A 69503-nucleotide genomic window follows, 5' to 3' on the forward strand; every position below is an offset into this window, starting at 1 on the left:
TAAGGATAAGCATTTCCATGGGAGCCACACAGAGGCTCACTAACATATATGAATTTTTATTTTGAGGAAACAGCATTAAATTTATGAGTATCACCCCAGAGTGCAGTATCTAAATACCTTATTTGCAAGAAACTCTTTGGCTGAATAAAACCCTGGCTTCAGTGGGAGTTTTGCCACTGACTTCAATAGGGGAGGATTTTACTGGGTTTATCTCCTGGGAAGGAGGAAAAAAGGAAAATCCAAGAACGTAAGCCAGCTAAATAGTGATTACCTAAAAACACTGAGTTAAAAAAAAAATACTTGGCAAAAATCAAAGAAAATTTCTGCATTACCAAAGGGACTGAAAACTGTTAAAGCAAATTCTAGTGCTTGCTCATTTATACAAGGATCAGCTTACAGTTTTCTCAAGGCAGTGATTAAACAAACTGCAGTTTGCCTTAAGTTTACTTGGCTGCTGATAAACAATGATGGTGTAAGTGAGCACAGAAAAATGAAGAGCAGTGAAAACAATAACAAGGAATCCTTCTCACCAGCAAAGGAAAAGATTCAGGATCACACTCAAGCACATGAGCAGAAAAATTCTGACTTCCCTGGCTTCACTATGTGCTTAAAACATGCTGAAGTGATGTTTCTGGACAGAAAAGATTTCTTAAATCAGGATGGAAAGCATTCTGAAAATATCCCTTTCAAAAGTAACACCTGGTCGCTGGCTTCTCCCAGCTGCATGTCAAGGCAATCTCAGTTCTGGGGTTTTGAGGAAGTTCTTTCATTGCTTTGAGATTTGACTGGAAAGAAGAAAAGTAGATCTGAAATTGGGCTGAGTAACACTGAGAGTGCTAAAGTGCCACTGAAATCTCAGTTCTGCTACAAAGTATGAAGTCACAAGTCAAGCTGGCGCTTTCTGAATAGGGACAAATGGATTGAGAATTTGAAATGCAATTGACATGTTTTTTAAGTTCTGTACATAGAAAAACAACCAGCCTGTTACAGGAGTTCCCATTCCTGAGTCACAAAAAAACAGCATGGCAAGAACTTGGAAAAACTCCAAGGAAAACCATTTTTACAGATGCTTTTCAGGATTGTCCAGGAGAACCTGTAACAAGCAATAAGCAAAAAGATGTGGGATAACCTCTGACTTGTGATGTTATAGACTGAAGAAATCTATAGGGTCTGAGAGGGGCCTACAGCCTACCTTTGGAAATTAATTCAGGACTTTACCCTGTTGCACTCATAGCAACCTAATGGTTTCTATGCTGCCAGTTACCTGGTTTTTGTGGTTTGTCTTTCCCTTATCATCTTGTGTGAGCACCAAAATGTCTGTCGGAGCTGGCACCCCTTGAGGTCCTGGTGTATCCAATGTGTCAACGTCCAGACCATGCAGGACAGCACGTTAGTGAGGTGACCAGTGCCAGGGTCATCTCCATGCCCAGCTCCCTGTCCCTACACCCTCACTGCTCCCTGACATTCACATCTGTGAATTTTCTCCACACTCCTTGTAGCAAGAAATTTTCTTGGTATGGAAAGAAACCTAAGATTCTTCGGTGGCTTTCAGGAAAAAAAACATCAGTTTTCAAGGCTTTAGATAAAACCTTAAGAAATAGCAGCAACCTTGCAGAGAAATCATTTGGTTGTATAGATTATGCACTGGGTAATTCTCAGAAACGTTGGGACAGTAAATCAACAGTAAACTCTGAGAGATAAATTCTCAGCTCATTATGTAGTGCTTCAGTTCCTATGTTTGTATTAATTTGAAGCACAGCTACCCAGGTCTAGTCCCAAGCAGTGAGTTGAAGATAAGTTGACAAAATGTGCATTTATCTCCTATTTACAAAAAAAAGATTATCCAAAAGCCCATATAGATGTTCTAAATGAATACAGAAGAGCAAAGTCTTTTGTAATCTCTCCAGTTCTGTTCTCACATGATTGTCAGAGCTGAAACAGGAAAATAAGATGAACTGGTGTAAATTTATCAATATGGGACTGGCAATTAGAAACTCAACATGGCCTCACCGTGACATCCCCAGATTTGGGCTCAGCAGGGAAAAACCAAACTGCCTTGGCTCTGGGAATTGGACCAAAAAGGTCCCCGTAGAGAAACTGTACTGCAGGCTCAAGGCCATGACTCTCTGTGCCTCATTCCCAGAAGTTAAAGACACCAGCCCCAGCTCTGTCACTGTCCAGCCACTGTGTGATAGGAGTGTTGATGGAAAAGGCACATCCCTTCTTTTCTCATGCACAGGCCCATCTCTCTCCATGAAAAGTTTGAAAAATAAGAGGTTTGTATGATTCCCGTCAGAGAAAGGACTGTTTAAAAGAGAGAAAAATGCAGCAAGCAAGGAAAAACCTCCATCTCCTCCAAAACACCACCCACCACTCTTGTGGAGAGAAAAAAATTAATCCAAAAGGAAAGGCAAACCATGACACAAGGCAGCATTTCAGGAATATTCTGCTCACTGCCAGGGAAGATGTGTGAGCAGCTGAAATGGAAAGTTAAAAATAACAAGTTGCATGCTGAGGCCAGGGTTGCAGAGGCTCAGACTATCCTTGTGTTGTGTTATGAGCCAAGCTTGTCAAGGCTGAGGCAAAGGCTGACTTGGGGGCTCACCATCCCACAGCTGAGCACAAGGGAGGGTGGAAAGGTGTTCAAGCTGTTCTGTCGTGTGTCATCCAGAGGGTGAGTACACTCAGAATCACAGAATATTGGAAAATATCTCCAAGATCTTCAAGTCCCAGCTGTGCCCGATGCCCACCTTGTCCCCAGCCCAGTCTCTGCCACCTCCAGGGGACACCTGCAGGGATGGGCACTCCAAACCTCCCTGGGCAGCCCCTGCCAAGGACTGAGCACCCTTTCCATGGGGAAATTCCTGCTGCTGTCCAACCTGAGCTTCTCCCAGTGCAGGCTGAGGCCGTTCCCTCTCCTCCTCTCCCTGTTCCCTGGGAGCAGAGCCCGACCCCCCCGGCTGTCCCCTCCTGGCAGGAGCTGTGCAGAGCCACAAGGTCCGCCTGAGCCTCGTTTTCTCCAGGCTCAGCCCCTTCCCAGCTCCCTCAGCCACTTCTCACAGACCCTTCCCCAGCTCCGCTGCCCTCTCTGGACATGCTCCTGGCCCTCAGTGTCCTTCTCACCTCACCCATCCCAACCTCCTGCTCAGCCTCGGCAGGGAAGGCTCCTCACCCACCATCCCAAAGGACCAACAAACAGCCAAAATCCCGTGTGCCTCTAACTCACCCAGAGTTAAATGTGCTTCTAAAGTAGCCTTGCTTTGGCACAGCTCCTTTGCTCACAAGGGATCCACAAACCCCCGGAGCAGAGCACAGCCTCAGCGCCGGGCTGGAGTGGAGGATATTTGCTCACAAAATCACATTAACATCCATGGAACCGGAGAGCTTAATTCCCCACACATCACTTTGAAAATAAAGCCTCAGAGCAGCCTTTGGTGCAGGATGGGGGTGGGGAAGGGGAGGCTTAGCCCGAGGAACAGCTTAAATTAAACTTCTCCTATAGCTTCCCAGCTTTAACATGACTGCAGGCCTTCCCTATCTCCTGTAGCTCACAGCAACTCAAATGATCTCATGGGCAGAGCCCTTGTCCTCAAAGCAGGGAGAAATCCTCCCATTGCCACACCATGAGGATGCAGAGAAGGCTCCTGGAGGGATGAGCTGCTGTGTGTTTACCCAGAGGGGTTAGCAGCCTTGAGCCTGCAGAAAACTTTCCAGTTTTTCTTTATGCATTTTTAATCAATTCTAAGCTACTTACAAATATGTGCAATTACTTTCTGCACTTCGCTTTGTAATAAGATTTAATGACTGTTCTGTAATCCTCTTGGTGAGCACTGATAATCAAACACTATGATTTAAATTTTAGATTTAACAGAGCAGTTTTCTACAAAATGAGGAGAAGTATATTTTTAATCTTTTATCTTTTACTGGAAGTTGGGAATTTTTCAGCTTTCTTATACACGGTCATAAAGTAAAAGGCAGGATTGGGATTTTTAATATCTTTCTCAAATGGGTGCCAGAACGTGCTTTTTTTTTTTTTTTGAATTTTCTTTTTCTATGAAAACGTTTTATCTCTTACAAATTTATGGTCCTATTTTCAGCATTCTTGGGCACCTATTAAAGTGGATGAGTGGTAAAATTATGTATACCTACCATACAGAGAGATCCCAGATGTGAAATAACTGTTTCTGTATATTGGCACACCCATGAAAAGATGGGCTTTTCTCATAAAACTCCTTGGAACTTTCTAAAGTGAATTTAGTGCTTGTGGAAAAACAGGCCAATGGGATGGCAGCAGCTCAAGCTGTGAATCCACCCAGCCAACAGAGCTTTCTCTTCCCATTAGGAAATGCAGGACCCCTGAAAAAAGGACAAAAAGGCTCGAGAGTCACAGGCTGAGCAGTGTCCGGGGTGTGGGGTCAGCAGAGACCTCAGGGAAGGAGATGTGATACTGAAAGCAGCCATCAAAGCCCTGGGGAATGATGGCAGCCTCTGGGGGGAATTTTGGCCAGCAGCTCCTGGCTCTGCCCCCACGTTGTCACTCTACTGAGGCAATGATGCAGGACTGAATGCAGCAGAGAATTGCACCTCGTTTCTTGCCCCAGACAAGCAGGTAAAGCAGCTCCTCTGCAATGTGTGCCAAATGAGCTTTACTCCATCAGCCAGCAAGTTTTCCATATCCACCTTCAGTGACAAGAGCTGTGATGGGGCAGCAGGAGGAGCCACAGCTGGGCAGGTGTTGGTCATGTCTTGCAGAGCCCCAGGAGGATCACCTGGGCTTGGGAAGGTCAGCTTGGGGCTCTGCCCCATCCTTTCTGCAGGACTCAGCTTGACTCATTGTGCTGAGGTGAGGAACAGAGCTTTATCTTCAGAAATCTGCTTCAAAATGAGTTATTTGTGGTTATTTTTCTTTTTCTGTGGCAGAGAATGCGTATCCCAAACATGAGAAGGCACCACCACCAGCTCTCTAAACCACTGTTTTCCTTCTCTATGAAAGAAAATAATTATCTTGTGCAACAGGAATAATTCAATTTCATCACCACCTTGTGAACCACCACCAATGCACCAGAGCTGGCTCAAATTTTATCCTGCTGCAGCTGCAGACAGTTTTCCAGGTTTACATGCAGGAATACCAAATCCCTCAGCTCTAGCACTGATAATCCCTTGCCATTACCCCCTCATGGAAAGGCAAAAACTACTGACTGACTGGTGCCTGCAGTGACTCCTCATCCGAGCCAGGACAGGAGTGCAGGAGGATTATAAGCAATGGAAAATCTTCAGTGGAAACTTTATGAAGTTTTAGGAGAAAGCTTAGGGGGATTTAATTCTTGAGTGATGAGTGAGTGAAACTTCTTAAAAGGTGATAGATGTGCACTGTTCACAGGTATTTCTGTGAACCAGAGAGTTTTGTGGAAGGTCTTTAAGAGGAAAAGGATCTGAGCAATCTATTTTTCTGCAGAATATGGGTCTGCCAAAAGAAACGATGCAGTTTCCTTAAATCCAGCCTTGCAACCAAAAACATGCAGAGAAAGCAAAGGTCTCAAACCTCCCAGTGACACAGGTTACTGCCATTTCAGTTTTGCTACTCTGTGTCACAAACACGTCTCACCATGTTTTTGAAAAAGCTGACAGTCATCCCAGATTTTTTGCCAAATCAGGAACAAACACTGTCTTAACCCAAATCTGCTTTAAATCTTAATGAATAAATAAATAAATAAATACAACAAATCTGTGTTCACTTAATGGCTTCCTTTAAGCACTTGTGGAGCTAAAGTCACTCATAGTCCCAGCAGCAAAGTTCCCCAGCTCTGCAGCCACCCAGGATCTTCACCATATCCCAGTGGCACCCATTTCCTCTCACATTTCCATTTCCACACCCCAACCACCTCCTTAATCTAGAGAACTGGAAATATGAACCCTAAAAACAAAACAAACAAACAGAAACAAACACACACAAAACTTAAACCAAAAAAGCAATTAACCCCAGTATTATAGAGTGCCAGAAGGAAATCCAAAGTTCATTCCATCTGTTTTTTCATGCCAGTGCTGGATCAGCTCCATCTGTACAATTCTGATTTGCATCAGTTTGACCTTTTACATCTTGGTGTTCCCTCCCTGCAAAGGTGATGATTTCCCCTTTCCTCAGCCTTTCATTATTTCGCACAAAACACCTGAGGATCAGAGCTGGTCTCCCACTGCACGTTCACACAGCGAGCACTACCCTGGACCAACCCTGATCTAAACCTCTGGGGTTTGCAGGAATAATTATAACAGGGAATATTTTAACTAGAGCAGTTTGCACTGTTTCAATCACTCATGATGGTTATAAAATTAACATTTGCCAATATCAGCAAATGACAATGCTCCTTACTGTGAAAGGCTTTTACAGCACCTCCTTGCAGGGCTGAATTTTGATTTCCATACCCACAGAACTGGGTCCAAGTTGAGGCTATTTAGGGTTATTCAGGCATTTTAGCACCCTCAGGACCCTGATGTCTACCCCTGAAAGCAGCAGAATCTGGTCCCTATTGAACACTTATACCCAACCTCCTCAAATGTTTTATTGTAACAAAGGCTCTTAAATCAGTTATACCCACATTTTTCCTACATTATTTCTGGCATTAGGAAAAATTAGTTTAAAAATGGTATAAACTGGGAAAATGTGAATGTGAACATGTAACGTTCCTTCAGATGCGACACGCTCATTATCAAGTGAAACACATTGTAGGGATAGCTGATTTCAATTTTTTCAGTGAGTAGAGCTGTTTGGAAAGCTACTTTATCTGTAATTTGGGGGAAAGAAGAGACACAGCAGGCTTCCAATATTCGAGTTAGCTTTGAATGACTTTGTTCAGTGTACCTCCCTTTCATTAAAGGTAAATGCTAAGAAATGGGAACATAATATTACAAAATTCAGCAGACAGTTTGATAGCTTCTGCTGTTTTAATTTTGCTCACTAGGACTGTATTTGATTCGTTCTGAGGTGCATTTGATAAACATACAAGTTAAAGCTAAAAGAATAGGGTAACAAAGGAAATTCTGGGGTTTGAAGGAAAATCTGTGTACTCTGTAAGAATGTTACTCTAGACTATTAACCAGTGTGATTAATAGTGATTTAAAATAGGGAAATAGTTCCTTGGACATGGAGCAAACCAACTGATATTGTTAATTTCAATCAAGATCCCTTCCATCCCAAACTATTTTATGATTTTATCTGTGTACATGTACACAGTCACGTATATTAACCTTTTACAAAATGGAAACACAGAAGTGATTGATAAGGTGAGATAGACATTATAAGAATTTGATTTATTGCTTGCATTCATGAATTCCTATATTACTCTGAAAAAAATGTTCTTAGTATAGATTCTGGTAGATGCTCTAAAATCTTTTCACTCCGTGAATGAAAGCTATTTTTAAAAATTAAAAGAGTATTCATGAGAAAATTGAGACCCTTGATGTATCTGCTGAGAAAATTAAGACAAGAACTGAAGTAAAGCCTGAGATATGTGAATGAGGGAGAGGATGATGGAGACTTTTTGTGTTTGCAGAAAAGGCAAATGGGATCCATAGCCACTGGATACATATTAGGAAAATAGTGGAATTGTGAACTGTTAGGGGAAACAGAAATTTCCAGTGGATAGGCACAGCATCTCAAAATGAAGTCCTCTATAAAAACAATCACCAGCTTGAATTTTCTGTGTTCAATACACAGAGTGGCTGTTTTGCAGTCTACTGTGCAAAAAGTGAAAGCTGATGATCCGTACCATCCCTGAATTGCAAATAGGAACGTTGTTAGAAATACAGAAAACGCTGTCACTTAAAATAATACCTACAGTCTGAGTTGTTTCTTTTTTATTTTTTTCCCAACAGAATTGTAAAAAATTCAAAATTATCCCCCAGAGGTACTAGGTAATGGACAGAAATGTTCACAAAAAAAAAAAAAAAAAAAAAAAAAAAAAAAAAAAAAAAGTGGAAAATGCTCTGGGGTTTTTATTATTTCAAACTTTTGTATTTCATAGTAATCTTGAAAATACCAACTCTTTCAATTAACTGTAGTGATTATACCATTGACTGAATACATCCAGTCAAATATGCTTAAGCTTAAAAGTAGCAGGAGTAGTTCTAGGAATTAAGTATGGAAAATCCAAGTATTTCAGAAGAAGATATGTCAAAAATTAAGGAGAAACACAGATAAAATCCAGAATTGGCTGGAAAAGAACTTGTCCAACATATGAAAAAAAGACGGAAAATTAGTTCCTTTGGATTTTAAGTATCCCATGTGCCATTAATTTGAAAGAGCAGACTATGGCTGTTGTGAGTGTAAAGCAATGAAGACATCACCTTCTCTAACATCAAAATGCAATTGTGGTGTTAATTAGGGCTCTTGAATACTATTTCACAAAACCCGCTGTCCTCGAGTCACTGATTGTAGGAAGAAGAATCAACACACCAGTTTCTCCACAATACTTCCTTGGCAACCTCAGGAAAACTGTTGGTATCTGCATCTAGACAGGAAAATGATTTTGGAATTTGCAGTCAGCTTCTGAGACACCACAAAACGACTCCATTAATCTTTTCAAAGCACTTCAGATTGGTCTGGTTGAAATTTCAGTCAAGACAATCCATTGAAATAGCAAAGGTGCTCCACAATGAGAGTCCTTATGAGAGGCAGCAAGGGTTGAGGGTTGTGTTTCACTTGCAAATCACATCTGAAACAAAATAAACTATTTCATTTTATGTACAAATATCCTATAAATACTCAATTCTAAGTTTCACTTGAGAAATCTCCACAGGTGCCCTCATCTTCTCTTTTACAGCCTTTGCTTCCTTAGAACTGAGGAACTAATCATGCCAGGCATAAATTTCTCTAGTATGTTATCTGCATAGTCCTTGTGGTACCTCCTAAATCAGACAAATCAATTTTATTGTGGCCCAGATCACCTCATTTTGATGAAGAATCCCTTATTTTCGCCTGCAGTTTCTCCTCAACAGAATTTACAGCATCAAGGCCTGATGCAGCAGCATTTCTGAAAGGGAAAACTGTGACTTTCTTTTCTCATCTCACATTTCTTCCAATGGCAGTGTGAGGCCACTTCTCCAACGGGGCATCCAACATCCTGGGGTGCAGGGAAAGTGACTTGAAAGGCACTGCACAGGTGCAGTGTTTCCAAATAGACACCTATGTCTCTTCCTGCTGCAGAAAAGGCACCAGCAGGGTTTTGTCAGGCTGTTTGTCACCACATGGAATTGCAGCCCTCTTGGAACTCCTGACATTATCACAAATGGATCAAGAGGCAGCGCGGTTAAAAATAAAATCCCTGTTTTCTTCTGTGTCAAACCATGACATCGCTGCCCAGCATCTCTCATTCTTTGTGTAGAATTATTGTATACAAAGAAGAGAAACACATATATTACTTTAGCCTCACCTATCCTTTTAACAGTATCTTAAGTACTGGAGTTTCATACTCATCATCTTTGGCATTTATTCTTTCATTTCTATTTACTCAGAAGGCTGAGGCATAGTCAAAAACCCCCACATTTCTCTGTTCTGGTGTTGCTTTTTTCATAAAAGCTTTATAAAGGTTTTTATAGAGGCCACTGTGCAGGATTTATATCTCAGAGTACAGTTTTATGGACATATAGGATTTTTACCCCAGAAAACAGAAAGTCAGAATGGATTTTTTTCCATGAGAACTGTGTACCAGAAAAAGAACATATGGGGAAGCTGAGGATGGGAAGGGGTTTGGACAAACTTTTAAACTGAGAATTTTAAACTGAGAATCTAAATGGGTGGTTTGAGCACCACATTGACTGGAGGATGGGTGGAAAAGTATATTTCCAATAGCAGAGGAAAACAAACGTGTGGAGATCACTCACCCAGGCTGACCAAAGAAAGAAAAGGAGGAACCAAGAGCAGGGAATTGTAGAATACAATACCAGAAAAAAGTTACAGAGCCTGTGGCCAGTGAACCCCTTAAAACTTCAATGAAAGCAACCTGACTAATCTGTTTATTCATATAGTGTGGTTTCTGTAATTACAGTTTTCTCAGAGGAATCAGCAGGAATATGGAAACCAGCAGAAATGACAGACAGCTGACCCAGAAAAAAAAAAACCCACAACTATTTTCAGCTTTATTATACAACACACTGCCTCCAAAACAAAGGCTTCATTAAAAAGTTGTTTGTGATCTTTTCATAGAATCACAAGAAGAAGCACACCCCAAACCTTTTTGGAAGAGCTGCATAGACTGTGTTCAGCTGTCAAAAGTACTTTAGGTTCTCTGAGTGCAGAGGGCATTTCAGTCCAATGTGGGAGGGACCACAGGCACCAGGCACTCCTCTCTCAGACATGTCATCAGACATTTTACCAGTGCTTTAGTGAAGAATTCTGATCAATAGAGTGTATTACCCACAGCACGATGGAGAAGCCATATTTTGCTCGCTAACAGCTGAATTTCCCAGGAGCTATTGATAGCACAAACATCTCTACCCATGCAGACAGGACACAGCTGGGTAATCCCTCTGCTCCCTCAGCCTGGACAGTGTGCAGGACTAAAACATGGCAGAGCATGGCACCCAGGAGCCCTGTGCTCCCCAAAAACCAGAGGAGACACCAGCATGGAGTGCCAGACTGTCATGCACAGAAATACCTTCAGCAGTCTGGGCCACAGGAGAATGCTTTTCTGAGGGATGCACTGGATGTGGAACATATCCCCTTTCCTGCCAAACCCATCCATAGCAGGGCTGTGTGGCCAGAGGAGAAATCATAGAATCACAGAATGGTTTAGGTTGGAAAGAACCTGAAAGATCTTGTTCCTACCCCCTGCCATGGGCAGAGACACCTTCCACTATCCCAGGTTGCTCAGAGTCCTGTCCAACCTGGCCTTGGACACTTCCAGGGATGGAGCAGTCACAACCTTTCTGGGCAGTCTGTTCCAGGGCCCCACCACCCTCACAGTCAAGAATTTCTTCCCAGTATCTAATCTAAACCCAGCCTACTTCACCTTGTTCCCATTCCCCTTTCCTAAAAAAGTGTTCCTGTCTGGCTTCCTTGTGGTTCTCCCATAAGAAAGCTGGGAAAAATTTGTGGTCATGGTGAAAAGAAATCTTATGGGGTTAAAGAAGAAGCACAAAGCTCTGCAGTTTGGGATGAAGCAACCCTGTGCATCAGTACCAAATGGCTCTGCAGCAGCTGAAATTTATTTGTTGTGGTGGACACCGGTGTGGCCTCAGTCCAAATTAAACAAGCCTTTTGCCTGGCTGCGTTGGAGGAGCAAGGTCAGGGGATCAAAGGAACTTATGAATCTCCTTTAGTTCAGGTCAGACCACAACTGAATTTACTGTGTTGAGCGTGGGGCACCCCAGTTCAAAAGGTGAAAAAGTAGGGGGCCCTGTGGAGAGCAAGAGGATGGCCCAGGGCCTACATCAGCTGAGGGAACTATGGTTCTTTAAACTGATGAGGGGAGGATCTGGGATCATGCAGTAGATCACAGAACCACAGAATTGAGCTGAAGGGATCCACAAGGATCATGGGGTCTAGCTCCTGGCCCTGCACAGCACCGTCCCCAAGAGTCACACCCTGTGCCTGAGAGCATTGTCCTAACACTCCTTGAACTCTGTCAGCCAACAACTACTTGATGAGCATTTTGACAAAGATGACATAGCCAAAATCTTCTCTCCGGGAGAGCAGGGCAGCACTGGGACAGGTCACCCAGAAGGACCACAGATTCTTCATCAGGGCTTGGATGGGCAAAGCCACAGCTGCACTGACTCAGTGGTGGTGATCATTCTGTTCTGCAAGGCAGGAGCCTGGACCAGGTGACCTCCAGAGGTCCCTTCCAGGAAACACTTTTACAGTTCTGTGGTCCAGTTTCATCTTCTATGGGCCAAGCTAAAGGAAAAAATAATATCACATAGTGTGGCTATTCTCTGGACAAAGCAAGTCACATTTCAGAGTCATTGCTCTGTGTTTTGGCAACAATTGGAAGGAGTGAAAATCCATTGAGGAAAAAAGGCTTTTTGGAGGAGAAACAGCATGAACAAGAGACTAGGACAGGTTCCTGCCACCGAGGACAGGTCCCCCAAGGAAGGACAAGTTCTAGTAGACAGATCTGTGGGACACTTGTGAAAGATCTGCAGAGAGCAGAGGTCTCAAACTGAAAAAACAGGCAAAGACTCTGGAAGTTTCGAATCTGGTAAAGACAAAGGCCTTTACTCACTAGAAAAGCAATGAGGAAGAACCAGTTTAGCAGATTAACAGGGCCAATTCCACGAGCTGAAAGTCAATAAATGCAGGATTTGCTCTCAGGACTTCTGCAAGACTCCCAGTGATATGGTTTGTTGGAGAAGATTGTAAATTATTGTCAAGAGGTGGGTCTCAGGAAATATGAATGCAGTAAAATCTCATGCAAATGGCTTGGAAAACAAGGACCTGGAAAGGAACACAAACACACCTGACTGTCTTGTTCAGAGCTTTCTGTGAACTGCTTTGTTCTGGTGGTCTGCTAACAGTTGAATTAACTATAATAAATCCTGCTAGGAAATGAGTTTCGAATGGAATTTTGGGAAAAGAGAGTCTTTCCTTTATAGTCTGGGCATGAGTTTCGTGTGGTAAAGATGTGCCTTATTACTAGTTGGGCAGGCAGGAAGAAAAAAATGAGACAGAATTTGTCTATGGCCATCAATGAAACTTTCTGCATTCCTTTAGTTGCCCTATATTTCCCTAGAGCTTCACAGGGTGCACCTGGACTCCTCTTCTGAAAGAAGAAAATGTTCAAAATGAGAAAACATTTCCCTTTTAAATCTACTGCTTTCTCTGTTCCCACCTTACTAAGGAGATGACAAATGTCACTCAAAAGCTGTGGATGTTGTAAAATGCAAAAAACGTTGGAATATGCATCATGGTCTATATGCACAGGCAGAACTTTCTCTTCTGAGCCAGACTATCCAAAATCATCCCATGGATCTGCAAACACACTGCAGGAAAAAGCCTAAAGGGAAAGCAGTGGGTTCCACATTCACTGCCTAGGTTTTGACTCTAAAACTGCAGAGAAGGACATGTCCCACATCACAGAGTAACAGGGAAGGAACCGAATTATTTGGAGCCCATCATTCTGTCAAGATGCTCTGGTGATGAACAAGGACAGTGAAACATATGCTGTTTGAGTAGTCACTCAAATCTCAGGGAAAACATATGATACACACTGTGTCTCTCAGTGCTCACCAAACATAGCAGCTACTCACACATGTGCCATGGGGATTTGTTTGGCTTAAATGGGACACTTTTCTCCAATTCCAGGTACTACCTCTATTTTGTAGACAAACGTGCTCTTCTTTTTCTCTGACTCCAGCAGTCCCTCTTAAATTGCCTTTTCTGTTTTTCTTCCCAAAGACTCATAGAAATAAGACTAGTGGCTTCTACCAGGGTGTGTACAGACCCCAGAAGCAGAGAAACAGACACACTTTTCCTTCGTTCTGCAATCCAAAGTACACTCTGTCACAAAGTCTATCCTTCAAGGACCCTCTCAGAGAAAGCTGCTGTGTTTGTACTTTGCAGGGTTATCCAGCACAACCACCCTAAGCAACACGACAAACAAGGCAAACCTTCTGTCTTGGTTTGGAAAGACAGGTGTCTGTTAAGGAAGGCAGGAGTCTCCCTTAAAATGGAAAAAAAAATGTAGACCCTCCCTCTGAATTGTTATAAATTTGAAATTAAGGGGGCTCTCAGGCAAAAATATGGGAGCAGGAATAACAATTCTTTATTAGGGAAGAAAATAAGAAGATAAAATAAACAATGCAGTGAACCAAAACAACACTGACAGAGTCAGAATACAGCCTGACACCCTGTTGGACAGGGTGTTGGCAGCAGTCCAATTGGAATTGTGGCTGCAGTCCTCCTGGAGTGTCAGGTGTGGTTCTGTTGGAGCAGTGATCCTGTAGACAGGTGTAGTCTTCCTCTGAAGATGCAGTGGAAGAGGCAGCTGTTCATCTGGGAAATCCAGAGCAGAAAAAGCTGTGCTGGTGTTCTAGAAACTCAAGATTATATCCAGGTAGGAATGCTTGGCTCCTCCCTCTGGGTGGAGTATCTCACATTGGGATGCTGCAACTTTTATCAGTCATGCAGTGACATTCAGTAGGCCATTAACAGCAGATGTCTCCCCGGGGGGGGAGAAGATTGGTTCGTGGAAGAGATAAAGAAAACTGCCCAATTAAGAGAAGATAACTTCCACACCTCTAACAAATGGAAATTGAGTACATCTTGCCTTGCAATCTAGGACACCTTCCTTGCCCTCAGTTTCCACAATAATCTTGAGGATGCTGTGGGGTGCAGTTAGGTTCATCCAGGGCTGTTCCTCCTTTGCCTGACTTGTCCAGATCAGAGAGTCACTTCATGCTTCAACAAATTTTCTCTGACCTTGTGCAGTGTTTCTGCCATGGAAAGTCACCCTGTTGGTCTCCTCAACATCACCTTTATTTCTCTGTTCTTGCTGAGGAAGTCCAGCCAAGACGGAGATGTTTGGAAAAGCATTTTCACATAGGAAGGAGTTTTACATGTGGAATGCAGAAATTTAGAATTATGGAAATGATAAGGTTGGAAAAGACCTCTATGATCATCAAGTCCAACCATTAACCCAGCACCACCTCCATGTTCACCAATAAACCATGTCCTCAAGCACCACATCCACATGTTTTTTGAACACTTCCAGGGATGATGACTCCATCACTTCCCTGGGAAGCCTGTTCCAAAGCTTACCCACCCTCTTCATGGAGAATTTCTTCATGATATCAAGTCTAAACCTCCCCTGGCTCCCTGTCATCCTGACACTTGTATCCTGACACCCAGCTGGATACAACCTCCTTTCAAAATAGTCATGGAAAGCAATAAGGTCTCCCCTGAGACTCCTTTTCTCCAGGAGGAGGACCACTCCCATCCCCCTCAGCTGCTCCGGGTGTGCTCCAGATTCTTCCCCAGCTCCACTGCTCTTCTCTGGACAGGTTCCAGCCCCTCAGTGTCTTTCTTTAGGGAGGGGCCTAAAACTGAATACTGGATTTAAGGTGCAGCCTGACCAGTGCCAAGTACAGGGGAGAAACTGTGGGAGTGGGAAAGATGCAAAACCAATCCTCATTCTGTAATTCAGAGAGTATAAACACATCATTTTTATGTCTAGTCACAGCTGTTTCAAACTTTCAATATTTGAGTACCATCAGAGTAGGGCAGATTTGTTGCTTATGTCTGGATTTTCACATCAATTCTTACATTTTAACCTTTAAAAATGGTGTTGGCTTTGATTCACTTTTGAGGAGGGAGAAAAATGCTGAGGTAATGGTGGATCTGTTTTTTCTGGCCATTTCAGCTAGCACAGCTCCAGCCCCTTGAAAGCAGTCAGGGGGTTGATCTTGCAGTTCAAACTTGCAGGAACTTAACTGACATGGCACAGCTTGAAGAAATGTTTTATGAGCTTATGCTGCTTCTTGCAGCACAGTATTTGGCAGAGGTGATGGATGAATGTGATGACTGCCACTATTTCTCTTCGCGTGCATGTCATTAATGTGTTGCTTCTTAAGGTTAATAAAATATGCAGCAAACTTTACAATGTAAAGCTTCAGCATCATAAAGGCCCTTTTCACAAGAGAGGGTACTATAGGTGCTTGTAAATTTGGGTGGAAAAAGAAGCTGCAAGAGAATATTATGCCAAAATTAAAAACACATGCTGAGAATGCAAGGAGTGAAAGCTTCCTGAGAAGTGATGAGCCCTGGGGATTGATGATCCTTTTTTGAACCTGCAAGAATTTATAAACACAGGACCAAGAGTTTGCTGCATTTGTTCAAGGTCACGTGCACACATGAGCCATCAGGACATTAGTACAACCTTCTTTTTCTGGGTAAATAGCCCCAAAGCGTCTTCTCCAGCTGGGAGCTGTCTGCTCCATGGTGGTGCAAGTCCACTGCTGGAGTGAGTGTGCTCTCTGAATAGTTATTTGCCATTAACAATAACAGCTTGTTTTGATCCCTAACAGCAGCTTAATGAATAATAAGAATTCTGAGAAATATTGGCTGTGATCCTTGTCTCCCACAAACTCACTTCCCCACCAAGAAAAAGGGAATTTACAACATGCAAGAGGTGGACATTTCATTTCAGTAGCTGAAAAACTTCAAAATGATAAGGGAGAAAAAAATAAGGCTTTTTTGTTGTTATTGCACTGAAACCTGTTGACAGAACGAGAGAGTTTTATTCAAGGACAGTCTGATATTTAGAAGTCATTTGGAGAGGAAGGGAGTGGAAAGAAAGGGGAAGAAGTGGGAAGACTGCACTTCCTAAATAAAGACAGATGGTGCCTGTGGTTTCTCTCGTAGGTGTGTTCTTGCTTCCTTGGGTGCATTTGCAATTGAACACAGTTTGGTCACCATCTGACATGTTTATAAAAAACTGCTTCTTGGATTGGTGAGCCTGCTGATTTCGCTTGGTTTTCTTAAAGATTCCAGAAATACTGGGTAATAAAAGAAATTGGAAATACAAAATTCAGAATCGATATGAAGAGTATGGCTTGTTCCTACAATTTCACTTTCTAAGACTCAATAAATGCCTCTCCAACAACCCCACAATCCCACCCTATTGTCTCCCATATAGCACTGTACTATATTCCCCATTTGTAGCTCAATTTATTGTCTTGTTCCACACAGGAATGTCCAAAACATGCAAAGGCTGCCTGGCACCACAGCTTATCCCATCTGTAGCAGCTGGAAAGCACAAAGATGTGGAGAAGTGAGTGTTAACAAGTTACTAGACAGAATGAGAGACACAGCTATGGTTATCTCTTGAAAGACAAGATGCGTCAAGATGTGGGTTTTTTTACAGTAGCAAAATGATCAAAACCACATGACAGCTTCTGCTTACAGGTATTCCTGTCATATCACCCTTCTCTTTGTACCAAGTGCCTTCATTCCCTGGAAATAGTTGTGTCTGATAAAGATTAAAAGAGAGGATTTAAGGCTCAGAGTGTGTGTGCATACCCATCTTGTCCTGTTCCTGTCTGATCATCCAAGAAGTCCCAGCTGCAATTTTTGCAACACTTCCTTCGTGCTGTGTTGTGCTCCTGAGCCCTTCATTTCCTTGGGTTTAGTCCATCTCCGTAATATGGGATGACATTGCGCTTGTTTCTCCTCTTTAAACTTCCACTTTTGATTCATAAGCTGTTTTATCAGGCTGACAGGTGATCTCAATTCCTTCAAAACAAACATCCAGCAAATTAATTTTCTCTCTTTCTCTACCTCTCCCTGCAGAACACTGAAAAAAACCCCAAAACCTATGGAAGAAAACAAATCTACACAGGTTCATAGCTCTGCTCATACCTCAAAGGAGGTTGGAGCCAGGTGGTGGGTCAGGGTCTTCTTTCAGGCGAGCAGTGGCAGAACAAGAAGACACAGACTGGACCTGTGTGAGGAGAGGATCAGGTTGGACATCAAGAGGAATTTCTTCCTGGAAAGGGTGGTCAGGCTTTGGCAGGGGCTGCCCAGGAAGGTTTGGACTCCCCATCCCTGGAGATGTCCAAGGAAGGCCTCAGAGCACTGGGCTGGGGACAAGGTGAGCATCAGTCAAAGGTTGAACTCAATGGTCTTGGAAGTCTTTTCCAACTTAAAGGATTCTGGGATTCTGTGAAAGAATATCAAAAGTTCCTAGGACGATGGATAAAGAATCCCTTCGTTTCTCACTAACGATGGATCCAGAAGGTTCAGGTGTTTATAATGACTTCTTAGCTCCTGTATCTGCTCTGGGAGCTGCAGTGACACAGTCAGCTCAAAATTACCTGGTCAGTGGGTACAGCCACCCTAAAATGGACAAACCACTTGGTCCAGAAAGGCTTGTTCTTAATGCCACTTCTGCTGGAGAGCTTCAGGGCAAGAGAAGGTCTGGAGGTCATTCCCATCACTTGAATTTGTCTGTCGGGGGGTGCTGCTCCACTCACCTAGGACCTCAGAGAAACTGATCTGTACATTTTCATATAGGAGTGGTAGAGAAAGGCTCATATTGTCCAGCTTCCTCTCCACAGCCAGATTACTGACCCAGACTGTGCATCCAACTACAGCCCCTCCTGGAGACTTTGCTGTATTTCTGAATTTATCCCCAATCCTGAAATAAATTAAATTTACTGTAGTATAAATAGTGCAGTGGACATTGCATTACTTTATTTCTTTTCATGTTTATTTTTTTAAAAAAATCCCTCCACTAAGATTATCTGATTATACTTCTCTGGATGTTTTTTTGTAATCTTTTGTCAGATTTCCAGCTAGTTTGCTGAGCATACACAATTAAAGAAAACCTTGATTATAGTGTTATGCATGCTGCAGAGTTTTGTTCTGAAAATGCAGAATAACACATTCAAAGTTGCAAGTGAAAGGGAGAAAACCAGAGCTTTTAGCATCAAAGAATATCATCCCGGAGGCCCTTGGGAAAGCCCAGGAAAATTATTTAGGATTAATACATAACCATATTAACTGGATGTTTCTGCTAAATTGATTAGCAGTGAAATTAGCTACATTAGCTTTTCCCAACTTCAGGTTCCAAGTTGACCCAAAAGATTAATTTGGGCAATCCATGTATTTCAGAGCTGTTGATGCTGCCTGACTGCTGCCTACAGGAGCTGTCACCACACTGGTCACACATGGCTCAAGTCATTTTTTTAAAAATCTCTCTGTACACATAGAGGGGGCAGAAGTGCTGGGCTTGATTCAGACAAAGGAGAGGGCAAAAATCGCCTCTTGCTGATGTTGGTGGTGGCTGTGTCTGCCAGTGGCAGGGAACATTTGATAACTGCACAGGAGGCAGCTGTGATTTCCTGCCCTGCCATCATTTCAGCAGTGACTCACTGGGGATTGTGTGTTGCTGAATGCAGCCCCTGAACGATGAGCTCATTCCCTGCCCCTCTCCCAGAAAGGAGCATTGTCCAGTGTAAAATGCACCCAGCTGCACAGCCAGCGAGGCAGCGCTGACATTTCCACTTGCTCTTCCTGGGCACAGTGCTGTCCACGCGTTTGAAGCTCAGATCCTCCAGGCATCTCATCCCGAGGTCATCCTGCATTGATGAGCAGTGCTAAGTATTTTTATTCATGGCATTAAACACATCCTCACAAAACTGGTGACCATTAGAAGTTTCCTCACTGAATGGAGTAAGTAAAATGCATGAATTGGCACGGATCAGTGTGGGTTTATCACATCAAACACTGATTCAAAGACACAAAGTTTCATGCAGGCCCATCATGTATTGGCAGGAGAGAGCTGCTTTGTTTTCCAGAGACCCTCAGTGGCCTGCAGTGAGAAACTAAATACCTAAATCACTCTTTGGACCTCTCTTGGGCTGATACCCACTGAGAGTCACAGAATCACAGATGGGTCAGGCCGGGAGGGACCACAGTGGGTCACCAGGTCCCACCTCCCTGGTCCAGCACAGTCATCCCAGAGCACATGGCACAGGACAGTGCCCAGATGGTTCTGGAATATCTCCAGTGGGCGACACTCCACACCCTCTCCGGGCAATCTGGCAGTGAATCTGGACAAGAAACTGGAAGTGTAAAGGCGTGGCCAGAGCCCTAACCACAACAATCAGAGCTGTGAGTTTTTCCTCTCTCTCCAAATCACAATGCTAATGCCATTCGTGTCTCACAAAATGTTCACTACAAAATGTTCATTGTCTTTTGAAGAACCCTGTTGTCTTTTTTGGAGAAAGAAAACTCGGATAACTCCTAAGCTCAGGTATTCCCTACAGCAGCACTTTGCTCACACTGCTAAATCAAAGAGTATTCTAATGCAAAATAGCTCAGTGCTGCACATTAGCTTCACAAGAAACATCACATGAACTTGGAGCTCAGGCCAGTAATCATGAAGCTGGGATACAAAACATATTTTACAATATTGTTGAAACATAATAAATACCTCAGGCAAGTTTCTCAAAGCTGTCAATTGACTGAGAAATGCTGTCCCATCAGAGGCTGCTGAACACGTTACCCCTGCTGTCCTTACACTTAGGAACAGTAACTGCTTCCAAACTTGGAGCCACAGGAAATGCAGCTACATCCATCCCTGCCCTCCACAGACTGAATTACACCATCCATCCCCATCCCACCCTGACAATTTTAATGATGTATTCCAGGAAATTCTGGGAAATAGAAGGCAATCTCTGTCTCTCACACACGACACCAAAAACCTCCAGTAGCAACAGAGTGAGAAGATTAGTAAAGCTGTCTTAAAAGGAAAATTGTGACAAAATCTTAGCTGAGCTGCTGCTACTTCTGTTTCACATAGCTACGTGTCCAGTTCAGCTGGAATAATCTTAAAAGATAATTAGAATACATTACAGTTGCAGAAAATAATTTGTGAAGATTGCAGAAGATCAAGGAGCTGGCAGTGACAGGGGAGGCAGGCGTGTCCCTCCCTGTCCCCCACTGCCATGCAGCAGCACAGCTCCTCTCAGCATTGCTCAGCACCTGCAGCAATCTGACTCCTGATGTCAGGCTGCATTGTCTGGGTGGCTGTCACTGGCATGGTGGTGCTGCTCGTTGGCTGCTTTTGAAGTGGTGAATGGAGGAAGCCACCACTGACTGCCACAGGAGTTATCAATCCTGTCCCCAAATTGCTCAGCACAGCTCTCTTGCAAGCACAATGCCTGCAGTGGTGCAGATAGGGGAGAAGACTATAATCTGTTATCATGAATTTTAATGCAATGCTTTATATTTATACCCAAGCTATAGGCCATAAAACTGAAATGAATTTCTAATGCTGTAAGTATTATTTGCTGTTTTCCATTCTGGTTGCCATTTCACTCAGATTTTCTTTAATAATGCATTTTATAGGCCTGTACCTCTGCAGCTCTCTTCTGCCAGCTCAACTCTTCTGCTAGCAGTAGCAATGCTCCACAAAACCCTGTAATTTGAAGTGACCTTGGGACTACCCTTTTCCCTGTTCTCCCCAGGCTGTTAAAAATCACAGCATTAAACTGAAAGCAGCCCCAAATTTCCAGGCTTTTGTTAGCTTATCTCAGATCCTCCCAACACACATTTTTGATGTTAAATTTGTTTTTGTGTTTGGCCACCCCTCTAAACTAAAAGGGGAGCAAAACACCTCTTCCCAAGCAGCAGCCAGGAGCATTACCAGGCACCTGCACACCAGTGGGAAGAGTCTCAGCAGCGAAGCTCCCAATCAGCACAACCATCCCCTCATCAGCACAGCCCTCACGTCCCTCCAGTCTCTGCCACAGAGGGGAGATGAGGCTGCTAAAGGTTGCAGAGACAGGCAAGTTTCCTGGAAGCACCCTGCTGCTGGCTCCTACCTCGTGCCTGGCATGCTGATGATACCCCTGCCAAGTGCCATTTCCCTGCCTGCCTCCCCAGGCAGGTATCCTTCCAGCTCATGGCATGCAGCCTCTTGCATGGTAAGAGCAACAAACCCCCTATACCACCACCTTGTCCACTTCCTGGGCTTCAGTTAAGCCCTGGAATTGTTCCTCCTGTAGATGTATCCCTCCCTCTGGGACAGTGCTCTCTCCTCATCCTCCCCTCCATCTCCTCCCTCTTCACTCCACAGCAGCAGAACAGTTTGTCAGGAGGGGAAAGTTCTCCCAGCCCCAGATGCCTCACCCTGCTGACAACCTCGAGTGTGAGGCCATGCTCATGTCACACCCTTGCAAAGGAGTGGGAAACTCCAGGTGTGCCTTGGAGCTGCTTTTCCACCTCAGTTAATATTTTTAACATGTTCCCTTTGTGGTCGGGTGCTGACTTCACTTTTCCAAGCAGCACATGGACAAATGTTTGCTCAGGTTTGTATCACACACACAGGGAAACTAACCTTTATTTTCCCTCAAGAGAAATACACCTCATTTGGCCTGTTGTATCATAAAGGAATGGAGAAAAAGACACCAAAATAAAAGACTGAAATATGTTTTGATGGGCTATAAATCCCTGTGAATCAAAGCCAGTTTGGATGGGACATTAGCAGCCTGGTCTATTGGAAGGTTCCCTGCCTTCCATTAGAATGAGATGATCTTTAAGGTCCCTTCCAAACCAAACCATTCTGTGATTCTCTGATTCTGTGATTCTCTTATTCTGTGAATTTAAGGAAGGCCCCTGTTTGCTTAGTGGTGACTCAGCAAGCAGTCTCATTTCCTGGCTTGACCTCACACAATACTAAACACAAATAAGCAGTTTTAAAGCTAGACATTGAGCAAGCATGAAGAGAACTTTATGAAACATTCCTCAGGCTGGTCTCAGAGCTTTGAAAGCATCAGTTTTAAGGCATAATGTGCTGTTCACTGTCACAGTAAAACAAATACCACAGATTAAAGCAAATTATGTTTGTAAATCTACAAAACACGGAAATAACGCACATGGAAAATTAAAATCTTCCTAACCATTTGGAGCATAAGTATTTGCCATGAATATTGGATCCAACAGCACCATAGCTAGTTAGAATTTTGTCACCGGTTCCAGTAAGGCCAGGATAGCCACAAGAGGCTGGAAATGGAAGCAGTGCTCTAGGTGCGTAGAACTCATTTCCAGCAATTACAAAGTTAGGGGTGTGCAGCTGCCTGGATGATTTTATTTCTTTGCATGCTAGACAGTAGGAAAACAAGAATTAAAAGGTTTTTCTGTCCCTTGGTTTTCCTCTTTAATTACCTTGGATAATTCTAAAACTTCTACCAGAGAATTATAACCATGTGTTAGGTAAGATACATGTCTAAGCAAGCCAGATGATGAGTCAAAAGTTTGGAACTCACCACTTAAAAATATTGTTTTGTATCCTTTCATGCAAAAATCTGCATTTCATGCAAAACACCCAGTAAAAACCCTTCCTCATGCAACAGGTAGTCAGCACAAACTGGTGCAATTTTCCCTCCTCCTGGTCTGCCAGCAGGAATGACCATCACTTAACAAAGATTGTGAGAGTTAACAGGGTATTATGAAGGCTCAAATCTCATAGACTGCAAAAGCTTTTTCTGGGAGGCAGGTGGATTTTCTCCAGAGTTCCTCCTAATCCATCCAAAGATTGCCAAAACATCTCAAGGGTTTCCTTCTCCTCATTCTTTTAACTATTGGACCAGTAGTTGGTCTCCTGAGGCTACGTGCAAGGCAAATAATTAGTATGGGGGAATAAAGCAACAGAAAAGCCTAAACCTGCCCATTCCTGCAACTTGCAGGAGAATTTCTTACCAGGTGAGAAGGAGACAGCACAGAAACTGAGTGTGTCCTCAGAACAGTCTGGTTTTGAAACTCACTGCAAGATTCAGCATGAAGAGGGAGTTCATTTAGTCACTGTCCCCACAGATGCCCCTTCTAGGGCCTGCCTCACATCTTCCAGCTGCTGGCTGGTGTTTTGGATGCTCTGGGGAGTCTCAAATGGCATTTCCTGCCTGTGGTGAGGTGGCACCATCCCTGATTCACTACATGACCAGACATGTCCACAAAGAGGGTGCAGGAAGTACTTTTCTTCAGCTTCTTTTGCAACTGCTCAACCAGAAGGAAATCTACACCACAAAATCCTAGAACTGTAAAATAGTTTGGGTTAGAAGGGACCTTAAAGATTATCCTGTTCCAGCCTCCTGCAATGGACAGAGACATCTTCCACTAGACCAGGTTACTCAAAGCTTTATCCAGCCTGGCTTTGAGCGCTTCCAGAATGGGGAATCCATAACTTGCCTGGGAAACCTGTGACAGCATTTGACCATGCTCATAGAGAAAAATGAGAGGCTCGGAATTACTTTAAAGAGTGTCTATTGGCCAGACAAAAAAAAAAAAAAAAAAAAAAAAAAAACCCACAGCACTAAATTAAATACTACCTTGGAGCTTCCACTCTGAAATCATTTCATTAAAAGCAGCCCAAGTGTTTACAATTTAGGAATATTACAGTGATGCAAAGACAGGTGAGTGCTCAAATATAACCAGAGATTCTGTGCTCCACGAGCTCTTTTCAATATACGCTGTAAGTGGTAGATGGCCCAGTGGCTCCAAAAATACACTGCGGCACGGAGGGAACAGAGGGCGGCACATTCAGGGAACATTCCCGCGGTGGAGCTCGATATCCAGGGAGACTGGAAGGGCACGGGAGAAGAGCCTGGGGGAGGGAGGCAGATGCAGCAGGGAGAAAGGCTGAGGCGCACGGAGAGGAGGGATGCGGGAGCGGACGGCGAGCGCGAAGGTGATGAAGAAGAAGACCCCGTCCGTGCAGCTGCGGGCAGCAGAGCCGGGGCTCCTGCTGCAGCCCAGCAGCTCCGCACAGTTCCAGGTCCTCCCAGGCGCTGCCGGCAGCCTGCAGTGCCCAGGTGATGAGAACGCCTCGCCCTGCAAGGGGGGAGCCGGGGCGGGCTGAGCCAAGGGAGGGACAGAGCCAGAGGCAGGTGGGGTTCAGCGGGACCAGGCGCTCGGAACGGCAGGAAAACATCGCTGCCGGCAGGAATCCCGAAGTGCAGAAATGCAGTGTTTAGGGAGGAAAGGGGGAGACGGGATTTTGCCTTGGAAGGAGGGAAGGAAAGCTCCATGGTGCAGGGGAGAATCCAAGCACAGGGTCAGCAGCGAGGCGCACGGAAAGACAGGAAGGGTCAGGTATCAGAGGTGGGGGTAAGGAGAGAGGAACAGCGTGAATTCTTGTACAGAGTTGTAATAATCAAAACATTGGCAGGGCCTTAACTAGGCAGCCCTGCTGGGTGCCCAGATAATACAGCTGATTTAAATTGCTGATGTGGGCATTTTGTGTCGTTTGCCTGATGCACAGCCCTTTTATGACCGTGGAGTTTGACCACAAATCAACAGTCAGTCATAAAGCATCAAGCAAACGACCTCCTCCCCAAATAGGCTGTGTTATTTTTATTGATATTCAATATTCAGATTTTAATGGAGATAGATGGATAGGCATAAGGACAGGAGCAAGACAGGGCATGGAGAAATGGATTTGAAATAAACAGATTGACAAAACATAAAGGCAGGAGGCAAGAGACAGATGAATGCTCAGGGAGGTGCCTGCCACCAAGGTAGGCAGAGATCATCTGGAAGCAGACTGCTTGGGAAAGGCCGACAGATGACAAAACTCTCAGGGAACAGAGAAATATGAGTATGATATGGGAAAAGAAGGACTAAAGAGAGCAAAACCAAAAATAATCTGATACACAAATCCCATTATTCCACCTTTCCCCTTCCTCTACCCCAGCACTCTGCTCCTTCCCACCCCTCCCTGTTTCCAAGGAGTGTGGTGTAAAAGGTTTGATTTCGAGTCCAGCAGGCTACACACTGTCAGATGTGGCATTGTTAGCTGGAGGTCTAGGAGGATGCCTATTGCTTCTCTCCCACCTGCTGTTCATTTCATAAACTGCAATCAGCACACAGCCAGTCCACACCTCTCTTGTTTATTAGCTGGGACAGCAGGAGCTGTCATTAGACCTTTAAAGCGCTGGATCAAATGCCACTCATCCCAAATCAGTGTCAGTGCCAGTGGGTGAGCCAGAAGCCCGTGCAGCACCCACCGCCCATTTGCCCAAAGACCTCACAGACTGGTTTCATTCTCAACCTCTGAATTACATTGCTTGGAATTCTTTTGCATTGCCTTGAATTCCTATTCCCATGCTCGCTCTGATTCACTTGTTATTAGTGTATGCTCATCCAGGAAGCTATTAGAGAACCAAAAGTAGCATCCATTTGTCAGGGGCAGGAACAAGTGACCCCTGCATGGTCAGATATTTATTGTATTTGTAGTATGACACAGCAAATAGATACCAGCTGCAGAGATCCAGGGGCACAGCCCAGGGAGGAGCTGGAGCTGCTGCAGAGAGCCCAGAGGAGGCTCCAGGATGAGCAGAGGGATGGAGCAGCTCTGCTGGCAGGAAAGGCTGGCACAGCTGGCATTGTTCACCTGCACAGGAGAAGCTTTGGGCTGAGCTCAGTGTGGCCTTGCAGGGCCTGGAGGAGCCCCAGGAAACCTGGAGAGAGACAATTTCCAGGGGATAGGACACAGGGAATGGCTTCACACTGCTGAAAGAGAGTAGATTTACATTAGCTATCAGGAAAAAAAATCTTCCCTGTGAGGGTGATAAGGCCCTGGCATAGGCTGCCCAAATAAGCTGTGGATGCCTCATCCCTGAAAATGCTCAAGGCCAGATTGGATGAGGCTCTGAACAACCTGCTCTAGTGGAAGTGTCCCTGCCCATGGCAGGGGATTGGAACTGAATGATCTTTAAGATCCTTTCCAACAAAAACCATTCTGTGATTCCATTATCCTATTGTTAATTTCCCCTTTTCCTGTCACTTCAGGCCCTTGTAAGGAGCCTCTCTCCATCTTTCTTGTGGGCTCCTTTTGATACATCAGCTCCTGTTTGAAAAAAGAGTACTGCTGACTAGAAATTCCAGACAAATGGGAATTCCTTTTAACTTCCCTGAGTAAGATTCCAGTCAAGGGACAAAGACTGTGTCTCAATCCTTCACAGGAGAAGCAGGCCAATAGAATATTTTGCCCATTTTAGATGTGGGATCATTTGCCAGTTGAATATTTCACTCCCTGCAGATGTGAAATTATGACTTCAGCTGTAAGGTGGCAGATTCAGGTCTCCACCAATGACTCATCCTGTCTTTCTGCATGAGTGTATGAAGTTTATGCCCCTGTCAGTGACATCTCTAAGTGACCACACTCCCCAAAGTCACAAATAAAATCTAAGATATATCCTTCAAACATTTCTAGCTGGCAAACACAGTATGACCCCACAGCAATGTCTGTCTTCCAGACTTTTTTTTTTGTGGATAATAGAAAGAAGAAAAAGCAGTCACTGCTTCCTGACATTCATGGGGCTTATGTGGTTGAGACCTGAATTGGGAATCTAATGACAACTGGTACAAAGGACTCACTAAGGTCTCATGTTATTTGATTTCAATTTTCCAGGATTCTTTTTTAAAGGACTACATTCAAAACTTTGCATTGCTCAACCAAACACTTTTTTAAAAAAGTCAAACAAAAGACAACTATGTGAAGCTATAAATCTAGTTCTGTATTCATGCACAGCTTCCATTATGCAGTCACATACTCTGATCTATGAGCTCTCTGAGCAGGACAGGGCTAAGCACACACTCCTGGCAAAGCAGGTTGCAAGAGCTGCCTTTAGTCAGACCTTCCCAGCCTTGGTTCTCCTTTAATGTGAAATATCATGTGCCCACTGGACTGTGGGCAGGTTGGGAGGCTGCTGACAAGGTCCATTCCTGTCCCTGTTCCCACATTATCCTGCATAGTCCCACCCACTGCAAAGTGGGCAGTGCACCAACCCTCTCTGCTGTGGGGAAAACAAGGAGCAAACACTGCATCTCTCTTGGATAAAATGAAATGGCTCACCAGAAGCTGGGTCAAACCACTCATTTCTGCTACAGACCATGAACAGACGACAACAGATCATACCCTTGCCTTCAGCAGAAAGAGCTGTTGCAGAATCTCTTTCTTACAAAATATTCCCAGCTTCCACCAAGTCTGAGCACTCACAGGTCATTGTGAGCCTGAAAATCAAACCTGTGTTGCTTCTGAAAAGTATCTGATTTGGCCTTATTCTCATTTGTGGGTAAATAGGACAATAAGATGTATCCAATCTGTAAAAGCAGATCCAGAAAGTGAACATGTTTACATCAGAAATGATACTTTCATTTTCTCTTACTTAAAGGGCCTTCCAGAAGATGAGGAAAAGGTTATTTAGAGGATCTTACTTTCTGCTGGCAAAGCATTCCAGAAAAATCTCAGAGATGGAGATAACAGCTGAGTGAAGCACCTGAAGAGTCTCTCTGATGTGTTAAAAACTAATTTGGAGCACCCTGGAGTTTGCAACCTGGTCACCCTGTGGCAGCTTGCACTCTCCCAAGAGCTTGTGCACAAAATTTACCACCCCGAGCCAAACCTGCAGTGAAGGTCACCTCCGAGGAACAGCAAAGCTGCCACCCATGAAGGTTTGGAGCAACTCTCCTCAGGAAAAATAATGTAGTGAGAAGGGGTGAAGCTGCCCTACTCACAGGGCTGGGCACTCTGCTCTCCAGCTGAGCTTGGAAGCTGTGAGTGAGGAATGTTCCTGAAAGGTTGGAAGCCTGGTCTGCAGCAAATGCCCTGCAAATCCAGTCCCCAGACAGGATTTCCCTGCTGAGCCCATGCAGGGAGCCCACAGGGATGACTGGTAAGGATCTGAGGTGAGAAGACAAAAGCACTGAGGACAAACCAAGTCAAAGTCAAAAAGCTGGCTGCTTAACTCTTTTCATGAAAAAAAAAAAAAAAAAAAAAAAAAGAAAAAGAGAAAGCTAAACAGAACCACATCTGCCTGAGTAGGGAAAGTCCAGAAGGGAAAAGAAAGGCTACTCAGTTTGAGATTTTCTCCCATTTTATTTCTGCTCTGACTCTGATGACCCAGCCTCTTGGTTGCCAAAGCTGAAAATAATTTGGGAATGGAGACTTTGTGGAATGTTGCTCTCCAATACAAAAATCTTTCCCTTCATCTTCATTCATCCTGGCTGAAGAGACAGCTTTCATTTTTTGAAACAAAACTGTTTCCAGGGAATAGTGTCAGCGTAAAGGCCAGTCCTCCATCACTGTGGGCCCTGTGTCCCCACCAGGAACAGGGACACCTGGGGTGATCAAACCCCAAGTGCTCCCTTTTAAAGATCCCTTTTCCAGAGGGATGTTCCAGACAGCTCCACAAAGGCACCCAGAGCCCAGCACTGTGCTGAGCACACACCCCAGCTCTGCAGAGCCCACAAGGACCAGGGACAGCTCCTCACTGCAGTGACTGAAGCAGCTGTGAGGCCCTCAGCCAGTCCCCTGCTGCCTCAGTTTCTCTGAACTCCTGCTCAAACCTCCTTTCCAGGATCACACCTCCAGGAGTGGGTCTGTAAGAGCCAGACACAGAAATTACTCATGAGCTGTGCCCTCGAGAGTTAGGAACAGATCCAAGATGATCTGTGGCAGGACCCAGACACCCGAGGGTGAAAGTGTGACAGTTTTGGAGTCAAGCAGATGAAGACAAGCAGCAAACAGTCCCACCTGTATTGCTGCCATGCTCCAAGCTGGATAACGAGGCTGTTCCTTGCTGTTCCTTGCTTGAGCATGTCCAGAGGAGGCAACGAGGCTGGAGAGGGGCTGGGAACACAAACCCTGTGAGGAACCACTGAGGGAGCTGGGGGTGTCCAGCCTGGAGAAAAGGAGACTCAGGGGTGACCTCAGCACTCTCCACAGCTCCTGAAAGGTGGTTGTAGCCAGGTGGGGCTGGGCTCTTTCTCCAGGCAGCACTGACAGAGCCAGAGCACACAGCCTTGAGCTGCACCAAGGGAAATACAGGTTGGATATTAGGAAAAAGTTTTTTCCAGAAAGGGTGATAAAGTTCTGGGATGGCTGCCCAGGGCAGTGGTGGAGCCACCATCCCTGGATATGTTTAAAACAAGCCTGGATGTGGCACTGGTGCTGGGGCCGGGTTGGACTCAATGATCTTGACGATCCCTTCCAACCCAGTGATTCTGGGAATTCTGCGAAATGGTTCTCACTGCCTTCAGGAGGAGGGTCTGACAGTGAGCAGGGAGATACCATCCACAGCTCCCCAGCTTTTTAATATTACATGTGCATGGCTGGAACTAGTAAGTCTTCCCCTGACACTCGCCCCAAGGTGCAGACAGCTCTGAGGAGCAGACCGAGCACACAAAATAAGGCAGCAGATATATGTTGTCATTACCTTTAGGAGTGAGTTACTAGTGCTGTTTGCTATTTGCATAACAAGTGCCAAAAGCCCCAGCCACCTACATCTGACTTGACTGACTAATCTGTGCCTGTAATATTGCATGGTATTCATGAAATAAATAAAGTACAGATGTGGTTACACTCCACAGCAATATAGGAGTGGGTTTTTCTTGAGCACATTCATAAGGGTAGCTATTCAGTTGAGGTTCTCTGCAGCAAGCATTTTTGCAAACTCATGGTGCCTTCCAGGAAAAATCCCAGAGCAATTTTCTATTTTTGAGAGCTAGAGAAGTCTGCAGAGGGTAGGATGCTGAGGGCTGCCAGTCCAGAATCCAGAAGTGCCATCAGCAGAAAGAAGATTGGAATTTGAGAATGACAGATATTTTCATATTTTTCTCTACTGACAGCTCTAGATTCCACTCTGAATGGGGGGGGGGGGAAGAGGGTGTGTCTAGATCAGAGCCAAAGGTCCCCAAGGTGGGAGACAGAGCTAGAAAACTTCCCAGGTGGGTTTGTACTGCAAAGGAGGCGAGGGTCTGACCTTCTCCTCTTTGAAAACACTGTGAGGACAGAGTGAACCATTGTTGCCCACAGAAAGGGATTGTTTAACTGTGCAGATAACTCAATTTGTTTCCAAATGATGCAGTTCTTGTTTGCCCCACATGCACCAGAAAAGGGAATCTCTCCCTAGAGATCACTTTCTCTGGCATTTTCCTAAGGCAGGTGACTGAGGGCTGCCCATGTAATTTGTTGTGGGCTAGAGGTGGAACCCTGCAATTAGGATTTGGCTGGAACACAGAATTTCAGTGTTCTGAAGTAACCCACACAGAAATGTCCAGGGATGTGAGCTGGGGGTATTAAAGTTCCAGTGATAATATTTCAGGGACTTTATCAAAGCTGTAATAATAGTAAAGAAAATTCATGGCAGATGGTTAATATTCTGCTATGCAGTCTAATGCTAACCACTAAGAGGAAAAACATCAGAGGTATATTGGACTTATTCCTTGCAGCATGTTTAGAGAAAGAGAGAAAGTAGTGGTTTAGGCTTACAAAGCTTTCCCAAAGAGTTTGGAGAGAACACATGGGGATGGTTACACATATGGATGAGTGTGTCCTTTGGACTGGGGAGAAGAATGAGCAATGAAAATCCAATAGAAAACCCCTATTTTTCTGGTCTGTATCTTTATACCAACACAACCATGCCCAATTAGAGAGAACCATGGCATCTTTCTCCAGGGGGTGCCTCTATCATGAAGGTATCTAACTATTACACTTTTCTCTCACTCCCGCACTGCCCTCACTGGAGGCAATAGCAACTTTTTCATCAGGATTTTTTTTCAGCCTTCATCAGGGTATTGTAGGAGATGCTTGTGCACATGAACCTTTTTTTTAAAGCAAGCTTCCTGTGAAGGTTTATCATTCCTAGAGAACCACACCTGTGTGGCTTTCTGCTATCAAAACGCTGAGACAACTATTGTTGATAGCAGGATGCTACACAAAATTCAGCTGAGATGTTCTGGACATCAACTTTGCTTCCACAACTCTTGCAATAACAGGGAAAAAATTAAAGAAATATTAGGATGGAAACTTTTCTGCAGTCTTCCACAACAACTCTGCTTCTCCAATCTTATTCCCAGTTGTCAACCTGGCTCATATAGAGGACCCTTGATATTTCTGCCTTGATGTATCTACCAACACTAGTGCTGATTACATTGTTAATATTTAAATTTATAACAATAGAAAGGTGGGCAAGATTTGAGGGGCTAGTATAATTGTAATTTGTATTTCCATATTAACAGCAAGACTCAGCACCAACATGCTCTAAGAGACCCTATAGAGATAAAAGTCCAAATTCAGCCAGAGCTACTTCTACTTTTCTAACGTGCAGTTCCTAATGGAAATTCTAATTCACAGTATGATCAATTCCTATTAAAAACAGGCTAGCCAAAACCAGGAAAAATAGCTTCATTTTAGGCACTAGGCAAACACAATAACTCTCACTTTCCTCTCATGCCTCCAGACTGTGTGTCTCCAAACAATACCCACCCTTAGAACTGAAAACAGCAGAAATATTCTTGAATCATCAGAACATGGTTCCAAAGAAGTTCTTTCCACATTGGAAATTGTGGTACATTCCACTTACAGTCATGAGACAAGTTAATTAGACAGATACAAGAAGCTACATAGTATTTTCAAAGTAACTCCACTGGAAATGGTGGTAATTGCACGGTCATTGAAGTAAAAAGGCCCTAAATAGAAAAACACAGCTCAAATGTCTATGTACATGTACATACTTTAACCCCAGCTTCTTTTTATTCTCTCTAAGTACAAAATTCTGAGTCCCCACCTACCCTGTGTGCACGTTTCTTGGCAATTCATGGCTGATTTTTGAAGAATTGTATCATTTTATGAGACTCTCTGAAAGGTGTTGGATGCCTTGGGGCTTTGCTGGGCTGGAGCTACAGCCTGTGACAGATTGCATGGCTGAGCCCTTGGCCATTTCACCTCCACTCCATGATACCGCTCCATTAAACCTCATTTCTGCTGGAGGACAGAAGCAAAAGGAAAAAAAATGTATTGAAGGGACAGCTCATGTGCAAGGTGCTTTCTTGCTCACAGTGCCAAGCTTAGCTCACAGTTTTCTTTATGTCTTGGGACCAAAAGCTGAAGTTTCTGGCCCTGTCTTCATTTATGACAATTTAATGTCTATTAACTTTGCCAGAGTTAGCTCCAGTTCAAATGACTTGAGAAGGAAGATCTAGAGCTTTATTTGTTTCTAATGAACAATGTGTGTATGCTTGAAAATAAATGAAAGCACACACAGAAGTACCAAGAAGCCCTTTTTGAACACAAAAAGTACTCCTTGCTGGAGAAAGCAGATCACTGACACCCACACTGACACCACCTCTCCCACCCAGGATGGAAAGGGCTTCCTCAAGGAACAGCAGCAAGACAGTGGAGTCAGTGACTGTCACTCATCCCAGCACCATCCTCCACAGGAAAGCCAAAATGTCCAGCGGCAAAGACTTGGACAGTCCCCTCTTGATGGTCTCCTATTCTTCAGTGCCTGAAGAAAAACACTTCCTGAATCCCCCTTGAGGAAAGTGGGTTGTGAAAAGTGGATGGAGACTGCTACAGTCGTTGGATAAAATGGAAAAGTTTGGAAAAGCTTCAGGAAGGAGTGGCACTCAGTGTCCCAGATATGCCCCTGCAAGGAGGGGACAGTTTGACTCCTCACATGCAGTCAGGGCACAAGCTGGAGGAGAAGAAAACCAAAACCCTTCAAAGTCTCAAACATGTATTCATGTATTTCTCCCCCACTCCCCATAGAGATTTCATTGTGAGACTCATGAAACATGTCATTTTAAATCCTTAGAGGATAAGTTGTCAGAATACATTGTGCTTTAAAGCCTTTCTTTGGTCTCTCATTTAAATCTTTGAAAGACTTTGTAAGTTATTTTTTTTTTTGCGTTCACTTTGGTTTTAGTATTGTAGAGATGAATGTGCCTTCTCTCTTGCGAGTTAAGCACTTAAAATATTCTGGATAAGTGAAATGTGAGGCATGAATTGTGAAAATGACAATCCTTATGGCCCTCTACATGCACAGCAGCACCAAGGCTCCAGAGCCTTCAGACTTCCACCTCCTCCTCTGGTGGTTACAGCTTAACACCACACTGGCAATAAAAGGTAAATGAGTTCCTGCAGCAGAGTAAGTACCAAGAATATGAAGCTTTTGTGAACGTGGATGCTGCTCTTACCATTATGGGCAATTAGAGGGCTTCAAAAGTGTGTTGCCTGACTTTCTGTTGCTTGGTAACTGTGCACCTAATTCTTTCTCTAAGAGGTCACAGAAATGTCAGAAAATCCATTTTGTTAGGGCGGGGGGGGGGGGGGGGTGGAGACACAAATGCCCCCATCAGAACAGCAGCCTATGGATTAATTAAAAGAACTTCATGTTTCCCATTAGCAGATAGGAAATATACTATTATTATTATTTTCCTAGCACCACAAAACTGCAGTTTCTGAGCATCACCAACTATATAACATGCTTACTGTGCCACAAAGCTTGGGAATTGCAAACACACTGATGAAATTTGGCATAATACAGGTCAATATAACTTCTGGACACACTGACAAATAGCCATTATTGGCCTGATACAGAGCATGGTGGAGTCAGTGGAAAAACACACCGAAACAGCGACAGCACTGTGAAAGTGATAAGGAATTTCTGAGATTGGAAGCTTTGCAAACATTGCCTGGCACAGGAAAAAAATTACAAACTTGTAAGGAAGCTAATGAGACAGAATATAAAATTTTCTTCTCCAAAGAGATACAAGCTGCAGGTTCTGCAGCCCCTGAAATACTAAATGACTGTCACCAAGAGCGAACAAATTAAGTGGTGTCTGTGAGGGAAGAGCTTGGCTATTTTTACCTGAATTTTAAGGAACAGGACGTCGGAAGTACATCTCATCCTCAGCAAGTGTCCAGATCTTTCCACTTTGAGACAGGTTTACTAATACACATTCCATGTTATACACTATTCCCACAAATGAATACTGTCAAAAAAAAAAAAAAAAAAAAAAAAAAAACAACTTCCCTTCAACTTGAGCAGTGTGCTCAAGTTTTCAAAATGCAGTTTAGATTAAATGAATGCCCCTGAGATTGAGTGACTGTATTTCAAGAGGGGCATAATATGCAGGTGTCCACCACTGACCATCAATCATTTTTGTGCAGAGCTGAAGGTTTCCTGCAGTTGTCACTCTATAATCACTCTGTGAAAATTTGCAGTCATTTCTAAAAACACATTTAGGAGGAAAGAAGGGCAGACAACACATTCTGCACCTTAAAAACTGGGCCCATTTAATCATAAAAACAAAGGATATTTTCATGTTGAAACAGCTGTTTTGTGAAATAACACAACTACACAACCCTTGGGCCCCTCCATAGGGCAATCTTGCTGTGGGCAATGGGGAAAACAAAAATTCAGGATTCCAGCCTACCTTTGGCCACATATTTTCTGCACAATATTAGATAAATTGAACTCAGACCACCACCTAGTGAGGGCAGATGTATCAATGGAAAACTAGAACTTGATTTCTCCTTGTGATCTTCCACTGGGAGGATTTCTTCAGCTTAGAATGATCAAAAAGATTGTGAGTACCTACATATCCATTACTGGCAGTAAATGATTCTGTAATATAAATCACTATCACTGAAGCAAAAAATCACAGATCACTAAAACAAGGAGGTCTTTAAAGTAAGGGGAAGAAGAAAATGCAATCAAGCCCCAATAAGGTCTGTTGTTCTGGAAGTACTTAGGTATATTTCTGTCACCAAATTTTCATCATAAACTTTGAGATAAATGCATGAAATCACACGGCTGGAATGCTCTCATTTGTTTATATACAGACAGAGTAAATGTGACTGAAGAACTCATACAAATAAAGATTTCATGCATGTTCAAAACAAAGCAGTAGCATAGCTACTCTAAGAAACATATATTGGCAAAATCCAGCAAATCTTTGTGAAGATGCTTGTACCATTATTCTGGTCGACAGGCTGGCATGGATTTTGATGCACTTTAATGCATAATTAAATTCTACTGTGTTAAGTATGTTTCCCCTCACATGTTTTTCTGAAGATGACATAGAAGATGGAAAAATGTATTATACAATCCCCCCCAAAAAATGTAAGCTTCCAGCAAAAACTCCTGAAATATTTTTGAGGCAATCAGAGTTCTGTGAAATTCAGGTGGGTTGAAGATCCTTGGAAAAAATATGCTCTAGAAAAAAACAAAGTCAAAAAGTGGATAACTAGAAAACCAAGTAAACAGTAATGGTGCAATAAAAGAATATTTTTTTTAGTATTGACTGAAAAAATGGCTGAGAATGAGCCATGCCAGCTACATCCAGAACCATGCAGGTCATGAATTTGCTGACTCTTAAACCTCCCCATGTTTTCCTGTGGATGGTTTAAACGCTTTGCAAAGTTTATAAAAGTAGTGAAATGGCCACTGGCATTTCGGCAGCACAAAAACTGCAGACAAACACACAGAGCCACACACCCACACATTTTCTGTTAATAATCTATGTTCAGGTTCAATGTCTGTATTTTGCTGCTCCACACACTGTGTTGCTGGAACCAGAGAACTGATTCAGGCAAGAAATGCTCCACAGGCCTAAACTCACCTGGCCAGGGCCGGTGGCTCAAGTTCATGATGTCAAAGGGTCTGGTGTTTATCTTGGATGGAGAAAACAAAGAATTTAGCTCATGAGGAACAGCTTGCCTGATGTGTCCCTCACTACAGTGGCCTGACAGATACCAGAACTCCCTGTATGCTGTTATTTTTCCACTTCAGCCCCTTGAAGTTGCACTAATTTCATGATACAGGCTGGGGGTGGAATGGCTGGAAAGTGGCTTTGTGGAAAAGGCCCTGGGGGTGCTGGTGACAGGGGCTGGACACGAGCCCAGGGGTGCCCAGGTAGCCAAGGAGGCCACTGGCAGCTGGACTGGGTGAGGAATTGTGTGTCCAGCAGGAGCAGGGCAGGGATTGTCCCTCTGGGCTGGCTCTGAGAGGCCCCTCGAGGGCTGTGTCCAGTTCTGGTCCTGCAGGAGAGACCTGGAGGGGCTGGAGCGTGTCCAGGGCAGGGAACGGAGCTGGGAAGGGGCTGGAGAATTCCTGAGGGAGCTGGGAAGGGGCTGAGCCTGGAGCAAAGGAGGCTCAGGGGGGACCTTGTGCCTCTGCACAGCTCCTGCCAGGAGGGGACAGCCGGGTGGGTCGGGCTCTGCTCCCAGGGAACAGGGACAGGAGGAGAGGGAACGGCCTCAGGCTGGGCCAGGGCAGGCTCAGCTTGGACAGCAGCAGGAATTTCCCCATGGAAAGGCTGCTCAGGCCTGGGCAGGGGCTGCCCGGGAGGTTTGGAGTCGCCATCCCTGGAGGTGTCCAGGGAAGGCCTGGAGGTGGCACTCAGTGCTCTGGGCTGGGGACAAAGTGGGGATGGGTCACAGGTTGGACTCGATCATCTTGGAGGGCTTTTCCAACCTCAGGGATTCTGTGATTCCATGATTCTCTAAGTGGATTGTTCCAGGGCCAGAAGCTCAAGGAGGTGTTTGTGCAGGCCCTCGGTGCTGAGGCAAACATGATGAACATGCTGGAGAAGGAAGGAAGGAACAGAAACCTCAGGCACAGAGAGAGTGAGCACATGGGTGGGCAGGGACCACTGCAGGTCACACCAAAGCCAAAGGGACTCTTTCCCATTGCTTCCAGCGAGCTTTGAGTTCATGCCCAGGTCTCTTCTTTCTTCATTTGCTTTTTCCAGGATTAAAGATGCACTAGGAGAGGGGGTAAAATGCAGTTAAACTGGAAAGGGGAAGAATTACTTGTGACTGTCTTCCAACACCCAACATTGTGCACTCTCCCATCCATGTCACTGCTATTAATTTCACATCTAAAGAAATTTTGAGGATGTTTATGGTATATCTGTGTTTATATTTTAAAGTGAGCAAGTAAATAGTGCTTCTTTAATTGTCCATATGCAGCTAAAAGAACATGGTGTTTGAGCAAAACCCTATAAGTCTGGCAGACCACCTTACCATGTCATTATATTAAGGGCTGAGCCTAATACATCTGACATTTTGAAATTCAGTGTCTCATAAATATCTCTCAATAAATCCTTTCAAGTGCCAAAGCTCATTCCTAACAAAATCACAATTCTCTTGAGGTGACAGGCAAGTTAAATTTCTTTTGGGGGAAAAAATGTATTTCAGTTTTATCCTAAAGAAAATCAGAGAAAATGAATTTTTCACTAGATTAGCTGTTAAAAAAAAACAAAACAACAACAAACAAAATAAAAACAACAAGTAAAAAAAACCCTAAAACCCAAGCCTTCTGGAGTTTTAATAAAGACTAGAAGGATGTTGGAAAAGCACACAAGCCAACAGCAGAAATATGAAAACTCTATTAGTTTAGAATGGATATCTCTCTGTACTGGGCACAACTCACTGGATATTGCTATTCCAACCAGCAGCAAAATCGTTTTCCCCTCTCAAATACAAAATGAGTGGAACACTTTTCACTGAAATATAGCAACTGTTTTGTCAATCTCTTACAACTTCGCATTCACATTTTTCAAAGACTTGCAGAGGACAGAGAGTTCTTCCAGTCAATGAAAAGGAACAACTTCCTTACTCAGCATCACGCACACTCCCACAGCATCTCACGAGGCTCCCGTGGGAGGGACACACAATGACAGCCAACCCACAGCAGGTCCATGTGGGCAGCACCCTGAGAGGAGCTCCTTTAACGTGTCTCCACATCTCCAGAAAGGGTGTAAACCCACAGCCTCCCTCCTTCCTTCCTCTGCTGTGACCCTTCCCTCTCCCACTGTTTCTGTAACATCATCTCTTCCTCCAGAAAGAATCATGGAATGGTTTGGACTGGAAGGAGCCCTTAAGATGATTTGGTTCAAACCCCCTGATGTGACCAGGGAACCTTCCACTAGACCATTTTGCTCCAAGTCCCATCCAGCCTGCTCTTCAGCACCCAATTTTTTCCTTCCTTCCCCTTCTTACATGTCACTGTCTGGAATCAGCTCTTAGGTAAAACATTTCCCTAAATAACTTTTGCAAAGGATGTTGGTCACGTTGCTTTGCAGTAAGACAAAGCACACTGTGTCGTGTTTATGACCCTGCAACCTCTGTTTACTGCCCTTTTCCTGATGCTCTGCTTTCACTGCACCACAGCTGCTGCTTTTAGCTCTTCTGTGAAAGCATTTGAGTAGTCCCACTGGAAAATCTACAGCTTCATCTTGAGAAAGGAGGAAAACACATCATGCTCTCCTCCTGGTCTGATGTCCAGCACACTCCATGGCACAGGCAGAAATCTTGAGGGAGGATTGTGCTATCCATCTCAACAGGCTCTCCTAGTGCCTATTCTCTCCAAATGGCTGGTAAAAAAATTACTCTGTATAAAGATATTATTAGAGGCCAAAGGAATGTCACAAGGCACGATATTTTAACTGTGGAAAACCAGGAATGGAGTCCTTGAGAACACAACCTAGAACCAGGTCTGAGTGAACACACTCCCAGGTCCAAACAGAAGGACTGTGGAAATCTCAGACAGAGATCAAATGAAGGCTGATCTGTTGAGTAAGGATAAGGGGAGAAGAAGATATACCAAGAGCTGCCATGAGATTTCTCCAGTGTGTTATTCTTTTAAAGTAGGAACATGTGGTGGAAGATTAGGCAGCATCTTTTTAATCTCCGATTGTCCAGCTCCCCCTGCTGTAATTACAAATTGGACACAAATGGCAACAGATGTTCAGCGTCTAAGCTAAGAATTATATACTTACTCAATATCCCAGTGATTCAAAACACTGACTGGGAGGCTGGAATTTAAATTTGCATGGAGTGGCAAATGAAAGAGTTTCTAGAACACCATGAGGCACAGAGAATATTAATGCAAACTTGAGGATGAACCCTTAATGGAAGGAGACAAACCAACTGAATACCAGCTAGAGTGGTTTTAATTACAGCAATTTCTCCGTAAATTATTTTAACCCATCCTCATCCCTGAATAGCTGAGCCTCCATTGTTATTTTTCACATAATTAAATCTCTACAACCCTATGTGTGCAGCTAGATAGAAGATTCTTCCTAATCATTTCATCATCTATCAAGTGGCCAGACTAATTTCCCCGTATAAAACCTAATAAGAACAGGTCTATCAGCCTGTATTTTATCTTGTTTATTTTCCAAGATACACACTTGTCCACTATCCAACTACATGAAAGCTTTTTGCCTGATTTGCTGAGAATTTTAAGCAAGTGGCCATTACTTCCTTTCACCAGATTTGCCTTCACTTGCAATATCACAGTGCTAGGAAAGAAGATTCTTTAAACTGGAGATGCCTTACCCAACACAGACATGAATCATCTTCCCTGAAATTTCAAGGTATCAAAATAAGAGAGAGGATGCACTTCTAGAAGGACTCAGGCATGTGATTGCATCTCACTCCAACCAGTTTTTCGTTTCCTGAATCAACAGACTTGCTCCATTTTCTCTCAAACATCCAACTCCTTCCACTCATATTTTGGGTACCAGTTGCAAGCCCATAATCTGATTCCTCCCACTGCAATGGCTCAGGCAGGAGTGCAGATTTGAATGTTCTGAGCACCCCAAGGTGCAGATGCACACCAAGAACACGTGTCTGATTGTGACATAAATCCCTCTACTCATATACACATCACAACTCAGGGCAGACACTTGTTTACCAAAACATTTCCCGAGACAAAACTGAAAACACACTTAAGTCCATTAGTTTCGCTGATCATTATGAAAATGTTGACTTTTAAAAGTGTGTTTTATTACATATGATTTCATTTTTCTTGCAAGATCACAGGCTGGGATGCAAACCAATGTGCTGTTTGCTGCCAGATGGCGTGTTGGAAGGGTACAAACTTATTTCACACAGAGTGCTATGTGGCATGAGAATGCTGTTCTTACACTTCTAACTAGTCATGTGTCTTTGAATGGTTTAGATCCCCAGTATTCTTTCAGCAAGCTCATCAGCTCTTCCTATTTCAGCTAAAGTCTTGTGAAGTTAATAGATAAATACCAGAGAACCACTGGTGAAATCTTTATGGATAACTAATCTGCCCCCTGTCCCTTAAATTTTCTAGATGCAGAGCTCCAAAGAGTCAGCAGGGCAGATCCAGGCACTGGGCTGATGTGCACAGGACCAGAAAAAAACCACCATTGCCAGGTATTAAAGCAGCTGAGGCAGTGATAAGTTGACCATAATGCATAATTCTGATAAAGGAAAAAACCTCTATGTGCCTGGAGGAAATAATCTCTTCAGCCAGCACTGGGTCCTCCTCAAAGAGACAGGGGACAGCTCAGAGTGTGTGTTCCACCAGCCTGTAATCCTGGTTTTTTTTCCTGGGAAAGTGTTGGTGATGCCCTTAACAGCATCAGGGTCTCCAGAAAGACCACCTATGTATTTTACCTGAACTATCAGAATGAAGATAAAAGTCTTCAAAATCCTTTGGGAAGAACATTCCATGTGGGAATGTCTACATCCACAACCATCCTACAGCCAGGTTAAATAGGTTTAATTTGCACAAGCAAATCCTGTGCAGCAATCCTGCATGGCTGCCCTGCACATTCAGTTTTCGACATATTTGCTTTGGAAAAGGAGCTGGAAGAACCTCTCTCCCTCTTTCTCTCGGCAAAGCAACGAGCACAGTCTGCACCCGCTGCTAAAAATTGTATCGGTATCAATCTCCTCAGCATCACAAACACACCCACATGCGTCTGAATCCTGAAACACTTATTTTGCAAAGAATGTGCCAAAAGATTTACTTACTCTTTAGAACTGTTTAATGATGTTGTGGGGATCAAAGGAGCAAGCATTTTCATGACAAAAGGAATTTGTACTCTAGGCTCCACAGCACAGACAGTGATTAGTGAGTCATACATTAGAAGAGTCTCACTTTTCTCTTCTGAAGAGCTGTTGTAGCATTTACCTAAATATTACGGCGCTGAATCAGTACTTTCACAAGTCTTCCCAGATTGCCTGAACCGCTCACCTTTACCTGGTAATATCCTGGTGATGGTTCCTCACCTGAAAAATGTGTTCAGCTCCCTTACTTGGCTGTTAGCAGACATTAAAGATGCATCCAGGATTTCCTGGAGGCTTGGAAAGCAACCATTGCATCTGAAGGAGATTTTAAAATATCAGTTCTAAATGTATTTTTATTCACCAAAAAAAAAAATTTAGAAAGTTTCTCATAGTGGAGCTCAGCTACCCATAACAAACATTTTAATTCTATTACTTAATCTTTTTAAAATAATAATAATAACTATCCAGAGCTGAAACACCCACTCTCATTGTGATACAACCCCCATCCTTCTCCTGAGGTTTTCCTGCTTCTCTCTCCTTCCAGAGAGAGGATCCTGAGAAAGGAGGAAAATGGGAGAAAGGAGGGAAATGGAAGAAAGGAGCTCCCATCTTGTTGCCCTCCTTCCTAAAAAACGCTGTTTCCCTCTCCTCAGCAATTGCAGATGATGATGATGATGATGATGATGATGATGATGACGATGATGATGATACTTTCTCCACCCTCACTGCTCTCCCTGCCCCTTTTCCTGGACAATGTCCCTGCAGTGTCGCTCCCTCTGCAGCTTTGTCACATTCATGGCACCCAAATGATTCACCCCATGGTGGTACAGGTTTGCTCTTGGAAATTGGGAGTGCAAGGGAGGAGAAAAGGATTTTCTTTTTTGAAATTGGCCAGAAAAAATGGTTGTTTTGTGGATTTTCTGGATGCAATTTGACACCCAGAAATTTGTAGGCAAGTTGGATTTCTATTCATCCCATGTTCTCTCTCCTCGTTCAACAAGGAAAGGTTTTGGTACTGAAAATGGAAAGATTTGCAGAAAAGACTTGCCCGTAATTTGAGTTCTAGAAGAAACCTACAGTTCCTTGAAGGAAATTAAAAACAGCAGGAAAACAAGTTGTTTTCTCACAAAAATCATTTTATGAAGAAAAAAACTACTGTCTAAGCTGGGATCACTTCTTATTTTTGATCTGCTAAGACTTCTATTTGTCTTTTTACAGATCTGCCACCAAAGAGTCATTCTTTCATTAGCAATTCTCCCTACATTTTTGTTGGTTTTCCTCAGTGTGTCCCAATGGGAGGGGGCGGGGCATTCAGGCATCAGATGTGACACTGTACTGGCCCCAGTGGGTGACATGTCCTCTTCTGCTTCATGTGGCTTAATTCCCTGGTGCATGACAACCCCTGACACGAGTGAAAAAGCAGATGAGTAACTTCTCTGCTTTCTTTGGTGCTTGCCATTCTTATAACCCCTGCTCTGTGAAATGGGGAAATTCAATTCACCCCAAGGCGTGGTCCCAGCCCTGCCACAGTCTTCACTTCTCTGTCCTGCCACTGAGCCCAGATGGTTCAGCGCAGGTGTCACTGCTCACCGGTCACCAGCTGCAGGGAGAGCTCTGTGTGCACTTCTGCTGCCAGATATTATTTTAAGAACAGACCCTCCATGACCAGGAACTCTGAAAAACACTTAAAAGTCCACAATTGCAGGAAAAATCTGCACCGTTCAAAAGAAACCCTCACTGGAACAGAGCATTTTGCATGATTCATGGGCAGCACGGTACCTGAAATATTTCTGTGGTGCCTTTCCCTCGAAGAGCAGTGTTGGGATTGCAAGAGAACATGCCAAAGTACTCACAGAATTTCTGCACAGCTCCTTGAATAGATACTGCTAAATGTATCTGAAGGAAAAAAAAAATCAGAAAGCTGTGCTGAACTCCTGTGTCAAATACGGCCAAAAACTTGACATTTTCCCTTGTCTGGTTGCTTAGTGCTAGGAGGGGAGGAAACATAGTCATTTATTCTGCCATATTAATAAATTGATATCCTGACAAAGTATATCTCAAAGATGTTAACTCAAGACCCCTAGCCAAATAAGCTTTTCTCAAAAATTAGGAATATTCGGATGAAAACTCCAGACTTGGGCAGAGCACAGGGAAAAGGCTGCAATACCAGGATTCAGCTTAGCTTGGAAGCCTGGCATAGGAAGCAGATTGCTCTGCTGGAGCTGATGCTTGGCTGTTTGAGCAAACAGGCCAATCCCTCTGTGCACACAGCTAAGGCAAGGATGGCTCACAGGATCCTATCAGAATAAATCACACAGGACTCCTTTTTCTTCATGGTGGAAAAAGCCCCTTCTTTATTCACATAACTCCTTTTTTTCCAGTTTTACAGACCTCGTGTGGGACTCCAGTTGGTCAGTAGTTTTTTGCCAGTTACCTTTATTGGTTAGTAAGAAGTTGTTATTCTGTATTGACTGGTCACTCAGACTGTCAGTGTATATGTGTAGGGAAGTTGTTTGTGAAAGACAATTTTCATTTTTCTATCTAATGGTGTAAAAACAGTTTATACAGGTGGAAGTTGTTTTTTACCCAGGAATAGATTGTTATACTAACAAATTGCTCACAACAGGATTGCTTTCACATGGGAACTTGCAAAAAGCTAGCTTTGACAAGGCCAGCTACTCATTCCAGGAGAGCAGGCTTGATTTTATGAAGCCTTTCTTTTTGATTTTTCTACCTTACTGCAACAGGATCCCACATGCATTTAGCTGAAAAACAGGGAGATTCTTCTGAGATGGCTTCAAGGTGTGTGACAAAACCAGCTTGCTGTCGATATTTCCTGATTCCAAACAAGAATTTCAGAGCCAGTCACTAAAATTCATGTTCTTGGCTTCATGTCTAAGCTCCCAAGTAGAAACGCTCCGAGAGGCATGGAGCACCTGCAAATCTGATTTATGCTCACAGCTGCCACAAGAATTCTGTACCTTTGAAACTTCAAGTCATTTGATATCACCAGCCTTTGACAGACTGAAGCATTAATGCTCAAATGCTGTATTTTTTCATTATCTTCACTAATATTTGAGAGCTGCACCTTCCCCTCTGCTGAGGAAAATTGCACAGACCTCACGTGGTTCATCACCTCCGAGTTGTCAACATCCCTTTGTGGAGGTGTTGACACTGGAGCAGATGGCATTACCGGGGTGATCTCGCTAATAATCAGAAGCCCTGCCCCCTGCCTCCTTCTTTCATTGCTGTTTAGCAATGCCTCTGCACCACAGCTCATGCTTGATTGATTACCTGCTCCTGCCTCTGCCTCCTTTCCAGAGCTGCTGCCTTGGGAATGCTGCCCCATCCTCCTGCCTTTGTCCCTGGATGTGTGCCCTGGCATGTCACATTTGTAAAATCCATGTTGCTCAGATGAATGCTGCTCCTCAAGAGGCAAGGCTTTATCATAACCTCTTCTCACCTGGGATTTATTGTTATTAGCTCTGAAGATACTTAACAGACTGAACCAAGAGCAGATTCCTGGAGAAACCTGGTGTTAACAGCCTTACTACCTGTATTCTCTCCCATATTCCAGGAACAAGGACAACTTTAACCCACCCTTGTGGGTTTGCTGCCTTTGTACTGGTGTTTCTTTTATCAAAGGGGCCCACAGGATCTTTCAAATACCTCCCAGAAATCAGAGTAAATCACATCAACAGTGACTCCTTGCTTCATTAAAAACTATGAAGTTGGAGAATACTTATTCTGCCTGGAGGGAATGTTGGATGAGACAGCATTACACAACCACATTTTAATTTCTGCCTTACTCAAGGTGAGGCAAAAGGTTTTCTGGAAATCTTCCTGGAATTCATATCAAATGAATGAGCCAGTTTAAAGTTTCTGGGGTTAAACCTATTAAAGTTTCTAAAAATTAGCATATCATTATCTTCTTCCAGTACTTTGCAACTTTCTTGCTAAAAGTCTACAGTGAATGTTATCAAAAGTCTCAGGCAGTTCTTGTTTTGCCAATAAACTAAAAAAGACTCACATGCATTTTCAGCTGTTTCCTTCTCTTGTCAATAATTTGTCCATTTTGGTTTTTTTCCACATGAACAGGTAATGAAAAGCTGTCCTCCTTAAATCCCTTCTCCACGCCAATCTTTTTTTCCTTCTTCTCTGGCTTCTCCTCCAGTCTGTACTCTTTCCACTCTGAGTTTTATTTACCCAGATGTCTTAGGGTTGGGTTTAGGTCTTTATCCCTCTGATAATTCCTTTACCAGAAAGAACCTGATGAGATCCAAAGCCCTCCTGTTTCAGCCTCTGGGTTCTGACACTGGCCAGCATCAACTGCTCCAGAGGCAGATATTGGCCATTTTCCTGCCTAAGTAGTCTCCTTCTGATTTCTGATTCTTAAGGGTAGTTTTAAACTCCATCTTTTCTCCTTTCTTCTTTGCCAGAATCATATTTTTAAAGCAACACAACTAGAGGCAAGATAATGAGAGTAAAATCCAATCACCTGTTTTTCACGGGGATCAACTGTGAATCTTCTGAGCCAAGATTTTGGCAGAGAAATTGGCAGTCTCCATAATGGAACAGTGAATCAAAACACACAGTGAGGGATTATTATTGAGCTCCATCCAATAAAGTGGAAATGTATTTTTGAACTATTGCTTTTAGTACATATTACTCCACATTCACTACAGTTAAGCAGACAGCACTCCTTGGTTACAAGAGACAATTCATTATTGCTGTGTGAACTTCCAGTGGTTACTGCAGCCCTTGACCTGTGCAACTCTTAAACTTTCTCAGTGTTTTATATTAAATGAATACAATCCAAATGAATAAGTGGTCTGGTGTAGATAATGCAGTATGCAGAATGAGTATCACACATTAATGATAATAATATACCATGCTCCTGAAAGCAATCCTATAGATTTGTGTCAGCCTCTCTGAAAGAAGGAAGGCTGCACATACCAAACACTGGACATCTCTAATTAATCCTGACCTAAGATGTGTCACCAAATTAATTGTTCTAAAGCACTAGGAAAAAAATTAGCATATTGTGAGAATGCACAGAAAAATTCAAGTGGATTTCTGAGTATCTTTCTTCATGCAGGAAGGGAACACACTACCTCAGACCTCGAGAAATGACAATGACCTGGAAGAACAGGTCACAGAGCTGAAACGGGGCCACTGGGTCATGGCCACAGGCTCCTTCTTTGATAGGGCTTTGTTGTCAAGGTCAGAGGTACTGGGGCACCCAGCATTCAGAGCAATTTTCAGCTTGCTCTGGTCAGCCTGGGGTTTTTCCATCATGCCTCAAGTCTAGGAGGCAAGGAGGAAAGGCTGAGAGAACTGGTATTGTTCAGCCTGGAAAAGAGAAGCTTTGGGGTGGCCTAATTGTGACCTTTTAGTGCCTGAAGGGAACCATGAAGAAAGATGGAGAGAGAATATTTACAGGGGCCTGGAGTGACAGGACGAGGGGGAATGGCTTCAAACTGAGAGAGAGTAGGGTTAGAGGGAAACAATTCTTGACTGTGAGGGTTGTGAGGCACAGGTTGCCCAGAGAAGCTGTGGCTGTCCTATCCCTGGAAGTGTCCAAGGCCAGGTTGGATGGGCTCTACTTAACCTGGTCGAGTGGAAGGTGTCCCTGCCCATGGCATGACTGGACGATCTTTCATCTCCATTCCAACCCAAATCATTCTAGGATTCTATGATTCCATAACACTACCTAAACCCACTTCTTTTTCCAAAATGATTTCCAGCCTCAAAGTTTGCAGGAAAGAGCCAAACAAATGTGCTGTGAATAACTCTGAAGCTAGAAGGCAAATGTGAAAGATTTCTAGCTTATTTTCCAAAGTCTTACGCATTACTCTTTGATGCCTATTTTAGCCTGACTCATCTTGACTAAAAGCTTGGCAATAGCAAAGGTTGACAGTAATTCTAAACAGCATTTGGGTGAGAAATTAGAAGGCTGGCAGAGGTAACAGGGTTTGCTGATAAAAAAAATAAATCTCCCACTTTATCTGCGAAGTCATGAACCTGGTGAAATCCCAGGCATGCTGGATGGCATGGCACGAGCTGGAGGAGCACAGAGCATGGCATTCACATTCTCTGGACAGAGAGACATAATTCTGTCCCTCAGGAGAAACACAGAGAGAAGAAGAGAAAACAATCTCTATCTCTGCTCCTCTGTTTTCCCCATGTGGAATGTGGTGTGGAGATTGTTTACCTGCAGTGATTGCTGGGTTGGATTCTGGTGAAGTTGTTTGGGGTCAGTGACCAATGGATCCAGCTGTGGCTCGGGCTCTCAGCAGAGTCACGAGTTTGAGTTAGTTAGACAGGTAAGGAAGAAGTAAGTATGTAGAATAGGATAGTCTCTATCCTTCAGCCTTCTGATCTGGAGCCAGACATCATCATTTCTTCCCCGTCGAGATTGCCTTTTTTTACTATAACAGAGCAGGGATAAGAAGCTGCTGGAGTGAGTCCACGGGTCAGGCATGCCTCTGCCATGGCAGCTCACCTGCTACAGCCCCGGGGACCACAGCAGGAAAACCTACAGTTCAGCACACAAGGAATGGCTGGAGTTATTGTTTATTCCCTGCTCTGGTCCCAGTTCAGGAAAGCTGCTATGTTCTGCCCGATTGTTTGCAGGACCAGAAGCAAAAGTGAATTTTTCAGAGGTCTGTATACAACATGTCCAGGGAGCAACTTTTAACAAAAAAAAAAAAAAAAAAAAAAAAAAAAAAAAAAAAAAAAAAAAAAACCCTTAGAATTATAGTTTCCTCTTGGTTATTAGAGTCTATACTAAAGCATTTCTCTTCTACCATTCATACTTGGCGAACTATTTATCTGTGATTTTAATGTCTTTTCAGGTTTTGCTCCTTTTTTTAAGGTTTGTTATTAACTGTTATTAATTTATTTAAGGACTCTTCATGTGCTTGTTACAGCAGGAAAAACTGCAGGACATTGGCACTGGAAGTCCCTGAGCTTCAAGGTGACCTTTTGTTTGCTGATGAAGTAACCTCCAGGTGAGAGAAACAACAGGAGAAACCATTCCTATAATAATCTGTCTCTTTAAAGAAAAACATAAACATCTGCAATTTCTCAGACAAATGCATGTTTAATGTGTCCCTGACATCTCCCTGCTACATCCCCAGGAATTCACTTCCCTTTTCTGTCACAGGTTATCTGCCCGAGTAGCAGGTCAGGAAAAAGCCTTGGCATGCCCCAAATTCAGGCCTATCCAGGGCTGGCTCCCAGAGTCAGAGCAACCCTGATGCTACAGTGAAAGTCAGCCAGTGACCAGAGAGTGACCCCAGAAGATGCAGCAGAAACCAAACCATCCCAACAAAACCACCCCAGTGGCAAAACTTTTATGAAGAAAGAAGAAAAACCAGGACTGAAAGTGTATGGAACAGGGAGACCAATTCGCGCTTTTTTTTCCTCCTGCCTGGTGGATTTGCTTTAGTTTTGCATTTGTAATTATTTAAATGCAGTGTTCTTCACAACAGACATAACTCACAGGCCTGTAATGCTGTGCCTTTCAAAACAAACATGAGTCACAGCCCCTAGGTAAACTTCCTGGGCTGGCAGTGAATATCATTATTGTGTGATAGAGTGCAGCAAGCTGTTTGCCAGATTACTCAGTCTCCTAAAGCTAGCAAAATGCATTGCCATTTATTTATTATGCTCATGATAATTACAATTATCATCACTGCAGTGCCAATCTGTTTGCTGCAGAATGAAGGCCTCTTCATGATGTCTCCAAGGATTCTATGTCAGGCCTGAGTAGTTAACCAAATTATGGGGCCGTGCAGGATTATTTTTTTTCTGCAAAATGAGGGCTTTAAGAAGTAAAAGCAGCACTCTCCTGCTTGTTTAACAACAATGTTCAAGAAAACTCAGCTACAAACCCCCCCCTTCTGTACAAAAGACTGTTCTGATCCTTGCTTTGGGCACTGTCTTCCAAGAAAATATCCAAGCACGAGTTCCAGCTCAATATCAACTATGCTGAACATTAAAATGAATGTATACTTCCAGTGCCCCACAAACATGGCTTTTCCTGCATTTATTAGCATCCACAGAAATTGCATAATGTCTGAGTATGGGTACAAAGCAAACATGAATCTGCCTCTGCCTTTATTTCTAGCCCATTCCTGGGAACGTCTTGGCACCCAGGAGGAGGAGTCAGAACATGCTGAGACATTAGGCCAGAGAGAGTAGCAAAACCCAGATTGTGAGCAGACGGGGTGGAAACACAGAGTGTGGGCAGGTGAGAAATGTGAGATCATTTATCCAACCCTGCAGCAGTCTAAAAGAATACTCAGCTTCATATGGTGCTTTAAATCTTCAGAAACCCCAACCAGCATTAGTCAAACTAATGAAATTACTCATCTAAGGTCGTATTCTTTTTATTTTCATTTTAAAAGGGGTTTTGTTGGAGGATTTTGATGACTTGCATTGATTTAAAGCCCTGCAAATGAGTTCTCTTAAGTTGCCTCGTGTTTCCCTTCACATACCTGCTGGCAGAGGATCTGCAGGTTGTCTCAACACTGGCTCCTTGAGGGCTCCTGACGTGATCAGGCTCTGTGTTTCCTGGTAACATGTGTTCCAGTGCTAGGTGACATTCCTCAGACGAGACAGGACCAGATCTCTGGGACTCACTGCAGCTAATTGGGTTTGGAGAGCTGTCTTGTCACCACACCCTCACTTTGCTGATGTGGAAATGCATTCAGCACAAATGCACTGATCTCTTTCATTTTCATACACAATGAGATGCTGAATTACAGCACTTAATAAAAACCACTCTGCTCACCCCCGTGGGAGTTGCAGACGATCATAATTAGTATAAAACCACAGCGATCATCTCACCACACTGAGCCCTGGAAGTTCAAACGTGGCTCTAAAACCAAAACACAGACTGAAGGCAGCTCTTGGGTTGATTCAATGTTGTTATTAATCATAGATTCATAGAATATTCTGAGTTGGAAGGGACCTACAAGGATCATCACAGTTCTGGTCTGCACAGCATCATCCCCAAAATCCCACCCTGTGCCTGAGAGTGTCATCCAAACTCTTCCTGAACTCTGTCACACTTGGTGCTGTGACCATTCCCTGGGGAGCTGTTCCAGTGCCCAAACACCCTCTGGGGGCAGAATCTTTTCCTAATATCCAACCTAAACCTGCCCTGACACAGCTCTAGCCATTCCCTCAGTCCTGTCCCTGGTGACAGAGGGAAGAGATCAGTGATCAGTACCTGTTAATTATGAGCCACTAAGACGTGGAACAAAGAGAACATTTGGCACCTCTTTGGACACAGAGCACTAGCAAAGGTCTATCTCTGCAGAGCAGCAGAATAAACCATAGGTCACCCTACTTCTAATCACACCCAGGAACTTCTGGACAGGCATTTGTTATGATTTTGCAGTGAGAGGGAATGTGAGGGGAGAAAAGCGAGTCCTGGACATTCACCTTGTCAAAGCTCCCAAAATGATGAATGATAAAGGTTCACAGTGAGTGACCCTTATTGCACAGCAGCAATTTAGGCAAAAATTATCAGGAGCTGAAACTGTTTATCCTTCATTCTGCTACCATGCATAATGGACCAATTAAGATATATCATGAGCTGCTCATTGATGTCAGACAGAAGTCAGAGGAACCCAATAGATGGGAACTAAATCAGATTGCCAAGGACAAGTATAAAAGGCAAACATGAGCACATAAGGATAAAGGAGAAAGCCATAATTAGGAGACATAGAGGGTAACAAGAAACATTCCATAAATACACTAATAGGGAGTGAGAAAAGCTTTGTTCACTATAAACAAGGAGAGTGTTGCTCTGCTATTTAACAGGAAGGGAAAGTGACTGTCACAAGACAATCAAGAAGACCACAATGGTAAATGCCCCTTTTGCATCAAATCTTCCCAGAAAAATGGGAACAAGCATTTTTACTTCAAGTCAGTTTAGTTTCTAACTATGAAAGGATGAAGCTCTGGAATTTAGGAGAGGCAGATGAGATATGTGGAGAGAGACTATATATTAGAGCCTGTAGTGACAGGACAAGGAGGAACAGCTTCAAGCAGAAAGGGAGTAGGATTAGATTGAATATTGGGAAAAAGCTCTATACTGTGAGAGTGGTAAGGCCCTGGCACAGGTTTCCTAGAGCAGCTGGGGCTGCCCCTGGATCCCTGGCAGTGCCCAAGGCCAGGTTGGACACTGGGGCTGGGAGCAGCCTGGGACAGTAGAAGGTGTCCCTGCCCATGGCAGGGGTGGCACTGGATGATCTTTGAGGTCACTTCCAACCCAAACTATTCTGTGATTCTGTGTCCTCTCTTTTGACTTTAATAAGAATTTTTATTTGATCTGATATAACATTTACACAAGCAAGATGCAAAACTCAGTCTAGGAGGAACTGTCTATGTGGACATAACCTACGTTCAGTCCAGTTCTGTGTTTTCATTCATAGCTACAACCATGGAATAAAGCTGGAAGAAACTAGAAGCACACAGGAATAGAATGTAAAATTATGTGTGCAAACTAGCAAAACAGGGGAGGGGTGAATGAAATTCAATAAATGCAATTGCAATATCCTACACTCAACAGACAGTGCAAACACTGGACGTGGAGAAGCAGGTTAGGTAACAGCTCTGCAAAGATGGGTGAAGGTGTTACAGTCAATGACAAACCGAGCATGAGTCAGCCGTGTCACACCGTTGAGAGAATGGTAAGTGTCACACTGAGATACAGAAACAAAAAAAAAGTTTTCTGACACTTGAATCAATCCCTCTGTTCTACCCAGCACTGGCAAGAATACAGCTGGGCTGGGCACTGCACTCCAGGAAAGTGCAGAGTAAAAGAAAATAGTCCAAAGGGGAGGAAGCATTGAAAGGACTGGGATAGGCAGCTGGAAGCAGAGGAAAATGTACCAGGCAGAAATCTGTCATGCAGAGGAAGAGAATAACCTGTTCTTCGTGGAAATAGTAGCTAGGAGAGAAGGTTTAATTCACAGCAAGAAAGATTAAAACATTAGGAAAAACATTTCACTGGAAAGCCTGGTGAAGGAGAACAGTAGAATTCCTGCTGCAGCCATCTCTCCATCACTGGAGGTCTAAGAGTATGTTAGAGAAATGGGCCAGAAATCATCAGGGTCTGTTTGATCCTTTTCAGGGGAGTGGACCAGCTGAGCTCTGGAGTTCCAGCTGTGTCCTACACTTAACACTAATGTCATTTATCACTGCAAATGAACCCTAATCTTAATGAGTGACCTTGCTCCAGACAAGCTGCCTATTGCCCATCACTCCACACCTCAACACTGATGTTTTTCTGAACACAAATACATTTTGCAATCCAGCTCCTTCTTCTAAATAAGCAATATTGTTGATTTTTAATTTGGAGAGTTTTTTAAATTACTTCTCCTTTCATTGTTGGCAAAATTCTATCTTGAGTTTAAACCAGTCTTGTTTCAGGAAATGTACACGTGTCTCTCTAAATAAATAATCCTGTTTAAAAGGCAATCTAAATAGATGCAATATTTTACTAGCACTTCCTATCTCTTCTCAGAACAGGTACTTTCTGTTATTTTCAGAGACACAACAAGGTTTAAAATTTACTACTAAGTAACAATATTAGCAAAAAAAAAAAAAAAAAATGCTGTTTCACTTCATTCCAAACTAGGATTTACCTGTAAGCAACCCATACCAATGAAACCAGAAAACCAAGTTACTTTACATCACGTGCAAGTTCTCTCACAACGCTGACCCTCCCGTTCCTGTGGGGAAAGTATGAACTGAATTCCTATTATCAGTACCTGCTCAGTGCCTTCCATCAGGCACCCTCAAAACTGATCAAAAACTGATGCTATTCTCATTTTACCAATGGGAAAACACCAGCAGCCCTGCCTTCATCAAAGACTGAAGCCTTTTCTCAAGGTCAAAGAGGAAAGCAGTGCCCAGGTCAAGAATTTTGTCTTTGAGCCCCAGCATTTTGTCTGGGTCTGGCTCTAACCCTGCTGGTTTGAGTTGCCAGGTTTTTCTGCATGAGGAGATGCCAAGAGCCCAATGTTAGACCGAGTTCCCTTTTGTCCATAACTATGGGAACACAATAACCACCCTCACAGCTGTTTTTTTCCAGAATAAACTGTACAGTGTTAACCACTGATGCTTTATTGTCATTGATTTAGTAGCTGTCACAGAGTTACAGGAGGAGACAGATTGCTGTTATTTTAGCCTATAAAAGGTCTTATGCCTCTGTCAGCAAACACTTTATTCCTTAAAATAAATAAGTAATCTGAAACAAAATAAACAAACTGGAGAAATCTTTTAGCCAAAAAAAAAAAAAAAAATCCCCACAATTTTTTTTTCTTTCTTATTTTATACCTTTTTTATATTTTATGTTTTAACTGCAGCATTGGCTCTTTCTTTCTGGATAACAGAGCTGTGTTTCAGTGCTTTATAGGAGCCTGGAGAGCAAGTGAGTTCATTCTTCACACCCCACTGGGAATACTTGTACTGGGCATCACTGGCAGGATTTGGGTAGCAGAGGACTGCAGGAGTGACCTGTGTGGGAGGAGGCCATGAACTGCCCTGGGCTGATCACAGCCACATCCAGACAGCTCTGAAACATAAAAACAACCTAAATCTCAAAATTTCAACCAACCAGAGGAGCACTTGGCTGCTGTGCTCAGACATTTTTAAGAAATGGGCGCAGGCACTGAGGGCAGGAGACAAAGCAGATAAAGGCACCTTTTTTGGGTGCCAAGGAAAGCTGAGAAGAGAAAAGAAAAAGGGGTTTGGAACGGAAGGGGCATGTGGAAGATGCTCCTGAGAACAGGGCTGGAGGCACAGTCCTGGAAGGACAGAAGTGCCAAAAGAAGTTTTCCTCTGCCCAAGGGAGTCAGTGGGGACTCACAGTGGCACACGGGGAGAAGGGATGTGGGGTGAGGGAAGAAGGAGTGCTGCACTGAAGCTTATCCCAAGAAAAGGAAGGAAAAGTGTTTCTCTAAGTGCTTAATCACTTCTCTCTCCATCTTTTCTCAATGTCTGAATCAGCAATTAGTGGCTTATGTTAAATGACAATAAGTGAAATTCCTTGTGTAGAGATATTTTGCCTGTTATACTTCATGCTTCCTCATTATTCTGAAAAAATTTCCAGAGAGTTTCATCTAAACAAACCTGCCTTCTGTTTCCTACTCCCTAACCCAGGTTTTAAATTCAGCCCTGCTAAATCTGCTACACCATAGGCCAGTTTTAGGCTGTGAATCCAAACTGGCCACTGATGTCAGAAGGACACTTGAGAAAAAGTTCAGAGCAACAGCAAAAAATGCTAGTGTGCTGCAACTTGGTTTTTCAGCTGTGCTCAAAATGACAACAGGCATTTACCTTCCTGTTCCTGCACCTCCAGAGGAAAAAAAAAAAAAAACTCAGGAGCAGCAGAGTCTGCACAGGAATGTCTGCACAGCACAAGAAGAGCAGGAGAGTGTTATCAGTGCTCTCATGAGGCACCAGCAGCATTTAGCAAAAATCTAAGGACTTGGCCAGCTCACTTCAATTATCTAATTTGAGGGGCTATGTTTCATATATGTTTTAGATTGATTTAATTAGTGTTAATTAACATAACTTTATGTATTATGAGAGACAGCAGATACCCATAAAGATTTCTATATTGAGCCGTATGGCAGCCAGCAATGCACCAGCCAAAAAAAAATATAATGAGGCACATAAAAAAAGCCTGCTGCACAACACTCCTTGGTAATTTTGGAAAATGAATGTCAGAGTTTGCACAATACAAGAGATGCCATCCTGCTCTTGCCTTCCCCAGTCTGGCTATGGAAGCTGGATCAGGCTCTGGTTGGGATTATGGATGATGCAGACTCCAAGGCTGATGTGGAGGGAGCCAGCCCACACCTCTGGATTTTCTCCTTCTCCACAAAACAGAGTCGATGGAAGTGTTTCATTTAGACTCCAGATGGAAGATACACCCAGAACTCTTCCCTAGGATCAGGAGATAGGCAGTTGTCTCTTTGATTTTTTTTTTTAAATGAAGTCTGAAATGTTTTGCATCATTTGCTGTTTGTCAGTTGTTCAAGATGGACCTGCCTGGTCCTTTCCAACCCCACCCTGCAACAACAGAGGCAAATGGAGCTTGGTGGGAAGGAGATGAAGAATCTCCACCTCTAACCATGATCTGTCACAAGGAGGAGCTGTGTGAGGCTGCAGAACAGCAGCCACATTCTCCTAGGAAGCAGGAAAAACAAGTGGCAAGGAGGGCAATAAAATTCTCTTGTGTCCCACAGTAAATGTCCACCCACCAGCCCCAGGCAGAGCCAACAGGAATCTAGTCCCATGCACAAAAAAACCCAGTATTTTACTAAAAATATTATTTTTAGCAGCACCTTCCTTGAATTGCACTGCTGTCACCCACATGGGCAGGGACTCAGTTTGCCAAGGACAGGACAACGTGGCTGAAAACCAAACAGAAAAATCAAAGAAACAAATGAAGAAGCAAGTGGTTCTTCAAGATGACTTTCTTCTCCCTTCTCCCAGCAGCACAGTTCCCATGTGGAACCGATGCCTTTCACAGAGCTGTATCTTCATTTTCAGATTAAGATCCAACTCAGAGATGAGGCAGGGCAATGAGAAATTGGAAAAACTGGAAAATGTGAGCATTGCAAGGACAAAAGGTTCCAATTAACTGCCATTACAGCTCCAGAGACATAAATTCAGGGGGGTACTGGAGAGATGAAGCAACAAGTTGCTGGGGTTTTTTTTCCTCTCACATTTTGGCCACAGGAATGTATAATGAAAAACAATAAAACCAGAAACCCCACGATGCTCATAAACAAATGCAATCTCCTGCCTGCCACGTGCTCTAATTCCTGAACATCCCAACACTCCAGGCTCTGCCCTGAGTTCATAATCAGAGACTCGACCTTGGCAGGATTTTGGAGTCCTGAACGAGTGCCAGGACCACCAGAGTCAAAACTGTTCCTTATAGACTCCATTATCCTGGACCTGAAGAGATGAATGTGCTTTCCAAGACTGCCACGACTATTAAATCCTGGCAGAAAAGCCTCGCAGAGCTGGATTTTTTTTTTTCCTTGTGCTGGAGCTTCTTTTTATCTATATCATAGTGACACCCGGTGGCCATGAGCATGAATGGACCTCTGTGAGAGAGCTTGGCTGCTCCTGCTTTATTGCAGACAGAAATGCATCCCGAAGTGCCAACGTGTGAGCAGAAAGTTAAAATTATTTATAATTAGATTCTTCTTAACAAAGAGTTAAAAAATATAATTAATAAAATAATAAAAATAAAAATAATTAAAATAATAAACATTAATAAGAGTAATTTTATTAATATAATAAATTAATAAAGAAATTAGATGTATCTTCTTTAGAGAAGTCTGTAGAGGATTTTTTATCTTTTTTTTATAAAGATAAGCACAACTAAAAATTAAATGCACACAGGATGTGTGGCTATTAGTCAAATAGAAATTTTTATGATGCTTAATACTTATTTTTATGAGGAACCAGCGTACAAGCACAAATATTTTTCCACACAGAGGCTGGTGCTCCCATCTTTGCAGAATCAAACTAGAAATAACCTTAACAAAAGGGACTATCCCTACCTTGCCAGCTTTGTCCAAGGTGCAACCAGAATTAAATTGCTTTTATTTCATAAATTATGCAAAATATAACCACAAAAAAAAAAAAAAGCACAGTATTTTATTTACTGGGGAGCTGGTGAGGCCCTGGCACAGGGTGCCCAGAGCAGCTGGGGCTGCCCCTGGATCCCTGGCAGTGCCCAAGGCCAGGTTGGACTCTGGGGCTTGGAGCAGCCTGGGACAGTGGAAGGTGTCCCTGCCATGGCAGGGGTGGCACTGGATGGGCTTTGAAGTCCTTTCCAAACCAAACCATTCTGGGATTCTGTTTATCATCTAAAAGATAAAGCATTTGAGTGACAAGGACAAGATTATAGGATGAGTGTCTGAGCTCTTTATCAGTGGTTATCTCATTTACATGACTTGGGACAATGTTGTTCCATTAGAAAGATCATTAGTGGTCAGAAAGACCAGAACTTGGAGAAGTCAACATTCCAGGGAGAAGGAAAGTGCCAGGATGTACAGAGCAAACTCCTGTGTAACTGCAATTAAATCAAGATCAGAGCTATAATCTCCTCCATGCCCATCCTCACAGTGTTGGGGGCTGAAAGCTCTTGTGTTTTGGGTGTTTGACAGTGGGATTCCCATTTTCAGGCTCACAGACACTTCACCACCTCAGACCATAACAAGAATGTCAGGTTCCTCCCCTGACCTGACATCAGGCCATGCTCCTGCTGCTCTGGAAGTTTTATCAGTGAGAAATTTACTGGTCCAGCCTTAGCCTCTGTTACCATCACAATTTTCACAAGCTTCTGTATCAACACATGGACACCTTGTTGGGCTTCCACAAAATCTTGCTTCACAAATCCCTAACATATAACAAAATGGTAGGAAATATTCCATTTCCAGGTATGAAATCTTGCCTCATGCACACAACATTGTGCTCATCAAACAAAGCACTGTCATAGGAAATTTCATTATTTGAATGAGAGGCTGGGGTGGGAGACCCCACACATCAGCATGCAAGGAGCCTCAATCTCCCACTCCATTTTTCACTGAGAAGGCCATTAAAATGCAAAGTTCCTGGTAACCTTCCTCATTAGTCATTTGCCTGACTACAACAGCTATCTTTCACATCTGATCCACTCAGTAATACAAATATCTGTAGAATATGCATGACTGGTAACCCCTTGAAGCTTCATCAGCATACTTGGCACAAGCATGGAGAAAGTGTCACACTGAAGAACTCTCATAGATCACAGAGTTAGCCCAGCCTAAGTTTAAGCCCCATTCTCATCAGCTTTCAGCTGCCTTAGCCCTGCAGTTTATGACTCTCCTCTCAAAGTAGGGTCCCTTGCTTTGAACATGTTGTGATCTATGGAAGTAGTTAATTATTTATTAATTTCTTCTTCGGGTCAAGAACGTTGGTTGCATGTATTTTGTAAAACAGAGTTCCAGGCTGTTCTTTTAAAAATGCTGATAACACTATTCAAGGCCAAAACAAGAGATGACAGTACCTCCAATTTAATTTATTTTTAGTGGTAATGGCTCTGTGAAGGAATATTGTGTCTTTATGTGCTGGCCCCACCCAGGACTCTAAATATCAGCCTTTGAGCTTTCAGAGAGACCTGGTGACATCTGGCCTGGCACAGCAGAGAATTTATAAAGGTGAGCAAGCATAAGATCAGGACGGTCCTGAACTGTCATCACCCCAGTGAAAACCCACTGGATGAGGTGCTGACCACCCTCTGCACAGTCCCAGGGGGATTAGAGGTCACACCAAAGCTCTGCTCTCATAATTTCATTTTTTCAGCAGCTGAAGCAACACAAAGTCCAGCCCTAATTTGTCCAGTCCTGGCTGGGGGAACTCACCTGGACTTTCCACCTCATAACTTCTTTTACTTCCATGAGAATGAAGCCAGCTCTGTATTTTAAATACCCTAAATATATTTTAGCTTCAATCTAGCAATTGCAGTCTAAGCCCCAAAAAAAGAAAGTTTTTTGCTCATTTTCCTGTTTTGTACTCCAATACAAACACTGCCAAACTTTTTTCCCCCATGTGTGCAGATATAAGAGTCTGCTGAGCTTTTCGATATCCCCAAGTCCTTTCTGACAAGTAAACTCAGAGTTTAGGCCAGCACATACAAAATTCAATGTTATTTATAAAGTAATTTTGGTGTGCTACTGTGGAAATTGTTGAGATGTAAAAGACTGGAGTTGAATATATGCTCTGTCCTCTACAACTGGACTTCAAGAGTTCAGTCGTTTCCAGACAAGAAATCTTGGATATTTCCCCACAGTAGCTGCCACATCCCTTGAAGTCTTGCAGTGAAAGACTTCCTTGTTATCTGCCCTTGAATGTCCTCTTCATTTCATACTGTAATATCTAATTACACAATAATTCTCTTTCCTAATATTTATGCTGTTAAAAAAAATGCTAAAATGGTTGTAGACAAGGCAGATAACACAAAGCAATGCATCTCTGATAAGAGGAGACAAATTGTAACATGAAATTTCAGTTCCCATGACTTTAGAGATGAGATAAAATCCACAAGAGAAAAAAATCAAGGCTGAATAAAGAATCCATACAAGGCTGACTGTGCAGAGATGAGATTCCAGCCATTTATACTCTTTGGAATTCTGCCCTGCAGCCCAGATAGGAAACAGATATTAACAGATCATGCCTTTCTCCCTCTTCTTTTTCCCTGGGGACACCTCTCTCACCACCTAAAGCCACAGAATATTCAGGTTAGATATGACTTCTGCTCCACCCCACTCCTCAGGGCATGGCCAACTTCACAGTGAGATCAGGTTGATCCAGCCCCCATCCAAAAGGGTTTTGGAAGCTGTCTATGTTTGAAAAGACACATGTTTGCTGAGGAAGGCAGGAGCCTCCCCTGAAATGGAAAATGCAAACCCCCTCCCTCTGAATTATTATAATTTTGAAATTAAGCAGCTCTCAGGCAAAGATATGGGAATAGGAGTAACAGTCCTTTATTAGGGAAGAAGATTAAAATAAAATAAACAATGCAGTAATACAAAACACCACTGTCAGAGTCAGAACATGCCCTGACCCCCTGTGGGTCAGGGTGGTGGCAGCAGTCCCATTCCATGGTGGCTCAGTGCCAGCTGTGGCTCTGCTGGAGCAGGGATCCTGGACAAGGCTGGAGTTTTCCTCTGAAGCTCCAGGGCTGGTGGAGATGGGCCTGGGCTTCCTCTGGGAATGCAGTGGAGAAGAAAGCTGCTCCTCTGGGAATGCAGTGGGCAAAGGCTGCTGTGGTGTTGCAGGAGTCAGATTGTATCCAGGTAGGAATGCTTGGCTCCTCCCCCTGGGCGGAGCATCTCCCCATGGGATGATGGAATTTTCTCAGCCATGCAGGGACACTCACTGGCCACGAACAGAAGAGATCTCCTGGAGGGAGGATTGGCTGTAGGAGAGATAAAGAAAAACTGCCCAGTGAACAGCAGATACCTGCCCCACCTCTGACAGATGGGAAAAGAACACACACATTACCTTGCAATCTAGGACAGAAGTCCCCCAGGATGCAGCCACCACAGCAATCTCCAGGCACCTGTTCCACTACTGAACCCCTCTCTTGTGTGGGATACCCCAGTTCCAGTACATCCTTCACCAAAGACGCATGAGGTGATAAATCCGTAGGTAATTTATAAATCAAACAGCTACACAATGCTGCCAGAATGGCATTTGTATTCCAAAATACCTCGTTTGGTAAGTGGCCAGCTTCAAGTGACTTTCTATTCTTCTCTGCCTGTCCAAGGTGGGCTGGTGCAACTTGGGAGATTCAATGTAAACAAACCAGAAATCAGCCCAATACTCCTCCCCTGACTTCTTTTGGAGTCCCCCCACATTCAACAGATAAAAATTTATCTACACTCCCCCTAATCCCATGATCATTCACCCAGTCAAATAGTTTCCTTTGTGAAGAGAGCATAAGGAAAAAATTTTGTCTCTTACGAAGAGCAGCAGTGAGATTCAATGCCTTGATTCCCCTTCCTGGTTCCCTGCAGTTCCAAGCAGCTCCCTGGATTACAACCCCTCGATGACATAAAATATTTTAAGCAAAACAGAAACTCAGAACACTTTGCCACCCCAAATGCTCAGTGCATATATCACCAGAATAATACATAGTAAACAGGGAGATAGCATTGACACTTGGCCTGAGGCTGGCACTGCCAAGCCATGTTTAAGAATGTCTCTTTGAATTCTGAAGCACTCTTATGCTCTTTTCTGTTCATGTAACACCGCTTTGAAGTTCATAAACATTCCAGTGAATAGCTTTTTGATTCATGTGAATGCTTGAAAAATACCTATTCCCTGCAAAATGCCTGCACATAATTGAGTTTTTCAATGCAGCAGCACAAATATTTGCTATTTGGTATTCCACTGCTCAAAAATCTCTTCTCCAGTCCGTGAACAGCTAAGTAGCCACACAACCAGCACTATACCAGAGAGGGCAAAAAGTCAAACTAGATAGCTTGCACATGTAAATTGACAATTGTTTATCTATATTACCCACTGAACAGATTTGCAGAGTCCAGATACAGTTAATAAACAGTTCATGAATAGCAAAAAATATTTTCAGAGTACTCAGTATTTTCACTTTTTGGACTATTTGTCCTTATTAGCTTTTGCTTGAAGATATGAAAACTACCAGATATTTAAGTGCAAGGTTTTTTCATGTGCATGGGTGACAAAGAATTTCACCTTCAGATGAGATAGCTTGGCACCACAAATCATCACAATGTTGTCTTCAAGCAAATACCCCAGCACATTAATTGCCTTACAGAGGATTTGCTGGACATTTATTAAGTCAGGTAAGTTTTAGTTATTAAAGTGATGGAAATGTTTTGCAGCCTTCACACACTTACACAGACTTATAGGCAAAAAGAGAAGAGTTGTGATTCAGGGTGCAGCATTTGTGACAATACTAAACTTCAGATATTCCCAAGGAGAAAATGAAACCCAGAACAAGCTCAACATTAGTTTAGTTCTGTGACTGGAAGCACTCCCTGAGAGGTGGATTCTGCATGTTAAACATCAGCCCTGCTCCCAGCTTTATTTTCAGCATAGACACCTGATTTTTTGATGTTGTGGAAGGGAAGAAATAGCACAAGGCAACATGAGGCTTTACACAAGGCTCCTTTTCCACCAGGAAAAGCTAACACAATGGACTTTTTCTGGCATTTCTCCCCCTCCCTGCTGAGGGAGGGTCCAGTGAGATGATGCTGGCACGGGGCACACAACAGGGAGTGGCGTGGCTTGTAGATCCAGGTAATTGGAGCTTCCCCAAAACTGCTCCAGCTCCAGCCAGGCGTTGGGTGGAAGTTTGCCAGGCTCTGAGCTCAGAAGGTTCATGGTCCAGTGCACCTCCCCAGCCACCCTCAGCTCCTACAAGGAAAGGAGCCCTTCATCTCTGCTGCCTGCAGCAGGTCGCTGCTGCACAAAGCACTTGTGGTTTGACTTGTTTGTTATCAATTCACTGCCTTTCGTTCCTGAAAGGAAACTTCTCGTTCTTTGAAGTGGGAAAGTGTTTCAGGGGAAGGGAAAAAAAAATAGAGGCTTGTTTCATAATCTTTTAATCTGAACTCTTTAGCAAGTTATACAAGCACTGTATGTAAGGTTCCTGTGCAGAAGCGTGGCTTCGTCCTGCAGTTCTGGTCCACCTTCATCAAATTCCTCTGATCTCTCAGATAATTTGATTTTCTCTCATTTCAAATGATAGAAGAGAGGGACTCTTTATCGGTAACTGTAGTGATAGGACAAGGAGTAATGGCTTCAAACTGATAGAAGAGACATTCAGCTTAGATATTAGGAAGAAATTCTTCCCTGTGAAGGTGGGGAGGTCCTGGCACAGGTTGCCCAGAGAAGCTGTGGTTGCCCCTGGATCCCTGGAAGTGTTCAAGGCCAGGTTGGACGGGGCTTGGAGCAACCTGGGACAGTGGAACTGCACAATCTTTGAGGCTCCTTCCAGCCCAAACCATTGTAGGAGTATTTTATTCTAATAGTGGCCTGGCCAACTCCTGTTTGGATCGTTGCCTATCAGTAGAAGTAAAACAAAGGAGAATGTCAGTCTCACACATTTCTGTTGCCTTTAGCCTCATACAAATATCCCAAACAGAGAAATTGTCCTGAGTATGAAGACCAGCCTGCCTCCCACCCCATTACTTTTGTGCAGCCCCCTCCAAAGCACTCCAGGGATTTCATTACGTTGCACCTTAACAAATTACATGTACCAGCTGAGCCATGGCCATTACATCAGCATTCCTGTGTTCTGAAGCCACACAAATCCTCAGGGAAAGGATTTAACGCTGGCACACATTCTTCTGCATTAGATGGAGTTGTAGAGCACAATTGTTTCATCAGAGCCAAGGCTGCCTGAGTTGTTTTCAGTGACATTTTCAGACAGAGCACGCTGCACCTCAGCGAAGGCAGTTTTGAGTACTACAAACAGGGCCAATTTGCTGCAATGCAAAGGTATTATTTTCTCAATCACCACGGGCAGTTTGCACTAAAAACCCTCTGAGCACAGTGCTTGCACAGACAGCGTGAACCTCAGCGTGCCCCTCAGCAAAAGGCACACAGATAGGCAATGCAGAAAGTGGCAGCGTGCTCAATGCTCATTTTTTCCCCTTAGTATTCAAATTTAAAGTCTTGTTCAATTCCTTTGTGTTTTACCATGGAAATGGAGCCTGGGAAGGATGACAGCAAACAGTGGGAGAGCAACTGGTTGCAAATTATACAGAAAAGCTCACTCAGACCTGCAGGAGTGCTGGAAGAGCTGGCTGATGTGATAGCAGGACCCCTGTCTGCCATCTATGCAAATCCATGACAATCAGGGAAAATGACCCAAGTACCAGGAAGAGAGGAGCAATTCACATGCTGAATGTCAGAGCTTGATTCCAGGGGAATCCTGCGGAACAGGAGGATTGGGCCAACAAAAACCCTCCTGGAATTCAACAAGGAGAAGTCCAAAGTTTTGGAGTGGAGAGGAAACAGCTTCATGCATCAGGACACACTGGGGAACAACTGAAAAGGGCTCAGAAGGATTTGGGGGGATGGTGGCATCAGGCTGAATAAGAGCCAGCACTGTAACTCAGCAAACTCCTCACCAGGCCACATCTGGAGGGCCAGGACAATATACCAAGGAATGGATTCTTCCCCTCTGGTCAGAATGGGTGAGATCACACCTGGAACAGGCTGGGGACAGCTGTGGGAACCCAGTTCAGCAGGGATCTGGCAGAAGAGGGACTGGCAGAGGGCTACCAGGTAGCTCAGTTTGCACAAACACAGGACCTGTGAGGAGAAGCTGAGAGGAGCTGGGCTTTGGAATCACTGCAAGTAGAAATCTGATCTCTGTACCCTGCAGAAGCCTCTTCCATCCAGATCTTTCCATGATTCTATGATATTGAAATGATTGTGTCTCTATGTATGCAGAAACAATCCCTCAGGTATATTTCAGGAGAGAAAATGCCAAGGGAAAGGAAAAGAGAAAACAAAAAACCCCCACAACCCTCAGCAGTCTGCAAGTTAATAGGGTAACAAGGTCCTCGAGATCATAGTTATGACCTAAAATCCACATAAGGATTTCATGGCTGTGGAATGTGTCTGTGTGAGAAAACAATGAGGAAAGTAAGAATCCACTGCTGCCATCACAGTGCCACATGGTGACTTTTGCCTAGAGAGGAGTGCAGACACCTCAACACAAATATTCCCATGCTACTGCAGGTAGGTGGGAAGCGCATGAAAATCTCTTCTTCCCACCCCTAAACTCAAATCAGCCCATATAGACTACTGCCAATTTCTATCATTTATTGATGAAATAAAGCCCAGGTGTGAGTTTGCATGAATGCTTTTTCGTGGCATGGAAGAAATTATGCTTCAGAGAGTTTTTTTTTTTTTTTTCTGGAGAACAATTCCTTCCAGAGCTATTTTTGGGCAATAAAACACCCTGTAGTGCAGGCAACAGAAAAAGGTCCACATGTTGAGTCCAGCATGAGGACCTGATTGATTCAGACCAGTTTCATTAATCTGCATCCATCTTGAATTTGCAGATCTGCCTTTACTTTTCCAGGAGACCACTGAGCAGATGTTCCCCAGACCAACAAATCTGCCTTGTTCAGCACAGCAGCACCTACACATCCTGGCTGAGGCCCCAAAGCTGTGTTGTGCAGTCTGGCATTCCAGAGAATTCCCCTAAGAACCGTTCCTGCAGCTCAGCACAGCCCTGGGGTGCCAAGGAGGCAGCAGTAAATTCACTGTCAGAGCCCTTTAGCCAGACCCACTGTTTTGATAACATATTGAAAGTGGCCACAGGCTGCTCTCATCTTCCAGGACAGGGAGGATCATGACAAACCTCCTGTCCTCCCCCATAAAAAGCCCAGGGCAGCTCTGTGCAATGAAGACCAGGATCCCTCAACCTTCCCTTCCCCAAAGCATAACCTTTCCCTTTCTCAGGAGCACCTTCTCCCACCTCTTCCTGTGCTGGTTTCTACAAGCCAGACATGAAATCCAATGCCTGGTCTAAATCCCTGCAGCTGTGCATCACTGACTTGCACAGGGAACAGCACCATCCTTCCAGGTCTCTAAAGATACTGTGAGGTTTTGACACATCTCCAAGCCTCACACCTCTGAAACAGAGGTGTAAGCCCACTCCAGGCTTAGGTACAGCTAAGAGCATTTTAAGAGACCTTAATCCTCCCAGGCATGGCCCCTCATGGAACAGTTTCTCATAACTGTCTCTCATTTTCCTCAGTTTGTACATGATGGAGCTTTTCCCAGTATTGTATCATATAAATGGAGCTTCCATGATTTTCCTATGGAAATACTCCTTTTCCCCACTGTCTCTCTTCTTACAAAGGCCTACTGAAGGAATTGATCTTTCCACATCTCCCCACCTCTGGTAGGAGTGAGAGGTATTTGTATTCTGATTGTGATGGCAAATGACAAATCACCTGTCCCACAAATCAGGAAGATGGATTTAAATACCACGGTATGATTTTATTTTTTTTTTAAGTCTTAGAAGACTTCATAGACGTTCTGGTTTATGAATCTTTCAGACACAGTCACATCAAATGTTCTTTCCCCTAGAGATGTAAAAGATAGATAATGGGCTTTTTCCAGTGAAAAAGGAGAATTGCACCAAGAGTATCTATCTTCAGGAGCTGAGCGTTGTCTCAAACACAGAGAGGCTTGAGATGGAATCAGCACCCTAAGCAACACATTGAATCACCAAGCCAGAAGTATTTTTCTCTGGCTTTCAAAGTTGGATCTGCCTCCAGGCTTACAGCCACCCATCCAGCACAGTTTTGCAGGCTTTTTCTTTCTCCTTGTGTCTCATTCAGCACTTCAGGAATCTGTGACCAACTGTGTGTGGCATTTGGGATGAAAACACATTGGATAAAAAAAGGCCAAGAAACTGTCTGCAGCCCAAGATGTTACATTTAGCTGGGCCTTGAACCCTCTCCAAAGTTTTCCTTTCCCTTCCTCAGTTGGATTGCCCAATGCAGTAATTTTTCCAGGCTCTGAAGAAGTTGTTTGTGAGTTCTTATATCTTCGATTCCTTTGAAAAAAAAAGCCCTCTTATATTTTTGTCTTTCTAGAAAATATAGTCTTAAAACTATGCTAGTTTTGAGCAAAAACAGAATAACGATGAAGTGGAAATAAAAGGTCCATACCCATTGTAAAGGTTTCTAGTATGACACTTGGAGGAGGATTACATAAAGAAACAAATAACAACAAAAACATAAAAACATCAGGCAAGCTCAATATCCTCCAGAGCAATACAGCCTAGTAAAGAAAACAAGTAATGCTGATCTATAAGAGACAATATGCTTGGGATTAAGGAGGAAAACACAGAAAGTCCTTTTAAGAAGGGATTCAAACTTCAGAAATAAGAAGTAAAAGGAGTCAATAAAAAAATTATAAAGCACAAAGTGAGAAAATCTTGATGTAGAAAGAGCAAGGAATGAGAAAAGTATGCCAAAATGAAAAAAAATGTGACTTGGCAAGTGATGAAGGAGATGGGAAAAATAAACAGAACAGCCATACTAAGCATAAGGTGAGAATATCAGACTACAAAAGGTACTCTCCAGAAAAGATTGGGATCATCAGGAACAGAAAAAAAGTGAAAAAATCAGTCTAGTTTGTATCAGCTTTAGGAGAGTGCAGGGTAGGGAAATGAAGAAATAATCTTAGATAATATGGCTGATGTTGAGGCACAAAACAAAGACACGTGGAAGGGCTTATCCACTTAACCAAAATTAAGAACTGTGATGAACTGTGCCTAAAAATACACATGCCATGTTTTGATAGTGTGGGCGAGGCAGGTCCAAAGCTGAGCACCACTGTTTTTTAAAAAGGTATTTTCTTGGCAATAACAACAAAAATGACACAAGCATTGCTAGTGAGGGGAGAAAGATGAATGGTGAGAATCAGAGGGGAAGAATAGAATTTCTGGGTTTTGTTATCTTTAAAGCAGTTGTATCTCTCCAAGAGGGAGATAAGGGAGGCAGAAACAGAATTATTGATGAGTACGTGTGCAGACAAGAAAGAAGGAACATACCTGGGTGCTATAAGCATACCAATATCACTGGCCAGGAGCAAAAGTGCTGCTGATAGTGTAAATATAGAGATAACACAGAGTCCAAAATAATACCCTGGGCACAGTGCTGAAAGCAGCACCTCAAAACTGCTAAGAACTTGAGCAGTCAGACTGGAAATGAGGTGAAGCACCAAGAAAAAGAAGGAGGAGCAAACTGTTGGGACAAACACAGCACTGGGGATGTGATTCCTGGGCAAAGCAAGGATGTCTGGTAGCAGGATGACACAAGAGAGAAAGAGCACTGAAGGGCAAAGTGCTACAAAGCAGCTCATCCCTTGATGCTCGAGGGTTATCATTAAGGGTACATTTCTTTCCTGCAGCATTTCTTTCTAGCTCGGTGCACTCCTAACTTGGTAAATTCCACTGACTTGTGTCTGGGGTTCTCTTCCCAGAAGGGGAAAAGCCGAAAGAGATGAGGGTGAAGGAACAAAGTCTGACGTGCAGAGAAGATTAACACCACCATTTTTCTGTGTTACAGCAACTACAGCAGCACTGCCCACCCAAGAAAATGAATATTTTGACCTTACAGACTTCAGCTACAGCATAAGCAGCAACAGGGAAGATCCTGAAAACAATGGAATGGAATGGAAGTGCTCAGTGACCATAGCCAAAACAAATTACAGGGCAAGGATGAGAACAAGATGTAAAGGCTGCAGCAGCCTGCTGTCCACAGGACAGGAAGATGCCTCAGATGTCATTGCTTTAAGGCAAATGTGGGTGCCAGCTCTTATGGTAGGGAACCATTTTAAGCTTACAAGGAAATGCACGGAGAAAGAGAATTCACAGAATCATTAAAGTTGGAAATGACCTTCAGGATCATCAAGTCCAAGTTTGACTGATGCCCACCTAGTCCCCAGCCCAGAGCTCTGAGTGCCACCTCCAGGGGACACCTGCAGGGATGGGCACTCCAAAGCTCCCTGGGCAGCCCCTGCCAAGGCCTGAGCAGCCTTTCCATGGGGAAATTCCTGCTGCTGGCCAAGCTGAGCCTGCCCTGGCCCAGCCTGAGGCCGTTCCCTCTCCTCCTGTCCCTGTTCCCTGGCAGCAGAGCCCGACCCCCCAGCTGTCCCCTCCTGGCAGGAGCTGTGCAGAGCCACAAGAAGGTCCCCCCTGAGCCTCCTTTTCTCCAGGCTCAGCCCCTTCCCAGCTCCCTCAGCCCCTCCTGGGGCTTCAGCCCCTTCCCAGCTCCGTTCCCTGCCCTGGACACACTCCAGCCCCTCCAGGTCTTTTTTGCACTGCAGGGCCCAGAACTGGACACAGGACTTGAGGTGTGGCCTCAGCAGTGCCCTTAACATGTCCACCCACACTGTCCTAGGAAACACCATCCTGAAGGTCAGGTTCACAGTCCATCCACTCAGCAACCCTAAAAACCCAATCCAGGGCATGGCCAGATGGTGCCTCTTCACTGCACAGGAAACTATTTGGGAGTTCAGGCCCCCTGGAGCAGCCTGTTTTAAATAGGACTTTATATTTGGAACTGCAAGGGACTACTGAGCAATTGCACTGGAGTTTTCTCACAACAGGAATAGCAAAGAGAGATATTATGATATTCCAGGAACAAGAAGTCAGTGACATTTTAGGAGAAGCAGAGTGTTGGAGGTGGTATCTCTCTCTAATTATAAAGACCTGCTCTAGGATATTTCATCTCTCTCCTTTCAATGCAAGGACTGCAGGACCAACCTATGTCACAGAACCCATCTTTCAGACAGCCTTTCAGTACTCACAGTACCACACAGACCTGGCAGCGCTGGCACCAGGTCTTCCCTCCTTACCTGTCCCTTACCAAAGGGACAGATAAGGAGGGAAAGTTCTCCATCCATTCTTCCTCTGGAGAGGAAGCATTGCCAAAATTTTCCAGCACAAACTGGGAACCAGAGGGTGCAGGCAGAAGTGTCCAAGGGCACTACAGCACCACACAAATATGAAGAGTAATTTGCACATCCCCAGAACTGTGATGAGCCTGACATGTGCAAATCACATCTCACCACAGCAAGGATGAGAGCATTCATCTCTCTATGGCCACAAAAATAGCTTTAAACTGAAATACAGCAGATTTAGACTGGGTATTGGGAAGAAATTCCTCCCTCTGAGGGTGGTGAGGCCCTGGCATATATATAAAAGTTGTGGCTGCCCCATCCCTGGAAGTGTCCAAGGACAAGCTCGATGGGTCTTGGAGCAACCTGGAA

General features: G+C 43.7%; 2 long non-coding RNA genes across 3 annotated transcripts; both read right to left on the reverse strand.

The window, feature by feature from the left end:
- Positions 1 to 31994: 31994 nt before the first annotated feature.
- Positions 31995 to 33885, reverse strand: LOC137468160 (uncharacterized). The gene is made up of 2 exons (XR_010995785.1): positions 33771 to 33885; positions 31995 to 32258 (listed from the first exon to the last, which is right to left on the reverse strand). It is a non-coding gene; the product is annotated as an uncharacterized lncRNA (long non-coding RNA).
- A 15649-nt stretch (positions 33886 to 49534) lies between these two features.
- On the reverse strand, positions 49535 to 60629 carry LOC137465615 (uncharacterized). 2 transcript variants are annotated; one of them, XR_010994727.1, is made up of 2 exons: positions 60421 to 60629; positions 49535 to 49731 (listed from the first exon to the last, which is right to left on the reverse strand). It is a non-coding gene; the product is annotated as an uncharacterized lncRNA (long non-coding RNA). The 2 variants fall into 2 exon arrangements; XR_010994728.1 differs by lacking the exon at positions 60421 to 60629 and adding an exon at positions 53591 to 53974.
- Positions 60630 to 69503: the final 8874 nt, after the last annotated feature.

Source organism: Anomalospiza imberbis, chromosome 2 (genome assembly GCF_031753505.1).
Source record: "Anomalospiza imberbis isolate Cuckoo-Finch-1a 21T00152 chromosome 2, ASM3175350v1, whole genome shotgun sequence".
NCBI lineage: Eukaryota > Metazoa > Chordata > Aves > Passeriformes > Viduidae > Anomalospiza > Anomalospiza imberbis.